Source organism: Caretta caretta, chromosome 6, assembly GCF_965140235.1.
Source record: "Caretta caretta isolate rCarCar2 chromosome 6, rCarCar1.hap1, whole genome shotgun sequence".
Lineage (NCBI taxonomy): Eukaryota > Metazoa > Chordata > Testudines > Cheloniidae > Caretta > Caretta caretta.
The window spans coordinates 89,170,085-89,241,713 of NC_134211.1; the positions used below are offsets into that span (position 1 = coordinate 89,170,085).

Genomic DNA, 71,629 nt, shown 5'->3' on the forward strand with positions numbered 1-71,629 from the left:
TTACACTTATCATGGCTGTAAAGTGATCAACAATCTTCTGTAAAAGTCTGGGACGTAAGTTACAAATGGATAGATACTCAGCTTCTATGATCCCTGGCTATTCAGATTCCATTAGCCCCTGGGGACTCCAGAGACCTCCCTTCAAGACAGCTATCTTGAATACAACGTTGATAGACAATGTGCCCCAAGGTTCATTCTGTGTAATTGGGAAGACATGGCTGATTTAAACCTTACAGCCCTGATTTATAAAAGTGAGTATGTGACAGCAGAAAACAATAGGCTGTCAGGGTCACTGATTAGCTTGAGAGAGGTTTCAGAGTAGCAGGCGTGTTAGTCTGTATTCACAAAAAGAAAAGGAGTACTTGTGGCACCTTAGAGACTAACCAATTTATTTGAGCATAAGCTTTCGTGAGCTACATCTCACTTCATCGGAGCTGTAGCTCATGAAAGCTTATGCTCAAATAAATTGGTTATTCTCTAAGGTGCCACAAGTACTCCTTTTCTTTTAGCTTGAGAGACACAACCATCATGAGTTTTAACCTTTTGTTGTGTGAGTAGAAAGATCTCTCAGCATCTCACTTTGGTTTTTATTGGTTATCTAACATATGCATTTGTTCTGTGTTTTGGGGTGGGTGGGTGAATAGTGGTGGATGTGACAGGGAGGGTGGTATCTGTTGCATGTAATTTTTGTTCTTGCTTGTGAATAAATCCATATGCCGCCCAATTTTCAAACATGGGTTTCTTAACAGATCATCTTCTAATCTGCATTGGGAGGTGTCGCAGAGTCACCAGGGCAATGCTCTGGAGCTACTCCATACGAAGCCAGCCAGGACTCTGGGGGAGCCTCCTCTCCCTGAACATACTGTCTCCAGGGCAAGAAGCTTACACAGCTTCGACCTGCCTGGGTCTGACCTCAGAGCATTCAGAATCCCCTTCCACACTGTGCACTTCCTGCAGCGAGTCCGCCCAGGCAAGGCTCCTGGGGAAGCCAGAGGGCCCTGAACCCCAACTCCACAGTCAGAGGTGAGTCACAGCCAGACGGTATAACAGAAGGTTTATTAGTCGACAGGAACACAGCGTAGGACAGAACTTGTTAGCACAGAAATCAGTGACTTTAAGCCAAGTCCATCTTGGGGGAAGTGGAGCCCAGAGCCAGGGCTCTGGCCCTCCCCCTGTGCCCCAAGCCAGCTGAGAATGACTAGCTTCCAGCTGCCTGGCCCCTGCGCGCCCGTTGCTCCTCCTCCAGCCTTTGTCTCATTTCCAGGGCCAAGAGTAACCTGGTCGTAGCTTCATCCTGGGTCTCAGGTTACGAAGGGGTGGCCATAGCATCTGTGCAGGCAGCTGCAGCAACCCCTGAAAAAGTCACACACCCTTATTCCCACCACCTAGACATTGGTGCAATACACAGGGAAACTGAGGCACACACAACATTCATGCAGAACAGTAAGACTCACATAACAACATAACAAGGGAAAATCCCCACTTGTCGCAGGAGGCTCCAATGCCAAACTGATCTGAGTTCCCAAATGTGTGATTTAGACATCCTATTGAGAAAGCTAGGTCTTAATATAGTTTAGAAACTATTTTAGGACCACCCAACATTTCTGCAGTTGATTGTAGTTGGCTACAGCTGGCAGCATGCACACACATCAGTGGGTAGAATTTGGCCCTTAGTGAATAAATGGATTCTGTTTGCCAGATGCTCAAAGTGCTTCTGATGTTAACTTCCATGGCGTTTGCAAGGAGATGCTGAGATTCCTCTTCTTTTGATATTTTCTGTCGCTGGCACATTGGGGACATCTTTGAGGACACTTAGTTGCAGCCCATGACTAATTATGTGTCTGAGGCATCGTTCCCTGATGACACAGCTATCAGGATGGAAAACGCTACTCCTTCTCCAGGGGGATTTTGCCTCTTGCTGTCTGGAGTTAGCCACAGGAAACCCACTTTCCTGTTCCTCTTATTTTAACCCTTAGAATATGGCTGGTTCTATGGATATGCAAACAAGTTAAGCAGGGGACCCTAGTCTGGGACTTTGGGCAGGTTTCCAGCAGTGAGAGAATAAATTGGGTTAGAATTTGCTCCAGGTAAAAGTCCCAACCTACCCTCTTAGTTGCCACAAACTCCCACTGATCCTTTAGCATGTATTCCTTACACAGCCCATCTCCCTGATATGAGTCCTTAGGTCAGTAACTGGCATGGTGGAGGTGGGGCAGCTGGGAAGTCACCCGAGAAAGAACAGCTGGGAGACAGCAGGGCCGCAGGAAGTGAGAGTAAGAGAATGAAAAGCAGGGTATTTGTGGGAGAGTAAGAGAGGTGGGGTGGTGGGATTGGCATTGCTGGAGAACACTGGAGTGCTTTCAAGGGGATAGTGAGGGACAAGATGCTGAGGACTCGTATCTTCTGTTGGAGTTACCGAGGATAAACCTAGTCCTGTTCAGCGCTAAGGATTCAAGATAAACAACAAAAGTCAGTAATCTTGTGTAACAGAACTAGATAATGTCTGCCCTGGTGTGCTCTACTGGCTAGAATCCACACTGCTCAATGGTAACATAGGCACTACACTAACAGATCCTCCTTCAGCTCATTTTGTTGTTGTTGTTGTTATTTGTGTACTGGGATAACGCCTAGCGGGCCCCAGTCAGGGATCAGGGCCCCACTGTGCTAGGTGTTGTACTCACACATAATGACAAGACAGACCCTGTCCCAAAGAGCTTACATCTAAGTAAATGGAGTTTTTAGAGCAGGAGGCTCTGAGTTCTGTCCCTGCTGCCGTGTGGCCAGATCGTAGCGCTGGGACAGCTGTGAAGTCCTGGGGGCCATATGTTAGTTATGAGGATGATATTTAGCCTGTTATGGGCGGTTTTGGCCTCAGAGTACTTCACAAATGTTAGCCCTGCTGCCTTAAGTAAAGGGGAAAGCCTGGAAGTGTTTCCCACTGGACATAGATGAGGGAATGCATTGAAAAATCCAGGGTCTCTTTTTATTTTAAATATCACCATAGATGTTTCTGTGTATCTGACATTGATTTTTTTCCCAGTGATATCTATGTTATCTGTGACTCTGACAACCAGAATGTGGAGACTGCGAACCAGTTATGATCTGAGATTAATAGAAATTAGTACTTGAAAAGCCCAGTTAGATCACTGGTCTGTCTCCCTGGGCCAGTACAAACTTGCTCCCTATTGTACTAAAGCTCCTCATTCAAAGTACTCTATCACCTCTAAGCATTAACATTTTCCTTGGGATGTTCAAGGGGTGGTGATTATGTGCAGTAGTGTGGTGACTTCTCTACACACTTTGATATGGGGCTGCTCACTCCGTTCTCATGAGGACCAAATTTTCACATACACACCCCTAAATTGTACCCACAAAGCCTGCACATGAATGCACCAACAGGAGACTGCAAATCCAAATGGGAGTTACATGGACAAGTGTCTCTACCCCTCTTGGGCACAAATGCATTGCTCGCACCTGTACACATGTGCAGCCCAGTCTCCAGTGTTTGAAAACTTGTCCTTCAGTGTCAGAAATGCTTTTACGCTTTCCGCAATAGGGTCATTAGCAGCAAGAGGTTCAGAGACACCAGTTGTACCAATTAATTAGATTGGGGCAGGGCCCTGGCCTTCAGCACTCTTGGCTATGTAGGAATAATACATATAATAATAGTAATTAAAAATGTTAATTTTGAAACATGTCAGTTTATTCCTGCTGAGAAGAACTTCCCTACTTATGAACTTTCAGTCTTCCAGGCTGAGCACATGGTTGTAGCTTTTCTAATAGAGATACTATCAGGTCGGATTTGAGGCCAAATGCATGTATTTAAAAAAAATCAAATAGACACAGTTTTTTAAAAGTAAGAACACCTTCCCCTGCTGCATATGTAACCCCAACATTCCAGCATTGTGCCAGCACATGAGACCAGAAAGGGAAATTGACTAGAAATTGCTTAAAGACAAATGTGAAACTAATTAGTGTGCTGTCATTGTCCAAGCTGAATGAAGTGCTGAAAGAAAATAAACATTAAGGGTGAAAAGCAGATTGGATTTAAACAAATTCCTTCAGCTTTAGTAATCTAAAGAGCTCTTAGTAACATAAGGAGGAAGGGGGAATAGTTTGTTTTTAATATATATGACTTTGTCCTGACACCATCCCCTTAAGTCTGCACATCTATTCCATGAAAACCTGGTTTTCCAAAGGACAGAAGCCTAAGGCCACACACATGCAGTTATCTTATTGGCCCTTTGTATGCACAAATACCTTTTTTGTGCAAGTAGTCATGATAATTGTGTGTGCTAAATAGGCATGCAGTTGCGTGCATGTTTTATCATGCAGCTCTGGACTCCTGCCTTTTGAAAATCAGGCCCTGGATAATTAAGGTTTTTTGATTCACTTTCAAGTTCCCTGTTAGTGTGATCACTGAGACCTACCTTCCTCCATTTTCAGAGGCAGCTGGTCAATGGATTTGTCTGTAGATTATGCATTTTATACTCTTGCTTCTACAAAGCTCTCCGGCTGCAGAGAGAATTCTAGCTGCAGTTATGTCTGTTGTGGAATTCTCAAGATTCTCACCACCACTCTCGTTTAAACATCCACCAACCCTGCTATAAACAACTGAAAGAAGCTCGCCTTGCATCTTGGCTGACAGCCCAGGATAGAAGCGGCTCTGGTGTGAGACAGAAAGTGAGCAAAAAAATAGTGTCAAACCATGAATAATCTCGATGAGGACTGACAGTAACCAAGCCAGACAATCATGGTGCTAGGTTCTTAATATATCATTTCTTTCACTGGGAAGATACAAAATGCACTGCAGTCACAGCCAAACTGAAAATGGGGAAACATGACCATGCCAGGCAACTCCCTTTGCACAGCCCATACGAGTATGTCCCCGCCTTTTGTCCTTCTGGAACAAGGCGCATACAACTCTTGAAGTGCTGTACAAATGTGGAATCTGCCCATCAGACGTTTCTCTGGTCTAGGATTCTCGTGGATACCAGAGTTAAAACAGGAAGCAATTTGACTGTATCTTGTTCGTGCTGGAAAGAAAGCTGGACAGTTTCTGCTTGTGAACTGGGACCTAGGCCCCAGACTAAAGGACTGGATCAAACTAACCCGACAATTAGCACTAATGCAGCAAGTGACATACTGTCTGAGACAGGATCCTGGTGGCTTTGAGGAGCAGTGGGCTCCATTCTTGGCTACGTGGACAAACACTGCTTACATCGCCACCCAGCCCCATGATCAGATCTGACCCCAACACATCCTAGGAAAGTGATAGACATGATGATGCTCCCCTATGTCCCACTGCCCTGTCTCCACTGGCTGGTGTTATCAAACTCCATCTTTGTTATTCTGGTCAATAGTAAAATAGAGCTTTTAAAAAACACCAACATCCCCAGCCTAATACATTCTTCCAGCACCCAACTGGATTAAGGGCTGTCACCTTGCAGAGCCCTCCTCACACTGCAACATACAGTAGCTGTTAGCACCAGGCATATCTGATCAATCACATGGATGTTATCCCAGCTAACGGGCCCTACAGTGCAGGGAAGACCAATTGCAGCTGCAGGGCCCTCCTGTCTGCAACAGCCGCACAGCCGCCAAACTGAGGGCCACATTGGCAACAGGTGTGGAGCCCAAGGGCTGCACCTAATGTCATTAAGGTCAAACAGAATGAAGCCGTCTTTTGTAGTTCTCCAGAGCTGGCGCATGCAGAGCTGTGGCACACGCAGCTGAAGTATGCAGTCTGCACCCACGGAGCCTGCGGGGGCAGCCTGTTCTCAGGGCAATTCACCTGTGGGGGAGTGCAGTAGGTGATACCATTTTGCTCTCTGCCAGGTAGCTTTAAGTTCTAACCAGGGCTAACAGTGACTGCTTGGGAGATGCACTGAGTCAATGCATCTTCACATACCCTGGCGGTGTCCTCTCTGATGATCCTGGTGCACTTGGGAAGCTGAACTGCTCAGTTTTGGGACCCTGGCAGAACAGGGATTTGCAAGTGGTTTGCACCTCTGTGCTGCTCTGAAAGCAGACTGTCTACTGCTGGTTGAGCTCAAGCAGTGAATTTGACCTTCACAGTCCCAATGTGCAATGTGTCAGCTTGATCTGAGTGGCCTGGAGGCTCTGTAGGGGCCACGTTTCCGTATTAAAGGTAAGGATGGATGTGGGCTTCAATGTTTAAATACCTGGGTCACGTGCTGGGCCATCCCTAAGTCTCTCATGGGAATAATACAGAAATGATGGAGATGCTGTGGGATCAAAGGACCATGTGGGGCTGTGCAATGGGTGAGCAGAAATGTGCTGGCCCAGTGCCAGACCTTTCCCATCCCCCCCCTCCCGTGGAATGAAAGATTTCCTTAGAATTTGTCGACACAGGGACATGGCTTGTGAGCACCTTTAGGTTTTTCAGGATAAACAGCTTCCAGTCACACACACATTCTTTTTTCTGTATGTTGCATCTTTATCTCACTGTAATGAATCCACCTAGGAAGTGCCATAGCTCTATTTCGGACTGACTCACTCTGCTACAATGTTTGTGTGGACACATCCCCACGATGAAATAACTATACCTCTTCAGCTAGTCCTGTGACTTCTATCCCACTCCATTGTTTCACATCTGAATTGGCCTGTCGGGTTACCTGCACACTCTCTGCTGCTCCAGGGTCATCTTCACAGCATGTCCCACTCTCTTTTTAAAATACGTCAAGTGCATCTATTTGTGGCTCCAGCTGATGTCAAGTTCATAGACCTCTAGTCCATTACAGCCACCGTGCCCCAGGTTTCCCTGTGATTGTGACAGGAGATCCTAGGTTTCCTTGCCAGGGGGAGGCAAGTTCAGTCTTACCTTTCTACTAGACCCTGGAATGCAAAGTCCTACAAGCAGCTAGCAGAGCAGAAGCAGAAGAAGAGGTTCTCCTGGAACATGTGTCAGGCCAAAGCCAAGGAGCTGTGGCAGAAGTATGAAAATGCCAAAGACAAAAACAAGAGTTCCAGGAATGCTCCCAGTATCTCGAGTAAGGCTCCCAGTCCACATGTACGCTATGAGGACCCCAACCAGATTTTTGCCCGATGTTATACACTGATTTTGGAAAAGTCCAGTGCTGTGTGGATGCTGTGATTCCCAAGGGAAATAGCTTGAGACGTTATAGATAAAGATGTATGAACGCATGATTTAGGAAAATTATAGAAAACCAACTGCCTCCCCTCCAAAACCCCCAAACAAACAAACCCCTCCAATGCCAAAACAACTTTCCCTTTTAGATCAGGCCTTTAAAGAAAGGAGTCAACAAGGAGTCAGTCCCCGCAGGAGAACAGGGTCTGTGGCCAAGACAGAGAGAGAGAGGCCCTAGAAGTATCCCTTGGTGAGTGTCTCTCTAAGCGCTCCTCTGAGTCACTCATGAAAAAGAAGGAATCAGGAGCAGCAAAAAGCTGTCAGAACAATGGCAAAGCAGAGCCATCTAGGAAGAAGGCTCCGCAGGAAAAAGGGCTGCCAGCCATGGAGTTTTGTGGTTAATCTGCTTTGGTGGAATCAGCAACCACTGGCATGTACTTTATCTTTCTCATTAATGTTCTGTCCACTGAATGGGACCATCAGCCCCAGGGAGCAGGCAGAGAGGTGGTGCTTAGATCAATATTCTAGCAGGAACGTGACTGAGCTGTTCATTGAAATGCTGGACTCAAACCAAAACCAGTCCTGTTTTGGAACAGCTACAATATCCTCTGGATGGAAAACAACACTGGGGGCACCTTGACCAAGGTTTCTAGGGAGTAAATACCAGGGAGTTTCCATCCAAGAAAGATCCAGGCAACATCTCCTTACGGTAAAAAGAACAAAAGTGTTACAGTTCTCTGATTCTTAAGCACTGGAGGGTGTTGAAAAGACTGTTGGGTGGGAGTGCAGAGATCCTTGTGGGGTTTTATGCTGACTGAGGGCGTTCTGAGTGCATCTGTAGCCTGAGCTGCCAGTCTGTGTCATAATCCGCAGCTCTGAGCCCCCCTCTGCTCCTGCGCTCTAACGATCTCCAGAGGTTCGTAGCATCTTCCTGGACACCCCTGCAGGCAGGGAAGCAGACCAAAACATCAGCAGTATTAGCAACAAATCTGCCGTCTGGCCCTAGGCAGCAGAGCAACTCAGGAGTTTGGCTTTATTTTTCTTCTGCTTTTGGAGCCTTCACTCTTCATAGAAGAGTGGCTGAGTCTGTCACTAACACACATTGTAGGCTAAGAGACACATAAAACCCTGACTATTCTAAGGAACCCAGCTCAGGCATGTTTAAAAATAATTGTCTCTCATCATTCTTTGACAAACTGAAGCTAAAATCTCATTCTCCATGACCTTGTTTTGTCCGTTGTGCTAGGGTGCTGCTTTGTGGTTGCAGACCTTTGCTATATCTAAGCACCCTGAGTCTGGTCTTGCTCACCCTGGCTTTATACCCATATGAAACCTGATTGATACCAGTGGAGCTGTTCCTTGTTTACCCTGGTATAAAATAGGGGCCTGATTCTGATCCTACAGTACATATATAGCATAGCTTTTTCTTTCCTCCTGCGCCAAATAACAAGATCCAGGCAATAGAGATGAGCTTGGTGGAGCGCAGAAACTGAGCATGTAGCAGGCAGATAGTTGTGCAAACAGTGGTCCTTGCTCAGGCCTGTAAGCAGCTTCACTGAAAGGCAGGTTTCCATAGGGGCATGTGACTCCCCCAGCGACTGCTCTGCAGTCCCAGGAAAATGGTCTTTGGTTTGAGCATTATCCTTCAGGAGAATTTCTTCAGAGCCAGGTAACCTTCCTCCCCCGCATACGTTCCGGTGCCTGGGTCCTGAGTCTCTGCTCCCTTGAGCTGAAAGACAATGGAACGCTCAGAGCTTTAAAACCTTCAGAACAGCTCGTCTCTATTTTTAGCAGAGCTGCTTTTGAAGGCGGTTGAGCTGGCGCAGGTACTGCGTCCAGGGATTAAGTCTCTGTGGGTTCATGGCTTCCTAGATATTAAGCAGCACTTTGGTGAGTTCAGCAGTGGGAGGTTCACTAATCCCGGGGGGTGTTTCTGGGAGAGGGAGGAGGGAGGAGAGGGTGTAACTGGTAAAATCTGCAGGCAGCCAAAACCCGGTGTTGTAATGTCTGAGTCCGTCTGAGTTTGGAAAGAGCCCCGCTGATATCACCCTGTGGAACTGTTAAGAGGCAAAATGCAAGAAAGGAAATGAAGTCCTCTCCAAACACTGCAAATGAGGGAAATTAACACCCACTCCTCCCACCCCACAACTGAGCTTGAAAACTTTTCACAGCAAGCCATCCATCCAATAGAGCAATCCTTCATCTTTCCCCCTATCCCTACCACTTCTCTCTATCTATCCTTACTTGTACTTGTGACAGAGGCCATGCCACAGTATCTGAGCTCTTCCCAAGTAATTAAAAATAGACTTTTTAATTGCAAGTCCTTTCACACGCATGGTGCATCAAACCAGGACAACACATGGTTCTGTTGCTTAATGAAGAGCCTTTATGGAAATGAAGTCAAGCTAAACACTGATTGTTAATCTTCAGTGTGCATTTGCTGACATGGTCCATCTTCTGTCACAGGATCCTAGGGAAGAGATGAACATGTTCAAAATAGGAACCAGTTAATCTGGAATAAATGTTCAATATTTCATGGCACTAGCAGTGTAAACAGTGACATCACCAGTGAACATTTGAACCAAGTGATTATTGCCTTGATTTTTCTCAGCTAGAATGTGGAGAACATGAGCATAAAATATTTTTCCCTTAGCTCTTTCTGCTGCTGTAACCGAGGGCTGGTGTGCCTTGCTGAGAACAAGTAAAAACAATGCACCTTAGTTTGCTTTGGAGAGGTGCGCATTCTCTTTTAACAGGTTGCTGGCTGTGCCTAGAATTCCTATTCGCTCCCCAGACTGTGCTTGGGAATGCTGGCTGATCCTCTTCCCCCCCCACCAACATCTGTGATGGGGTGGGATATTATTCTGAGTTTGGCATGGTTCCTGTAACAGCGCGGCCTGCCCCTTTAAAGGCCAAGAGGCCTTGGGCCAGTCAGTCCTGTTCAATCAGCTGTGCCCTGCTACACATGTGCAGGGTTGGATTTAAGAGGAAGGAACTTGGAAGGCCAGCAGTGGAGGGCTGGCTGGAGAGCAAAGTAGAAGGCTATGAAGAGCTAGAGGAGAGCACAAGGGACACAGAGGCCAGTGGAAGACTCCAGGCAGGAAGGCCTGGGAATGAGGCTGAGGGGAGATGTGGAAAGGAGCCCAGGAAGGGCAAAAGATGAGTGCACAGGGTAAGAAGAGAAGTGCTTGAGTTAGAGGAGTGAAGACCGATCCCTGAGGAAGGAATAGTGTTACCACCTGGCTGGTATTTGACCAGCCTGGCTGGTTTTTTTGTGGATTTGCCAGTTGCCAGAAAAATAATTAAATTTGCCATTTTTTTTATGTGGATCTAAAGGTTTGCATTATTATCACAACACACTGGGATATCTAATGTTAAATGTTTCTGTGTCCAGCTAAAGATGCTACTGTGTGGCTGTTAAAATAAGAAATTGCTGGAATTGGCAAAATCAAATGGCAAATACAAATTCAAGAAATAGACTCAATGGATTTCCTTTATGTATAAAGTTCCAAAACATTCACATTCAATTATGTAGTTTAAATTATAGAATCAATGCTGTTTGGGAAAAACTAATCTCAGTGAAGATGGACACAAACAAAGCAGTTTGGAGAAACATAACATCATTTTCTTATTGTGGTCATCAATCTTTTCAGTAAAAAGAAAAGGAGTACTTGTGGCACCTTAGAGACTAACCAATTTATTTGAGCATGAGCTTTCGTGAGCCACAGCTCACTTCATCAGATGTGAGCTGTGGCTCACGAAAGCTCATGCTCAAATAAATTGGTTAGTCTCTAAGGTGCCACAAGTACTCCTTTTCTTTTTGCGAATACAGACTAACACGGCTGTTCCTCTGAAACCAATCTTATCAGTATGTGTTCTCTCTCTCGATCTGATATGTGGCTGTTGAAGGGGGAGCGGGCTGCCTTGTGGTTGAGTGTTGGGGTTGCCTTGTGTGTGGGGCGTGCTAATTTTTTTGCATTTCAAAGGTGGTAACTCTAGGAAGGAGGAGCTGGGCCCACTTTAAGGCTTGGTCAAAGACTCTGTTTTGTGTTTGGTTTTGGATTTGTATAACTTGGAAGGGGTGGGTTTTTGCTAACAACTTAGCCAGGAGGGCCAAGTTGCTGAGGGAAAACTGCAGGCCCACCCCATGCCAACAGAGGGGGCTCTGGAGGCAGCAACCCTGTTAGCCCCTCCCATTCTCATGCCTGTTAGATGGGGAATGTCCCATAGCCTCACTAAGGCAATCTGGGAACCAATGGATATAATGACTACCACGGAACAATTTGTATAGTGGGGGTGCTGAGAGCCATTGAACCAAACTGTAAACATGGTCTATGATGGAAACCACTTCAAGCCAGGGGGTGGGGCAGCACCCCTAGTTCCAGCACCTATGATGACTACAAGCCACTTTCCTGGATGTTCCATGGCATGCTGTCCTCCAGGCCTCACAGACGTCAGCAAGACAGACCACAGAGCTTCACATACAGTCTTCAGCCCTCCATAGATCCTGGGCTCAGCTTGTCTGATGTAGACACATAGATGTAGATACCAGCTGGAGGTGGGAGAGGAGAGCAGATGTGATGTTTATACTCCAGCCTATTAGCAGCACTGTGCTAGTTAGTATAACACTGTCTCTGAGGAGATCAAAAAGTAGCCAATTGAAATTAACCTTCCAAAATCCCTCACTACTTTCTTTAAACATCTCAGTATGGTGGACAGCAAACTAGACAGGAGTCTGCACTGTGTTGCGGCTTCAGAAAAGGCCACTAGGATTTTGAAGAGTAGCCCAGAGAAGGGAAGTGATAATCCCTGTCTATACAGCTCTGGTGCAGTCTCACATAGAATATTGTGTTCTGTAATGGAGAGAGATTAGATCTCAGGCTTGGCTAAATGATAACCAAGGTGGAAACCTTCAAATAACTGCAAGGGGGTCTTAGGGGTTATTTAGGGTGGAGCATGAGGTGTGAGTATGAGTAATGAAATGACATAAATAAAAGAGAGAATTTAAAGTGAAGAAGAACAAGCTTTCTGCAAATAAAAGGTATGGGACTGTGGGATTATCTCGTAGGGGATGGGAGCCCAATATCTGTCAAGATGTTAATAGCAATAATTAATAATTATAATTAATAATAACCAACCATGTAAAACTAGACTTGACAAAGTGCCAGGGCTATATAATAGAGAGAAGAAGTACAAACGAGAGCAATGGACCAGATGGGAGCTAATGGCTTTTTCTGACTCTAACTGAGGATTGGACCTCAGGGGGTTGGACTGGAGAAGCTGCAACATGCAAGTGAGGTCTCATTACCTCCCTGCTGTAATGAAATCTAGGCTGAGTCAGTGAAGCCCTTTGGGCCGGGAGATGAATTTGCCTCCCAGGCCTCTTGGCTGAGGCTGCTCAGTTGCAGGAGGTGAGTGTCTTATGGTGTCAGTTTTGACTGTATTTGATGGGAGCGGATCTCCAAGATCCTTGAGCTGATTTATTTCACAATCATACCATAGTTGCCATCCCCTCTCTTCCTGTTGTAGCAACCAAGCAAGGTACTAACAAACTTCAACCTGACTTTATTTTCCTCAGCCCTTTGGTACCACTGTGATAGGGGCTGTATAAAAATGCATGAGAGAGCATTAAGAATAAATAGATTTCCCACTAATGCAGAGCATGTGAGCGGCAGCTCCTCCAGGTGCCCAGAAGAGGCCTCCCTCCGGGGCAGGGCTCAAATCCACTGAAGCCCAGGACTGAATTAGCGCTTCTTGTGGAATGGTCCCTGACTAATCTGGACTGGAGAGTGAGCTCTCTGAGCAGGAGTGTGTCAGTGATATGCCAGACTGTGGGAAGTAAAACCTGGCTCTCCTTGCTTCCTGTCCCCACAGGCTCCAGCCCCATGGTGGCATCACACCAGCCAGCGGGGATTGCTCAGAGTAAAACAGGAACTGTCTGCTTTATGTTTGAGTCCCAAGCCCATCTGAGATCTCAGCCTGCAGCGGGTTAGACTTCTAGGCCATGAGGCAGGCAGGGGAGGATATAAAGGACACAAACAATTGGAGTCTGTGACCCAGGGGAACAGCTTGACACCAGCCTTCTCCAACCAACCTTCACATCTCATAGTGTTGATGTGAATCATCACTGTCTCTTAGAATCATAGAAGATTAGGGTTGGAAGAGACCTCAGGAGGCCATCCAGTCCAACCCCCTGCTCAAAGCAGGACCAATCCCAACTAAATCATCCCAGTAAGGGCTTTGTCAAGCCGGGCCTTAAAAACCTCTAAGGATGGAGATTCCACCACCTCCCTAGGTAACCCATTCCAGTGCTTCACCACCCTCCTAGTGAAATAGTGTTTCCTAATATCCAACCTAGACATCCCCCACTGCAACTTCAGACTGTTGCTCCTTGTTCTGTCATCTGCTACCACTGAGAACAGTCTAGATCCATCCTCTTTGGAACCCCCCTTCAGGTAGTTGAAGGCTGCTAACAAATCCCCCCTCACTCTTCTCTTCTGCAGACTAAACAAGCCCAGTTCCCTCAGCCTTGCCTCATAAGTCATGTACCGCAGCCCTGTGATCATTTTCATTGCCCTCTGCTAGACTTTCTCCAATTTGTCCAATTCTGTAGTGGGGGGCCCAAAACTGGATGCAGTACTCCTGATGTGGCCTCACCAGTGCTGAATAGAGGGGAATAATCACGTCCCCCGATCTGCTCCTACTAATGCTGCCCAATATTCTGTTAGCCTTCTTGGCAACAAGGGCACAGTGCTGGCTCATATCCAGCTTCTCATCCACTGTAATCCCCAGGTCCTTTTCTGGAGAACTGCTGCTTAGCCAATCAGTCCCCAGCCTGTAGCAGTGCATAGGATTCTTCCATCCTAAGTGCAGTGATCATGTATGTTTAATTCCTGTCCTGTCTCTGTGAGGTTCTTAAAAAGAAGCCAGAGAGCTTCACAAAAGTCCCCAACCCCAGCACCAGAGTTAGGTTCTGAGTGAGAATCTCTACCTGAGCACTGATCGACAGCTATCCCAGCATGACACATCCTGGGAATGTCCTGGCCTGGCCCACTAGTTCAGCTGATGATGATCTCATTCTAATGGGAAGTCATAAGATCAGAGGGAAAATGTGAATGAGAGGGTGACGGAGGACTGAGTGTGCCCTGAATGCAACTTGTCTGATCAGGGAAAGAGGGAACTGATGACTTAGGATCTGGGGAGAGCAGCACAGAGAGAACTGCAGCTGTTTTGCAGGTTCCCGACCCAGAGCCACTGAGCTCCACTCATGGGCAATTGGCCACGGCACAAGGGAAACCCAAGGGAGATTGTAAGGATGAGGGTAGGATTTTCAACAGCATATGTGGAATCCCCTTCTGTTGTTTGGTCTCTGCCCCACAGAACCTTCATTCTAAATTCTATTTGACACAGAGTGGGACAAAGATCGGGAAACATAGGGGGAAGGGAGAGGAAGGACTGGAGGGAATGAGAGAGGTCCCCTTGTGACCCAGCTCAAGGCAGCATGTGCACTTCTTGGTGGATCCGCTAACTATTTTTGGCTTTTTGTTACCTTTTTCTCCCTCTTCATGTTTCTTTGGTTTCGTAGCAGGAGGGAGCTTGAAGAAGGGGTTTTAATAAGGTGAAGGAAGTATCTTGGTGAACATGTCTGAAGAATGTTGCAAGTATAAGGGGTAGCATAGAAGGAGGCATGGAGAAACCTGTGAGATAAGTATGGAGGCTGGCATCATTGGTGGAGCAGAGAGAGCACGGGGAACACAAAAGGAGCCTCAGTCTAAGATTTAGGGGTTGCATGATATTGGGCCTTGAAATCAATGGGGAAGTGATAATACAGCAAGATGAGATCTGTGATGTCAGCCAGAGCAAGTTAATGGAGGACCTAATCCGCTCCTACAGGTGTCTGCTGCTCCACTTCGCCGCTTGCGTTCTCCTGACTTTGGCTTCTTCTGGTAACAAGCCCTCCTTGGCCTTTTTCACCAGGGGGCAGTAGCAGCCTGTGCCCATCAGCTTTCTCTAGATATGTGCAGCTTCTACCGTGCTGTGATGGGATCAGTTCCTGGGACGTTTTTGTCAAGAATCTCTGGAACTTGAATGAACCGATGACACTTCAAATGCAATTTGACACAGTGCGCACCTTTTTAGGTTACCGAAATCCTGCTCTGCAACATTCAGAGGCTCATTGGGCACTTGAGAGCCAGTCTGAGTAACCCACTGCAGGATATGGACCTCCTTTTAATGTGCCCACACTGGAAAATGGCATCATCCTTTATGTTCCTCCCCCATTTCTTTACCGTCATTGCAGTTTAGTAAAGCAGCTTCCCCTCCTGGTGTCTTTATATAATAATAAAATGACTGTTGAATGAATGGGGAGTCCGATGAGGCCAGGGCTGGAGTGCAGATTTTCCCGAGAGAAGACTGGCCCTGGGAAGAACGCTGGCGAAAGAGAATCTCACACCGCAACTGTGGAGATATCTGTGATTTGGTGGGTTTAGGTTCTTTCTACAGAGGCTGCTATTTCTGCACTCTCTGCTCTGGGTGCAATGATTCCTTGCGCTGTGAATCACCAGGCATTGCATCCCTTGTTTTCTGTGGGCAGTCCATTGTGCTTTGTGATGACATTTTGCTCAGCAGAGAGTGACCGATTTTCATGACTTTGTGGTGGTTAATACATTTCCACTTACTCTTAATAAAGAGCCTGTAAAATATGTGATCTGTGAAATGGTACTTGTCATGGTAAAACATTCTCAGGGTTGGTAGCAGTGACTGTAATCCAGGGCGCCCACATGTTGCCCAGCCAAAAGCCACACAGGCAGTATGCCAGGTTGACTAATTCCCCTAAAGCAGAGCCAGTTGCCACCACCTTCATCTCTAATCTGGCAGTGAAGGCTGCATGATGCAGCAGCCACTGGGGTGTGATTGATCACCTCAACATTAAACACTGCTGGCTGGGAAATAAAGACTGTACAGGCTTCATGTCTGTATTAACGATGAAGACAGATGCAGAATGCCTCTCAGGAAACTATATTTTGTTGTCTTCTAAAAGGCTCTTGGAGGTCCGCAAGGCGCATAGGAAGCCCCTCTTCTGCCAGCCAGAGGGAAAAATCTTTGTCTAAAAATAAATCAAAGGCTGGTCACCCATGACCATGCAGTTGCTGCCTTCCTTGTGAGTGTGGGCAGCACCCCAGGCAAAAATCATGTTGTGATCGTTTTGTCTCGCCCCTGGCTCTGGGGCTGTTCTTAACCCCCGCAGCATCTCATCTGACGGCTAAAACCTGAGAAGCTGCAGATTCCTGAGTTGAAGGCACTGGGCCCTGGTACCAGATTAGCATTTTTTTATTTCCTTTCATTTACCTGGATCCTGCAGAGCTAGGCAACTGCCAGTCCGTCTGTCAAGAAGGGAACTATTTGGGGAATTTTTATGATGGAACAATATTTTTTCGGTAAACAAACGGAAAGCTGGTAAACAGGGACCTTCACCTCTCAGCTCCCAGTTCACCTCCCTCACTGCTGAGATGCCACAGTGACTGCACTGTCCAGCGCGAAGAGCTCCCTTCACGGCTCTGGCAGGGGCAATACAAATAGCAGGGTTCCTCCCCGCCCCCACTTTCATTAACTGCTCAACAATAAATGTGGGGAAGAAGAAGAGGTGTTTTGGTTCATGTGATAGAAGCATTTCCTTGAGGGTGTTAACTCCTCAGGTGCCTGAGGGCACACTGGGTATATATCCAAAGATCGGGGGCTCTGTGGACTTGCCCACACTGTGCATCAGTGAGAACATCTGACCCCTTAATTGAAAGCACGAGAGTTAATGCAGTTTGGGACATATTACAGCTGCTTTGTGTATCAGTCTTGGAATTAGTAGAGTTCTGCTTCTCTGCTACACTGTTTAATAAGCTCATCCTCCCAGCACATCCCTGCCCCATTTATCTGTTTCGCCCACCTGTCTGACACGTTCTCTGAGCCTTTAACAGACTCTGAGAACTAGTAGGTAAGGTCAGAAAATCTAAGGAGAAAAGAGGTTCTGGAGAGCTGGCAGTTTCTCAACGAGACCGTATTAAAGGCACAACTGCAAACTATCTGATGCAAAGGAAAGATGGAAAGAATAGTAAAGATGGCTGCATCAGGAGCTCTTTAACTCTGTGAAAATCAAAAAGGAATCCTACAAAAAGTGAAAACATGCATGAATTGCTTAGGAGTTTAAAAGAAGAACACAAGCATGTAGAGACAAAATCAGAAAGGCTAAGGGATAAAATAAGTTACATCTAGCAAGAGACATAAAAGAAAATAAGAGATTCTATAAATACAGTAGGAGCAAAGAGAAAGACAAAGGAACGTGTTGATCCCCTGTTTAGTGGGGAAGAAGAACTAATAACTGATGACATCAAGATGGCTGAGGTGTTTAATGCCTATTTTGCTTCAGTCTTCACTAAAAAGGTTAATGGTGACCAGGTACTTAACACAATTAATATCAACAACAAGGGGAAAGTAACAGAAGCCAAAATAGGGAAAGAACAGGTTAAAGAATATTTAGATAAATTAGAAGTATTCGAGTTGGCAGGGCTTTATGAATTTCATCCTATGGTACTTAAGGAACTAGCTGAAGAAATCTCAGAACGGTTAGACTCTTTGAGAAGTCATGGAGGATGGGGGCGGCCTTAGACGACTGGCGAAAGGCAAACATAGTACATGTCTTTAAAAAGGGGAACAAAGAGGACCCAGATAATTATAGACCTATCAGCCTCACTTTGATACCTGGAAAGATATTGGAACAAATTATTAAACAATCAGTGTATAAGCACCTGGAGGTTAATAGGGTTATAAGGACTAACCAGCAGGAATTTAAAAAGTCAAATTATGCCACGCCAATCCAATTTCCTTCTTCGACAGGGTTACTGCCTAGAGGATAGGGGAGAAGCAGTAGATGTGATATATCTTGATTATAGTAAGACTTTTGGTACAGTCCCACATGACAGTCTCTTAATCAAATTAGGGAAATGTGGTCTAGATTAATTTACTATAAGGTGGGTGCACAACTAGTTGAGAGACCGTACTCAAAGACTAGTTTTCAATGGTTTGTCAAACTGGGAGGAGGTATCTATTGGGGGTCCCACAGGGATCAGTCCTGAGTCCAGTACTAGTCAATATTTTCATTAATGACTTGGATGATGGAATGGAGAGTATGTTTAAAAAATTTGCAGATGACACCAAGTTGGGAGGGGTTGCAAGCACTTTGGAGGACAGAATTAAAATTCAAAATGACTAACAAATTGGAGAATTGGTCCAAAATCAAAAGATGAAATTCAACATAAGTGCAAAGTAAGTGTAATTCAATTCAATGTAAATGCAAAATACTTCACTTAAGTACTCCACAACTTCAAAATGGGCAATAACTGGCTAGCTGGTAGTACTGCTGAAAAGGATCTGGGGGCTATGGTGTATCACAAATTGAATATGAGACAACAATGTGATGCAGTTTCAAAAAAGGCTAATAGCATTCTGGAGTGTCATGTAAGACATGGAAGGTAATTGTCCCACTCTATTCGGCACTGGTGAGGCCTCAGCTGGAGTACTGTGTCCAGTTCTGGGTGCCACACTTTAAGAAAGATGTGGACAAATTGGAGGAGTCCAGAGGAGAGCAACAGAAATGATAAAAGGTTTAGAAAACCTGACCTACGAGGAAAGGTTTAAAAAAACTGGGCAAGTTTAGTCTTGAGAAAAGAAGACTGATGGGGGAGCTGATGACAGTCTCTGCAAATATGTTAAGGGGTGTTATAAAAAAGACAGTGATCAATTGTTCTCCATTTCCACAGAATGTAGGACAAGAAGTAATGGTCTTAATCTGCAGCAAGGGAGAGTTAGGCTAAACATTAGGAAAAACGTTCTAACTACAAGGGTAGTTATACTCTGGAACAGGCTTCCAAACGAGGTTGTAGAATCCCCATCACTGGAGGTTTTTAAGAACAGGTTGGACCAACACCTGTCAGGGATGGTCTAGGTTGACTTGCTCGTCTAGGTTGACTCAGAACAGAGGGCTGGACTTGGGTGATATCTGGAGGTCCCTTCCAGCCCTACATTTCTATGATTCAATGATCCTATGTAGACTGTGAGCTGTCTGCGGCAGGGACTGTCATCTTTGTTACTTGTCTGTACAGCATTTAGCACAATAAGCCCCTGATCCTTGATTGGGTTTATTAGTCACTATTGTAATACAAATAAAAAATGAGACAGCTGACTTGCCACCCAAAAGAAAGCCTTCCATCTTTGAAGTGTTCATTAGTAGGAAGTTTTGGTGTAGTCAGGAGCTGGCAAGGTCAGGACAGGCAGCATATGTGGACAATTGAGGAGTTAGAGGGTGCGTTGAGGGAGATATAGGATTGGGTGTTTGCCTAAAAGACTGAAGCTAGCAATGAGAAGGGCAGAATCTTGCAGCATTTCATGGTGGTGGGACCATAAAATTTGTCTTTGAAGGAACCTTTAGTGGGTCAACTAGTCCATCTCCCTGTACTGAGCTAGCTTTGATTTAATGGAGCATCCAGTCTCACTTTGGATATGTGTGCACTTGAGTCTTTTAACTGGAATTTGTTGCCAATTAAATAGAGTGAGCCAACACATTTGTACATGCTAGTCTGGATACTCCACAAACATCTGTTCCAGGGCACAAATATTTGGACTGTCCAGACTAGCTTGTACAGACGTGTTGGCTAACTCAGTTTAACTGGCAGTCAGTTAACTGGCGTTAATACGCTCTAGACAGACCTTTCAATTCTCTTTAGTGATGGTGATTCTCTTCCTTACCTACCACCTTGTTTCATTGTCAAACTGTTCTGACAGTGATAAAGTCTTCCCTACCGTTTAACTTAGGCTCGCTTTGCTACAGGCTCATCCTGTGCTCTCCTCATTGACTAGCAAGAATTGCTGGTGTGAACACACATTATGGGATCTTTCACCTCTCCCATCTTGCTTCTGCCTTGGGATCTCTCCCTGACCTCATTAACTATTCTTGCATTGAAACTTTTGTTACTAAAGTTGTTTTTTTTTTTTAATGAAGCATGAAGCAAAATAGCCAATGAGCAATTCCACTTTCCCTCTGTCCTACTGCCTTCTCCCCTCCCTGGGCAGTAGCAGCCCCTCACTTTCCTTTGTCATCCTGTGGCTTCTTCTCCTGTTTCTTTTGTTCCCTTCTGCAGCAGGCTCAGCAGGATGGTTGGAGCCTTTGCCTGTTAGTTTACACCATCCTCCTGTATGTGGCTCCTGGTGTGTCTCCTTTGCCTATTTTTTAATTTGATCCCCATTTCACTTTCAGGTCTTTAAAAATCTCCTGGTGCCACCTCTTTATCCCTTTGTTACTTCTACTTACCCTTTGCATTGGGATGGTTTTCTGCCCTCTGTGCTATTCTGCCCCTTGGCATGCAGGGTAGTATCTAGGCACCTCACATATATTAACGTAGTGAGGTAAGATGAAGAGGAAGGGTGGCCCAATGGTTAGGACACTAACTTAGGATGTGGGAGACCTGGGTACAAGTCATATCTCTGCCACAGATTTCATGTGTGATGCTGGGCAAGCCACTTAGCCTCCCTGTGCCTGAGGAATAATTATGCAGCTAATAATACTATCATACTTCACTGCGGGGTTGGGAGGATAAACACATTAAAGATTGTGAGGTGCTCAGCTGCTATAATAACAGTGACCATATAAGACAGGTTTCAGAGTGGTATCCGTGTTAGTTTGTATCAGCAAAAACAACGAGGAGTCCTTTACCTTAGAGACTAACGCATTTATTTGGGCATAAGCTTTCGTGGACTTATGAAAAGCTTACGCCCAAATAAATGTGTTAGTCTCTAAGGTGCCAAAGGACTCCTCATTGTCTTACATGAAAAAACAGACCTATCCTCACACTGCTCCTGGGAGGATGACAGTATGATTACCCTATTTTACACATGGGGAACTGAGGTACAGAGAGAGACTTGCCCAAGATCACACAGCAAATCTTGTGATCCTAGATCTTCTGAGACCCAGTGCTACACCCTTAAACAGATACCTGGGTAGTAACAGTCCATGTGACTCCCATTTCCTGTGGTTGCAACACTTACCAACGGTTTAGGAACCTCTCTTCTATCTCCTCTTCCTGCTTTGGGTCTATAGTATCCACTGTCCCCTGCTGCTGACTTCCCCTCTCTTCTTTTCTCCTTTGGTTTTAACCCAGAGGTATTCCGCATGCGTATCTCTCATGCTCATCTGCCCCTCTGAGCATGTGTTATAGCCCTGATAACTAACCCAGCTCCATTGCCCTTTATCTCTCACTCCTGACCTGCTCATGCCCTTCTGTAGTTTATCATCTCACTAGGTCTCTGTGATGCACCCAAATCAGTGTTGTTCATGCATGAAACCCTCAGTTCCTCTTGTCAACTCCTATTCATGCCATAAAGATGGCTACAGTTTTGTTTTACATTACGTGCTTCTGCAATTTTGTTCTTTCTCCTTTGTCCACCTCCATATCCCCCATTTCAATCTGGAATTTGACCCTTATGTGTCAGTTTGGAGCCTTGTATTCCAGATGTGCAACCACATTAAAAAAAAAACAACAACAATGGGTGGGAGCTGGAGTCCCACAGCTATACCGAAAAGGACATGGCTAAGATGCTAAATAGTTGTAGAGGACATGAACATCCCCACCCCACCGTTCTCCCCTGCAGTAGTTGTGCCTATGCTGCGTCAATCCTCCCATTAATAACGACTTCCCTGATACTCCGCTCATATCTTTCTGGTTTCTATCCTTCAACTGTGTCCCAGCTCGGTTTCCCTAGTTTAAAGCCCTCCTAGCCTGGTACTTACAAAATTGGTTCTAATCTGCACAGGCCTTTCTCCCCCATGCACCCCCAAATGAATGTGAAGGCTCTGTTAACCCAAACCCACGGTCTCCTCTAGCGGAACACTTCCTAAAGGATCTTTCTCTAGTAAGTCACCTTTAAACTGCAAGGCCTTTGAATAGATCACCAACAAAGGAAGGCTAAGACCAGGAAAATAGATGGTGCCTTGCTAAGAAGTGTCTGAGTGGAGTTCTCTGGTTGGCTGCAGGGGTTTGCTATGCTGTGTTAGGTTTCTGGTAAGGCCAAGTCTTGCTGATCTTTATGTACAAAATGGCAGAGAGTCCTGTGGCACCTTATAGACTAACAGACGTATTGGAGCATGAGCTTTCATGGGTGAATGCCCACTTCGTCGGATGCAGATCCAGACGAACAGGGCTACCCCCTCTGAAGTTGTTTGTTTACTGGATAATGGCCTCATCTGGTTTTTATCTCCCACTTATCTCATGTGGGATGGATCTGTGTGGATGAAACCTCAGCTCCCTGGCTGGTCTCTCCTATCATTTCACCTAGTGGTTCAAGGTGCTCAGTGCTTCAGGGAACATAATTCTTCACGTGGCTCACACACAGGGGTCTTCATACAATGGATTATGTGCGGTAAGTTACATTTGCCTTTGTCTTTTTAAAAATACAGTCAAAGCAGTAGTTATCCCTGAATCTCGAGTGGAATCTCTGGAAGGTCTGGGTGGAAGGATAGTGAATGGCTGGCAGTTGTTATCTTTGATATTCAAGATGATTAAATAGGGAGCTTTATAAACCGAAACATGCTCATTTTCTAGCTCAAGACCTAGCCCTAGTGGCCCCCGTGCTGCCATCGTGAAACCCTTCCGGCTGAGCCTTCTCAGCCCCATAGGTCCTCAGACTCCATATAGATCCCGCAACAGGAAGTGAGCTGGCCCTTTTGTTGCTGAGGCATGAGGCAGAGTGGAATCCAGGATGGGTTTTCTGCAGTTAGAAGGGCTCTGCAGGGTAGAAAAGCCTTGCTGGGTCTGAGTGGAGGGAGTTGTAGGGAGCACGTGAAGGTGGTAGCAAGGGCCCATTTTTACAGTGTCCCTTTCCTTATCTTAAAACCCCTGTTGCTATGGCTGGTGTAACCTGACCCCTTCACCTTGAGCCTGAATAAATACATCCATTAGGTTGGAAGAGAGTGTGGTACCTACTGCTGCCTCCCTTCCCACTGTTACCATGGCTACCCACACAACTGGGAATGACATCACTCTGGCCAGCAGCACATCCAATGGCTGCAGCATCCTCAGGAAGCAGCTTTCAAGCGGGCTCTCCCATGGAGGGAGGTGTGAGGGAAAGCCTTAGGATGGTGGCATAGGAAACCAGTCCTCTCCGCCAGGTGTCTTTGGGATCCTCTTTGTTGTTACTGTAGCTGATTGTGTGCTTGACTTTCTCCTTCCCAGCCTCCAGCCCACGGGCATCTCCTTGTCCTGTGTTGTTTATGACATTGTGATCTGTTGTCTTGGAAATAGTGGATGTTATATCCCAAGTGTAGCCTATGACTTCACTGCAGGATGAGGCAGGAGGAGCAGATGGTTCTATCCATCTATTATATTGCATTTCCCTTATCCTACTATCTCGTTGGAGAACAGGGATCCATGATTCAGCACAAATATCTCTGGCCTGTATCTTTCTATGATTTAAAATACATGTCTGTTGGGTTAGGATATGGCTGGTGTCACGACTTTGGTGGCTTATACACTGAAATCAATCAAAACTAGAAGAATCACAGGTTACCAAATTACATGGCCCTACTCCCTCTCCCCCCTACCAGTACCATTTTTTGCTGTCCTCACTGGTGTATTTGAGTGCTGAGGGGATGGGGAGGCTTTACTCCTCAATCCCTGTTGCCTGTGTCTCCCCCGCCTTATAGCGTCTCTTCAAAAACCCTCAGGCTTCTGCTGGGTTATTTTATTGTTTCACACGTTGAACCTGTGGCAATATGTTTCCCCTGCTCCATGCAGCCACCATGTGGTCCCTGGCCTACAAATCTCATAGACTGGAACCCTGCTAGTCGGGGCCAGTTTGGCTGCAGTTATGCCATGTACACGCTAGGCCGTTAGGGAACCAGATGGAATCTGCCCCTTCCTTCAGATGATCTTTCCCTAGAATTTGTGTTCAGAAGGACTGGTGGTGGAGAGGGCTTGGTAAGCACACAGGGACTAGTAGGCTCTTGGGAGAATAAAGATCTGATTTGCCTACAGATTTCAGTTTTTGGTTTCTACAGGCTGCTCTGCTCTATGCTAGTCTATTCTGTTCCATTCAGGTTTGTATACTGTACCCATCACTGGGACATCTGAGTGCCTTAACTAGCCGGAAAACTACATTTAAAAATGAGTTTTGAAATTTGCTTTTCCTGGGGGATTGCCACTTTGTAGCTTGTTTAGGCTGAGCTCTCTGCATACAGCAAGGACCCCTCACCTCATATCCCTCCATTCCCCACACAAGCTCCCTGTGGGCTACCCTCCTATCCCCTGCCAGGGTTTCTGTGTGTCTTCTATTCTCCCCTTGTCCCCCAGTAGGTTCCCCCAACCAGCCTCCCACCAGGGCTCCCCCCATGGTAGGGACTCTGTCTGACCCCCATTCCCACCTTCACCCCCATGCTAGAGGCTGTATGTGCCTCCCTTTTCCCCTCCCCCCCAACCAGGGTCCCACATTCTCCCCCCATGTCAGGGCCTGTGTGGACACCCACTCCCTACTACTATTCTTTCTGAGTGATAAGTCATTCACGGTGTCAACATGCTAATGTATTGGGAGGATGAACAGAGATGAAATGGGGTTGGTTATGCTGGAAGGCATTAATGGGTGCCATCCATAAGTCTATAGACAATGGCAGAGGTGCTTGTGGCTGTGGTTTTGCTTAAGAGCTGGCAGAGGCTGCATGTGTCCCCTGTTTCCTACCATTCGGTTTTCCCATTTTCCCCCAAATCAATAGAGTTCTACTCACTGAAATTTCCTGAAATTTTGGAATTGATTGTATGAAGCATTCAAAGGTTTTTGCGTTACATGCAGCCAGACAAACCAAGAAATGCCTTTGAACAGAGTGTGAGAGGCCTTCACAAGCACGGCCAGTAAACTGGTCAATTCTTCTTTATGATTAAAACTCGGAAATGGAAAAATGGATTAAAAGTGGGTTCCCTTTAGTTCATCTATGGCAATAGTTTGCTGTGAGTTCATAGGAAAATGGTAACATTGGATTATGGAAAGGGGTAAAACTCCTGTAAATTGGGATTGAGGTGAAAGAATGGAGCTGGGTGAAGGGAGGTTGGGATTGAGGTGCATGGGTGGATCTGTAGTTGGGGACAGAGGTGGGCTTGAGGTGCCTGAGCTGAACTGTGGCAGGGAGGATGCACTGTGCTGCTCACACTATGGCCTAGTTTCAGGGCTTCTCAGCCTTTGTCTTTCTGAGCCCCCCCCCCAACATGATATAAAAAATTCCACGTTCTACCTGGGTCACAACAACGGTTTTTCTACATATCCAGTAGATTAAAAGCCAGGGCTGGCGTTAGGGGGTAGCCAGCAGGGCAATTGCCCTAGGGCCCCATGCCACAGGGGGCCCTGCGAAGCTGAGTTGTTCAGGCTTCGGCTTCAGCCCCGGGCGATGGGGCTCAGGGTTCGGCTTTCTGCCCTGGGCCCCAGTGAGTCTAATGCTAGCCCTGTTCTCTGGTTTATTTTGGCAGATCCCCTGAATCCTGCTCATGGCCCACACAGGGACCTCGGGACTCATGGTTGAGAACCGCTGTTTACATCTAAAACTTGAGTTGATCTACCTACATTGTTCAAGACTGTGAAAAATGTCATGCCTTGTGCAATGTAGTTAGGCTGATCTAATCAGGGCTGTGGAGCAGAGCCCACGGAGCAGCTCCGGAGCGGTGGAGCTGCAGCTTTTTGCCTGGAGCTGGAGAGGAGCCGGAGCACAGCTCCAAAGCCCTGGATCTAACTCCCGCCATAAATGCAGCTAGGTCAACTGAGGAAATTCTTCCATCAACCTAGCTACCACCTCTTGGAGAGGTGGATTAACTACCCTGATAGGAAAACCCCTTCTGCTGATGTAGGAACCATCTACACTACAGCAGCACGGCTACAGTCCCAGTGCTGTAACTGTGTGGCTGTACTGCAGACACACCCTATATCTAGCTCTGGTGTTGTACTCCCTCATTTTCAAGCATACTGAAGTTACCCATTTTGTAATGGGTAACTTGCTAAGTTGTTTCCTGCTGCCCCGTTAACCTGTGGCTTTACATTAACAGGGACCTATACACTGGCACTCCAGGAACCCCCATGCTGAGCAGGAGGGATTCCTGACACCAGGCACTATGAAGTTAAGTGATCGGGGCTGGAGAGTTCACATAAAACCTGTACTAACAACCCCCCTTTGTGTCAATGGGAAGTGCAAGCTCCAGCTTCTTTCGATTTCTCACCTATCCAGACTGGTTCAGAGAAAATATCTTTACTTACAAGAGTTGAAAAGAAAACCACATCTATTTACAGTGGGATTCCCCAGTGCCCTCCCATGGGATATTAACCCTTCACCCTCAGGCAGGGAGATTCCTTTGTGTGCTCCCCTGGGCTATTGACCCTTCCTCCCCGCTCTAATATAGCAATTGCCCCGTGTATTTCCCTGAGAGCTCAGCTTTTTCTCACTATCTATACAGAGATCCCCTCCCTTTACATCGTCATGTATTAGGGTGACCATATTTCCCAAAGGGAAAATGGGGCACAGTGTGGGGCTGACCCAAGCCCTCACCCTCCCCTGCCCCACAGAGCTGGCCCGAGCCACTCACCAGAGCCCCCTCCTTGCATGGGGGGCAGGCAGGGCTTGGGCGGGTAGGGACTCCTATACTAGATAGGGTGACCATATTTCCCAAAGGCTGGGACTGGCATCGCTGCTCACTCAAGCCCTGCCTGCCCCCTACCCAAGCCCTGTCTCCCCCCCTGTGCAGGGCTGGTATCACTGCTCCCCCTCCCCCCGTACCCCACTTTTTTGACGAAAGTGGGCTTTTGTTCCATTTGCTCTTGCCAACTGATCGAGTTGGTAAGAGCAAACTGGACAAATGTCCACTTTTGCCAAAAAAGTCAGGATGGCCGGGACAGGGCTTAAAAAAGTGACTGTCCCTGCCAAAATGGGACATATGGTCACCCTATCATGTATAAAAGTTTTGGGTGCTGTTAGGCTTACTCGTTGGAAAAGTCTTTTTCTAAGGGAGCAGAACAGTCACTGATATGTTTGGGTGGGAGCCTCCATCACTTCTCTTTGTTTTGTCTCTGACCCTAGCAGGTTTCCTCGAGATATTAACTCATTTCCCCCCTTGAAACATCCTTGCTTTCTTCCCGCCTCCCTTTTTGCTTTGTCCCTTTCCCCTGACTTTTGAGTTTTCTCGGAAGGAATCTCAAGCTCTGGCCTCCTTCAGGCTGGAGTGTTGTGTTCCTGTTTTTTCCTTTCGTGCTATGGGCAGGGATTTCAAATACCAAGCCAGGGAGGAGGGGGAGTAAAGGGGAGGGACAAAGTTTTCTCACTTTTTTTACTCTGAGTATTGGGGGCAAGGGTGTGACAGTGAGGTGTTGGGGGTGGGAAGAGCTTTATGTGGGAAGAGGTTTTGAACAAGAAAGGAAAACTTTTTTTCTTACGCTTTCATTAATAGCATTCTACTAAAGAGCACAAAGGAAGGCAAAAAACCCAGTCTGGATAAACGCAAGTGCAAGAGGTTATTCAAACCAAAGAGGTATAATTAGAAAATGAAAATCCAACCCTAGTGAAGCTACTAGGAGAATAAACTACAGCGGGTAAAACATAAGAGGGGATGCAGGAAGCCTGAGAAGAAATTTTAAGAGCAAACAGACACAAATAACAAGACATTCTTTAGAGAGACAAGGTGGTGAGGTAATATATTTTATTGGACCATCTTGTGTTGGTGAGAGAGAAGAGCTTACCCCAAGAAGAGCTCTGTGTCAGATCGAAAGCTTGTCTTTCTCACCAACAGAAGCTGGTCCAATAAAAGACATTACCTCACCCACCTTCTATCTCTAATATGCTGGGACCAACCCAGCTCCAACAACACTGCATACAAGACATTCTTTAAGTATATTGGAAGCAGGAACTCTGCAAGAGATTTAGTGGATCTGCCAGGCTACCAGGCTAAAGGGGAACATTAAGGAGGATAAGGACAGTGCAGAGACGCTAAATGATTTTGTTAGCAGAGGATGTTGGGGAGATACATGCTCCAGAATTACTCTTTTCAGGTAACAGAGATGAGCACTGTCGGACAGTGAGGTGTCACAAGAGGAGGCGCTGAATGAACTGATTTATTATAGAACAAGAAATCCCCAGGACCAGACAATATTCATGCTAGCATACTGCAAGAGATTAAGAAAGAAGTGTTTGAGCTACTAATGAAAATACACAATCTCATTAAAATCAGTTACTATACTAGTGAAAGGCAGGTAGCAAACGTTATATTTCTTTGGGAAAAAAAAAGTGCTAGGGGTGATCCAAGAAATCGCAGGCCAGTGAGTCTTACTTCAGTCCCAGTTAGATTGATTGAAAGTATAATTAAACCCAGGATTATAAAACAGCTACATGACCATACTATCCTAGAAACATAGGGATGAAAGGGACCTTGAGAGGTCATCTAATCCAGCCCCTTGCGCTAAGGCAGAACCAAATATACTTTGACCATCCCTGACAGATGTAAAGGAAAATTGCACCTTTCTAATCCATTAGAATTATTTGAGTGTGTCAGTAGAACAGTGAATGAAGAGAGATATGGAAACCAAATTGATTTGGGATTTCAAAAAGCCTTGGACAGAGTCCATCACAAGTGTCTATTAAGGAAACTAAGTAGCCATGAGGTGAGCAGTAAAGTACTGTCATTGCTTAAATACTGGCTAAGAGACAGAAAACATAGGTCTCAAACATTCAGAGCAATTCACTTGTGTGTTTGTGCATATGGAGGTTCAAGCAAAGTTAGTTTTGTGCTTCCTCAATCCAGCCACTCTATGCTGGATCACTGTCTCAATGCAAGGCGGAGCAGCCCAGAATGTGTTCTGTATGCAGAAGCAGCCAAAGAGCAAACACAAGGTTAGGATGCATAAGAAGTAGGATGGAAAATAATACAAAAAATATAATGCCACTGTATAAATCAGTGGTTTGCCCTCACCCGGAACACTGTGTTCAGTGCAGGTCACCCTATCCGAAAAAAATAGGAGATACAGACACAATGAAAATGATTAAAAGTATGAATGCAGTGGTGTTGTAGCCATGTCAGTCCCAGTATATTAGAGAGACAAGATGGGTGAGGACCCATTATTGGAGCAAGTTCCGTTGGTGAGGGCGAGCTCGCTCTGTGTTCCATAACTGACTGTCAATTATACAGTTTCTTGCACTTTCCTCTAAAGCATCTCATTCTGTGTGCTCTCAGAGACAAGATATCAGACTAGGTGAACTAGTGGTCTGGTCTATCATCTTATTATTCCTATGTTCATAAATAAGTGGTCTGGGCTTCAGTCACTCCCTCTCTTGTGTGTAAGTCATTGAAAGCTGTGGGTGTTCAGTACCTTGCAAAATTAATTTGAAATTTTTGACCTAAATGACTTGACCAAGGTCACATAGCAAGTCAGTGTCAGAGGAGGGAATAGACTTTGGAAGTCCTGAGTCCCATTCCTGTGCCTTAGCTCATGGAATAGGCTTAATGTTAAGAGGCTAGGATACTGAATAGAAAATTGGCTTAAGTGAGAAGCAAAGGGAAGTGACAGAAACATTTCTGTTGGAAAGGGGTAACTATTGGCAAACCTTAGGGGTCAGTGTTAGTGACAGTGTTGCTCATAATAAACATAAGTTATTTGGACGAGGGTTTTGGAAATAAGATCTCCAGGTTTTCAAATGCTGGAGGCAAAGCAAATGAGGAGGAGCATTTGAACTGGATTCCAGAGGATTTGGGTGGTTTAGTGATTGGGCAACAGATGGCAAATACCATTTAATGTAGAAAGATATTAGATAATTAGTCTGGAAGCTAGGAGACAATCTGGGGAATCTGAGCTAAATGGAGCAATCACACTGCCTGCTGATCCCAAGTGGGCAGAGAGAAAATCATTAACCCCATCAGCTCTGTGCAGAGCAGCAATGAAAAGCCACATACAGGATGTGTGTGCATGCATGTCTGTCTAGGCATTTCTACATACATATCACTGTGCTACCCAGCTGTAATAAAGAAGAGGGGTGACATAGTGCACAAGACCCTTGTTGTACTAATAATAATTAACTACTCAGAATTGTGCTGGATGTTGCAAATAGACCTATGTCTAGTCTACTCTCGACTTTTGCCAAATGTTTTCCACTGGTGCCCACACCCCCAGTTCACCTCCATCAGTTCATCTCCCTACGGTATGGAGAGTGCTGGCATAGGCAGCATTTTAAGCACTGTGGATCTGCTCTGAGCAGGATTAGATGAGATGGTGCTTAAAATGCTAGTGGCCATTAGGAGCACGGTCTATTTTGTCCCACCATTGCTACCATTTGTGGAGCTGGAACAGCAGGAGCAATGTTGAGAATTTTTTGGCAAAAAAGGCTAGTGTAAACACCCCCACTAGAAGAGCACAGGCCCTGCCCTAGGGAGCTTACAATCTAAATATGAGATGTGACACAAGTAAAGGTGACAGTCAAAAGGAACCGGGTGAGAAAGGATAAAGCTTACAGCAATTCAATCGTACCATCGCTTATTCTTGTCACATGCTCAGCTTCGTGGTTCTGTAAATGTACTTATAAGGAAGATGAAAAAAGTGAAAATAATTGATTCCCTTATTGAAGGCCTTGCAGACAAGGTGAATTAACTCCTTCTTAGCTGCTTTATCTTTCTACAGTACTGGGATCAAATCAACTTTAGTTAAAACTGCTTTGTTGATTGTAGGTTCTCTCTGTTTATAGAGCTTTCCATATGTACTTCATATCTTTTTCCCACCTGTGTCTATTGTATTGCCTCATTTTCATACCCACTTCCTTTATCCTTCCATATACTCTGCATTGCACAAAAATACATGAACTTATGTTTACACAAATAACGTACAGTGTTGAGGTATCATCTGTTTGTTATATTGTGTGTTACAGTATTTTTGGTTGTTCCCATGCAGCTATCACACACTTTGGCAAATGTTCAGTTTTCTTTGTCCATGTAAGTGTTCCCCTTGCAATTGCATAGAAAAATGTGGTTGTATGCATAGGAAGAAGTTACATCTTATTTTTTAGGCTCTCTGCTTCGGAGACTAGTAGACTAAAGGACTGAGATGAGGAGGAAGGTAGGGATGAAGGTAAGAGTGACGCGGCTGGAGATGGTTACAAAAGTCCAATGATATAATCAAACCAAGATATCCCCAAACAAATACTGCTTCTGCTCTTGGGTTAATCTGACCATTCCTACAGTTTCTTCATAGGGTGCCCTTACTGCATTCTTTGCACAGGGACCCCAGAAACTGCTCCTAGCCATCCCCTTGTTTTCCCTAAGCCCCATCCCAGGATATCCTCTGACAAGAATCTGCTTTACATCCTCTCTAAAGGAGAGACCTGCCTTCATCATAGATTACCCCTCTAGTGAGTGTCCTGAGCCTACTTATAAGGCTCAGGTGACTAATGGATTCATCATTCTCCACTAACTCCATCACCTCTGTCCAGAAGACAGACATTCAGTTACCCCACAGGTGTGGAATTTGTCTCTAATTGGGTTTCCCTCTCCTGTCTTCTCTAATAGGTGATGGGAGAAAACCTTATCACAGAGTCAGATTCTGCCATCAGTTTCAATAGGATGATTTGCAGAGACTGGAAGAATGAAGCCCATAATGAATACAAGAGTTCCTGAGGATTGAATTGTGTTAAATGTCCCAGCCACTGTTGTCTCTCATGGAGCTCTAGATGAAGAAGAGGAGGATGGGAATGAAGATGCTTGTGAAGAAGAAGAGTTTAGACTTTTGCTTCCCATTTATGGATGATGAAAAGAAGAAGTGAATGATACGGAATCAAAAGGAAAAGAAGAATGAGGATGAAAGTAACTATCTAGCTATCTAATTAGTATTTATTACTGTAGTATCTGGTCTCTGGACATGGATTATTAGTTACAGTGAGCTCTGTCCATATGGGGCTACTAATTCTCCATCCTACTCTTTGAGTTAGCCATTAGGTTCCTGAGCAGATATCAGGGTTTTCTTCTGCTCTGAGTATCTGGCAAATAATTTGGTGAAGAAGTGAGTTTAGCAGCACACTATGAGTGGGGCAAGAGTTGGACATATGTCAATCTTCTTTGGGAAGGAGTCTAGCGACTTGTACCTGCTGTTCAGAAGGCTTTGCCTCTAGTTCCCTCCCCAGACTCAGTGAGTTACAGTGTGCCAAAGGATTGCAGCTGCTATCACAGATTTAAGGAGTGTTGATTCTTGAGATAGCATAGGCCTTCCTCAGCAGTTCTGAAAATGTGATCCATGGACCACATGCTGGAAGTCTAAGGAGAACCTGCATAGTGCTGGCTCCTTATTACAGTTTCCTGCTGTTAAAACACATTAAAGAGAACTAAACATACTTAATGTGACTTTTCCAAGAGAGCAATTGCTGTAGTTGTCCCAAGGCTGTTATGTGATCAAGGACAGGAAATCATCTGTGTGACTGTGAATGAGAGGGGATGTGGGCTGGAGGATAGTTAATGTGGGAGTGTGTGCATGAGACAATCTTTCACCTGAGACAGTGTACCCACTTATGAAAAATTCTGAGAATCCTAATGTGTCTCAATAAAAGCTTTGAGATCGGTACCAGAAAGTGGAAGTGAATGCTCATCCAGTCCAGTTTGTGGAGCACTGGTGTAATATGATCTCTGCAGTTTGTCCTGCTTAGAGGACAGGTGTGATGTATTACCTGCACCTTCCTGATGATCTCTATCTTTAGTCTCAGGTGCGGGGGAATTACATACTGCAGTCTGAAGGGATGAACTCATTAACCACTGGAGCCAGGAGATCCTCATCAGAGAAAAAGGTGCAGAGTATTCTTACCACTCTAAGGTGGAAAATGGTACTTTTGGCAAGTAGAACTGTTTGAGTATCTAGAATCAATGACTAGTCCACCATGCTCCCGGAGGCTGGGCATTGTGGTCTTGAAAACTCTGTATGATCTGGCAAATGTGGGTGAGATAGGTGACAATGTCTTAGGGAAAGAAGAAAGTGAGTCAAATCATTGTGTATAAATTGTCTGGAAGGCCTCGGTCTTCTTTTCTGCCTGCTCCCGATATTGTAGTGTAAGAGGAGTAGGAGAAGTGTAGATATGTACATAGGGAGGATTTGAAGACAGCCTAGTCTCCCCTTAGATCCAGATGATAGAAAAGGGGAGGTGACCTACTGATGTCCCTTCCTGTCCTACATTTCTGTGATTCTATGATAACTGCAGTTGTACGGAGGTTGCCTTAAAAGTCCTGCTTTCTGTTTGCCTCTCTGCACCCTTCTCAGAGTTCTGGGTGAAGGAGAGAAGGACACAAAACTGAGAGCACAAGAAGGTTGATGACCCTTTGTGTTTGGCGAAGGAGCCAGCCCCGGCCGCACCTCCTAGATGTGCGTGACGGTGAAGATAAAGAGCAAGATGAAGCTCAGTGGGTGCCTAGATGTGTGTGAGGACTCATTGCAGCCTCCTTTCTCTGCTCATTGTCTGGCTCTCACACGTAGGTGCGATATAGTCTCTTCAGCAGTTCCATGTGTTTCTCAACTCTTTCCTTCCCCGTTTTCAACCAGTAGGAATGAGAAGTGGGAGATCTGGAACAGCCACCCTTAAGGTCTCGCCTCCGAGTCCCGCCGCCCCCCAAAACGGAGCGCTGATGTGGTGGAGAGGCTGAAACACGATGCAACTCCTTCCTGCCCTGGCGGAGATGTGGATAATGCAGAAGAGGGGGTGAGGCAGGCACTAAAGGCCAGGGAGCCTGGCAATTCCACCCTCTTCGCCTTCCGTTCTCTCTGGGCGGAGAAGAGGGCGATGCACGGGGAGAGCCGTGTGCGCGTGTCTCACGCTGTGTAGCTGACTCCCCAGACCCCCTCTGATCTACAGCGCGCGGCGGCGTGTCTGCAGGATGCAGCCGGCTCCTCCATTCCCCCCAGCTGCCTCGCTGGGATGCACAGAGTGAGGAGGAGGAGGAGGTATGTGTCATACCATGTAGCCACTGCCCCCCACCTCCCGGATGTAGGGAGCGGAGAAGAGGCGTTTATGTGTAGCTGATCCGCCCTTCCCGGGTGTGCAGGGCGAAGGAGGGCCGCGGGGGGGGGGGGGGGGGGTGCAGCACGCGCTCGCTCCCGGGGGCGCGGGGGGAAGGTCACTGTCTCTGTAGAGCTGCTCCCACCCCCGGCCTGCGCTCTCCTCTTCTCCACCCTCCCTGACGTCTGGAGCTGGCAGCCCGGCCGGTTCCGCATTCCCGACCCCTCCCCGCAGCCCAGGGGCCGCTATATAACCGGGGCTGATGCAACCCACCCAGCCGCCCGCCACAGCTTGTGGGAGGGACGCACCGGGGCAGCGACGGGGGGCGGCGGCTGTGGTGGCGGTGGCTGCTGGCCAGGCGCCCCGGGGGCGGCAGCTGCTCCGGCTCCTCCCGGGACCAGACTCGGCAGGACGGGCCTGGGGACAGGGGCAGAGCACCGGAGCCAGGCGGCAGCGGAGGGGCTGAGCGTGCAGCCTGTCTCCGGCTCCTGCAGCCAGGCCCCGGGGGCACCTCGGCCGCCTTCTCCCTCTGCACGGTGGGTCTGGGTGGAGCGGGGAGAGGGGGGGAAAGCTCGGTGCGGGGGGGGGCAGCTCGGTGCGGGGCCGGGAGCGGGATTTGGGGAGTTTTAGCACTGGGCAGAACAGGGATCGAGACGTGGGGGGGTCGGGAAGCCCTGGGCTCTTTCCCGGGGGTAGCCGCTAGGACTGGCCCGGCCGGGACCCGGGAGAGGAACAGGCTAGCTGCAGAGCCCGGCCCGGAACCTGCACCGGCCGGGGTCATGGGGAAGCGTCGTGGGCTCTGGGCCCCCCCCCCCATCCTTGGAGAGGGGGGCCATGCTGCCTGTTGCCCCCGGGCTGCGCTGTGCTCTGGGGTCTGCCGTGCTGCCCCGGTCCCGCACACGCACGAGGACGCTCAGGAGTCCAGGGTCCGCGTCCCTCCCCGTGGCCCCCTGCCCGCCATGCCCCCGGAATGTGCGCTGGCCCTGGGAGCTGCTGAGCCGGGTCCGGCCTCTTCTCACCCCCCTGCTCCCGCCCACGAACGCGCCTAGGGGGCTGCTGGGCAAGGAGCGCAGACTTTCTCTTTTGGAAGGGAAGCTCAGCCTACAGTTTAGGCAAAGCCTGGCCCCTATCCCTGTCCTGCGCTGGTTGGTGTGAAGAGACCCTGGAGTGCATAGGGCCTGGTGCCAGGTACCAAACGCTTTTATTTCTGTGAAGCCAGCGGTGTGTTCGGGGCTTTACAAGGCCTTGCCCTCAGCAGGTTGCAGTCCAGCTAGACAAGGGAAGGGAAACAACAAAAGAGAGATGAAGCGTGGGTCACCCATGGGTGCTGGAACGATTTGTATATGGGGCTGCTGAGAGCCATTGAACCACACTTTAAACTCTGTATATAATGGAAACCTGCTGCAGCCCCTAGCTTGAAGTGAACCCGTAGTGCCAGCACCTATCACCTGGGGCTTTGGGTGCTAGGACTTTATGCATGTCTGGGTGTCCTCACTGCTTCTGGTAGGTTAAGGAGGATGGGCTGATAAGGTAGGGCTAAGGCTAACAGACCTTCTTAAAATGCAAAGACAGAAGCCTCCTGTAGGGCTAGCTCCAGAGCCTGTTGTCTACTGTGTCTACGAGCAAAATTTTCCTCTTAGGTGCACCTGGACATTCTGTTCGCCTTCTGTGCAAGGAACGCTCACTGATGTCCTGGCATCTAGATACTGCACAGATGGGCACATCAAAAGGCAAAAGGGTATGCCTACACTAGACCCATGACATTGCTGTAGCTTGGGCTCATGGGGCTACAAATTGCAGTGGAGATGTTCAGGCTTGGGCTGGAGCTCAGGCTCTGAAACCCTACACCGGGGGTGGGTTTTAGGGCCCAGGCCACAGGCTGAACCTAAATAGCTCTATGCTGCAATTTTTAGGCCTGTAGCCAGAGTCAGTTGACCCAAGCTCTGAGACTCAGTTCTGTAGCGTTCTTTAATGCAGTGTAGACGGACCCAAATGAGACCTGCACACGCATGGAGAGCAGAGTGAAGGTTCACAAATGCAGTATTTTGCCCTAACTCTAGCCATCTGTTTTGGTTAATGCCTGGTTTTGATGGGTTCTGGTAATGCAACTCATTTCAGTTTGGTGCCACAGTGGGGAGTGGGTTTTAGCATCTCTGCAGATTTTTGTTTTCTAATTCACCTGTCCACACAGTGAATGTGTGGGTTAAGAATAAGAGAATCTGAATTCCAGGAGGCCCAGTTTAGTTTTGTTACAAGAAAAGTTTCAATGTGTTCTGCTACCCCATGAGTGTACTTCCTCCTACTTGCTCTCTATGCCCTGGAAAGGCAGGGAGCCCCTAGAGATTTCCTCTGCTCGCTCGGTCCCAAGTCCACTTTAATAGCCAGGCATAGAATTGAATGGAAGTCACATTCTTTTGTGCTTTCTGCTCCAGAAGGCATTCTTCTATTTCAGTGGTAGCGAAATAGCTTTGAGAGCAAATTGGGGGAAAGGGAGAAATATTGAGACAAGAGACACACACACACACACACACATAATGTTTCCATTTTCCTTTAATGAAGGCCCTGTGGAGGTGTATTTGAAAACACAGGGTCTCCTATGCCTTCAAGGAGGGTGAGAACACTCTCTTGGCTGATTCCAGGGCCATATGCAGTGTTTGGTGGGCCAATGAAATGGGGCCTGGCTCATTCTTTTGCTTGTCTTGGCAGCCTGCTTCATGGCTTGTATTACCAGCTCTGGAACGCAACCACTGCCAAACTCTGTGTGTGTGTGTTTGTGTGCGCGCGCATGTGCACGATCACTGAGAGCACAGAAGAGACAAATGCTTCAGCAACTCAGACTTGGAATTTTTAGCATGTTTCTTGAAACTTGCATGAAAATTTCTATCTGGAGGCCTTTGCCAGAAGCCTGCCTCGGGAATTTGCTAGTTATTCTTACATGGGGCTTTCTGGGAATGCTACTTGTTTGAGAGCAAATTCTTAGTCTAACTCCCACTAACTAAAAGAGAAATCCCCATTTATAGGGTGGGGAGGTGTGGTGCAGGGGCTGCAGTCCGAATCAGCCCTGTTCAGAGCAGCAATTGGCTGTCCCAGGTTTACTTGCAGTGTAATAGCCATGTCAGTCCCAGGATGTTGGACAAGGTGGGTGAGGTAATATCTTTTGAAAGTTGGTCCAATAAAATATATCACCTTACTCACCTTGTTTATTTGGCTATTTGGGGATTTAACAGAATCCCAAGAAATGAAGTGCAAACTGCTGTCTCTTTCTGTGGCTTGTCAGCCTTGTGCCCTTAAAGCCCCTATGGATGTATCTGCACCTTTCTCACAATCTAGTATTCCCCTTCTCACAGTGCTTTTGAGGTCCTGTGTTATGGTTCCTGCTAAAGAGGAGTAAATAGGACCTCCCCATCCCTCAGTTTTGCTAACTAGCCAATGTCAGAATGGGCAGCTTTTGAGCACTGTACAATTGTTCCTCTCACCTCCTTACTCCCCCATACTCTGGGCTGAGTTCGCTGCTCCTGCTGCACTCCAGTGGCTGGATATCCAGAAGAGTTCAGTTTGGTGCTAAGTTCTTTTGAGATTCTGGCCATTAGCGTAACCATGGGAGGTGTGCAGGGTGTTGAGTACTTTTGGAAAATCTGGCCTCAGATCTGCTGTCCTGGAAAGTGAGACCTGCAGTGCACAGCACTGGCCACTGTGTTCGGCTACATGATTCCTCCTTTGGCACTAGAGCAGCTCGCAGAGGAAGAAGGGGGTGTGGAGTTCTATCTATCACTGACTGGTCTAATGGATTTCCCAGTTGCCTTTAGTGTTCAGAATATTGATCCAAACATCAAAGGACAGTTAACCTGTGGCCAGACAACCAAAGGGTATGAATGGGCTTGTCTGCTGAGCAGGGTTAGTATAAACTGACTAGTCCTGGTCATTATTTGGATGGGAGACTTTTAAGGAACACTCCAGGGTTGCAGGAAGTGTTTTGAAGAATATGTACAGGGCATTCTCCCCTCCGAGTCAGTGCTGACCCTAGGTCCCCAGTGCAGTGCTAGATGGTGCTGTGCTGCTGGAAGTGCCAGCCTTTCTGATGAAATGTCTTTTTAAAAATAAACTCCAGTTCTGACCACTTGTGGTCGTTGAATGTTCCAGGGGATTTTTCACAAGAGTCAGGTTGTTAGCCTCAGTGTCCAGACCTAATTCCAGCTGAGATCATTACACTTTCCCTCCCTAAATTCCTGCAGCTGTTTCAGTTGGAAATAAGATCCTTCTTATCTTCATGTCCTAAACTACTTGTAGCTCTGCATTGTGGTGTTAAACATATGTCCTGTTCCACTCCAGAGATGATGATGATTTGTATGTGGTAGAGCCTAGGAGCCCTAGTCACTGACCAGAACCCTGTAGTGCTAGACACTGTACAAACACAAAACAGAAAGACAGCCCCTGCCCCAAAGAGCTCACAAGCTAACTAGATGGCTGCGTAACAATGGGGGAAGGGTGTGATCTTGATGTATAGTTTGTTTAGTAGTTTAAAGCTTGGGAATCATTGGGATGGAAGGTGCTAGAGAAATAGGAGGAACAAGAGCAGATTGTTTGTCTAATGGCAATTAAGATTTTACTTTCAGATTACTACAAGTGATGGACATGGTAGGGAAAGATCCTTGGGGTGGGGGGAGGGAGGCAGGCAAAGAGGAGCCCTATGATATGATCTGTATCCAGAGCAAGGGATGCCACATGAAGGGGACTGATAACTACCAAGTTAGAAAGCAGTAGGGATGGTTACTCTGGGAGGGATTGTGCATTTGGAGGGCTCTAATGCAGCTATCCTGAGCTGTAGTTGGGGGGTTTAGTGTTGGACTGGGAATGTCTGACAGGTGGAAGGCTGAGGGGTCACTCCCAAAGGATGGCTGCTCCAGTGCGCTCTGATGATGGCTGAGCTTTACTTCTGTGGATTTGTAACAAATGTTCTTTTAAAAGGTCCTGTTTGCAGCAGCATTAGAGATAATATTCCCAAGTGCAGCTCAGGGGTGCTGGAACAATTTGTATAGTGTGGGTGCTGAGAGCCATTGAACCAAACTGTAAACCCTGTTTATAATGGAAACCACTTCAAGTCAGAGGGTGCTGCAGCACCCTCACACCCCTAGTTCCAGCACCTACTGCACCCCAAGAGGCTGAGCTGGGCAGCATGGCCAAGTGGTGCCGCTTTCTGCTGAGGGGTGGAACTGGGAAATAGCACTCTCTCTGCTGGGGAGTTTGTCTCTGATAGGGAAGAGGGCAGCTGGGCTGTCTCTCTCATATGGTTTGAGGGCAGCCAGTGGATCTCTCTCACTCACACATTTGGGATGGGAGGTAGACAGCAAGGCTGTTTGGGCTTTTTATGAAGGCTTTACTAGAGCACAAATCCAACCAAAGGCGGAGCTGTCTCTCTGTGAGACTCTTGTGGTATTTCTGCCATCTGTGTGAAAATAAACAGAAGTTCAAGGCAGAGCCAGACCCTTCCCACACCGGAAACGGGCTCTGGCTTCTATCTCCTGGGGAGCATTCCCTGCCACAGTCATCAGGGCCTTAGGGGTCTATTCCTTGGGGCCCAAGGATTTTGGAACAAGGCATTGCAGGGATGGGTGTTTATAAAGTCTGCTGCATGTGACTATTCACATCATATCCTCTTGCAAAGGCATCTGGGTGGGTGTCTCTGGGAAGGGCATTGATGTTGCTTCTTAAGTCAGCACAGATCCAGTGTCTGACTCAAGGAGTTGCTTTCCTGACTCCAGCTGGAAAGTCTATTGCGCTTATAGGTAACTCGTGCAATATTAGGCATACAGAGGCTGCCATATTGCAGCAGGGTCCTGGTTCAGCTAACCTGGCAGTCTGTCTCTGACAGTGACTTATATAGCGCTTATACTATATCCTTGGTAGAGAGAAGGGGGTTATTTCCTGAGCTGTCCCAGCTGGTGACTACCCTGAGAGCCCAGAGTGCCTTTTCAGTTTTGTCTCAGCTGATGTCACTGCAGCTGATTTCTTTGATGCACTAAACATACTTGACTCCTTTGCATCAGGAAGATCCACTGATTTAATACAGAGCACACAAAAGTTGAGTGGCTTCCATTAAAGTTAGCATTTGCCAGTACCTAGCACGCTGTTGTCTGAGAGGATAGGATACAACTGCAGGTCTTGGTGACTTCTGTGGTCTGGTTACTGGCAAATAATTTAATAATGATCACTGTCTGTCCTTTTTACCAATTTAGACTTTAGCCCTTTCAATGGCATTCTTCTGAGCATTCATTATCCTGCAGTCTGGAAGAGATCTAAGGGTTAAAATTATTGCTTTTTAAAGTAATATGCCTTCTTGTGCTTGTCTTGCAGGAATGGGTAAATAATAATAAATAATAATGGGCCTTCTATAAACCATTTATTTGAAATATAGAATATACTGCATTCATGACGAATAAAGTGAGGAACAGTTGCATGGGAATATCAGATAACCGAAGGAAAACTCTATTGCGTGCTAAGGCATTCGGCATATTGAAAGCTTAGTTTTTGCTTAATTTCTACAAATTAATAACATTTAACATAGCAATTCCCTGCGGCCTGTCCTTGATGGGGTGGGAAGGCTTGTGTGCTCCTGTGACCCTAAAAGCTATGCCATTGGGAGTTTTCACTCCCTGGCAGGGTCACCCAAGCAGATTGGTCAAAGAGTAGGGACCAGATGAAAAGGAATCCACTGGTCCTCCAGATTGGGGATTGAGTGATAAGCCAACAATTTATCGTTGTAAAAAAAGAAAGCGGGGGGGGGGGGGGGGGAGTTGAGTTATGGAAACACAACAAGGTAGCCATTCAGACAAACAATGTGCCAAAATAATGGACTCTGTATCGGCAGAAATGATAAGGGAAGCCTTCAGGAACCCAAAGATTCTGACAGGTTCTTTACTGAAGGTAAAACAAACTAGAAAAGTAGGTTTCTGCAACATTTGAACAATGGGTTCAACAACAACCAAAGTAACGCAAACAACCAAACAGACAGACAAATATAATCTCAAAATCTGTGGTTTAAGCAATGGTCTGGAGCTGACAAAACACTTAAAAGTTAAAATATAGCCCTTATATGTTCAGGGAGGCAAGATTGGTGCCACTCAGAGGGTACAACGTTAATTATGACTTCCAAAGCAGAAAAATTGCTTATAGACAGGGTGCCCATTAGCAGCTGATTGCTCTGAGCAAGGCTTCAAACATGATACGTGAAAATGTCAGTTACTCAGTGTTACCAACAGACAACTATGATGACAAGATCAAAGATCAGTTCTCTAATTGCCTACAAACTCCAGTTGACAACATTCCCAAGCATGACATGTGCTTGTTAATGAGGACTTCAAGGCCAGGGTTGGAGATGACAGCAACAGAGTTGTGAGAGTGATGGGCAGACATGGGTTGCCAGAATCCAAACGGTGAAAGATTGGTAAAACCGTGCCTGGTAGCAGGGATCATAATTGGTGGAACACTGTTCCTCCACAAATATATCCACAAGGTAATATGGAATTCTCCAGCTGGAGTTACCAGGAACAAGGTTGACTATCTGTGTATTGGAAGGTAATTTAGATCTACTCATTAGGATGTATGAGCATACAGAGGAGCTAGTATCTGAAGTCACTACAATTTGTGTGGCAACACTGAAGATCTAATTTTTCTATACTTTCATCTTTCTCTTGCTCTTAATATATTTATAGAACCTCTTCTTACCGTCTTTTATGTCCCTTGCTAGGTATAACTCATTTTGTGCCTTAGCTTTTTTATTTTGTTCCTAGACAATATTTTTTTGTATTCATCCATAGCAATTTGTCCATGTTTCCACTTTTTGTAGAATTCCTTTTTGATATTCACATTAATGAGCTCCTGATGGAACCATTTTGACCTCTTACTACCTTTCTATCTTTCTTTTGCATCGGGATAGCTTGCTGTTGTGTCTTTAATATTGTCTCTTAAACTGCCCTGCACTCTCCTGAACTCCTTTTTCCCTTAGATTTTCTTCCCAGGAGAGATTGCCTACTAGTTTTCTTTAGAAACCGTGTCTAGGAAATGTCTAACTTGTAGGTACATATATAAATCCCCAAAAGGGTCGTGTGTCCTGGAAAAAGTCTCCAAAGGTCAACTGTCCTTTGGCAGCCCACATTTTTGAAATTAGTGTCTTTCTAACCTGGAGGGACAGTATTCAGGAAGTCATTGAGAATTTTGGGATGGTACCAGGGTACCTGACTGCACTTTTCAAAGTGGTGCCTAGGACAGGACATTGTCTGATCTCTTGAGGGAACAAAGTGTTGCAGCCGTAAATCAGGCTAGAAAGAATAAAAGGAGAGTGATACGCTGCTTCACTGGTCTGCTGTGTGTGGGGTATTGTTTTGAATTTCTGTACAATGTAGCCAGTTCCAAACATATGGAATTTAGAGCTGTCCAGTGATAAAATTTCCCGGTGTGGAGGTTACTATCTTATTTTGTTTTCTGTCTTTGGATCCTCAACCAAGCCAGCTGATAATCTGTCTCTTCTCAGGCCATGTAAAATTACTACATATTTTCTCTCTAGTTCTCTTTTTTTTTTCTTTTTTTTTTATCAAGTAGGTAAGAGTACTGGAAAAACATCCATTTTTATCAAGTAGCATCAGCCCAACAAGACTATTCATTAGTTGAGATTCTGCATCTTTTATTTCTTCATTTTCTCCTTTCCAAACTAAAATGTCCTAGTCTCTGAGGTCATTTTGTATTGAACACTCCCTTCCCCAGTGCCTTACCTTTTTCTTTCTGCTCTCTGTTCCTGTGGAGTTGATGGCCAAAGCTGAGTGCTGGATTCGTGGTGAAGACACACCCTGATTTACAATAATGCCCTTATCAGGTTTCCCATACTACTTTCTGTTCCTAGACATTGTCGCTTTTGTTACTGTTGCTGTGTGGTGAGCAGATGCCCTTCTGTGAACTGCTCACTGTGACCTCTCTCATTAGAGGTTGCCACTAGTTCAGAGCCCATTAGAGAGCAGAAAGATTTAAAATTGTTCTTTCCAATGTGAGCTACGTTATCACCTGCCACCATGCTGCCCATTTCCCTAGTGGTATTGGTATTGCACTCCGCCAACTGCCTAGGCTGGCTTCATATAACTAGCTTTAAAACTATTGCTAAGCTGTGCAGAATGGGACCCTCTAACTCTCCTTGTTTAGCTGGTCCTCCTTTCTCCCAGCTCTCTGGATAACAGGACAACTCAAAGTGCATTGCCCCACATTCTCCTGCACTGTGTACATGGTTCTGGGTACACTCTCCCTTGCTGAGGCAGTGTGGGATAAAAGCCCAGACTTTCCCAGAGTACATTGATGCAAACCCAGGTAGGCAGAGTCATGAGTGCATGGACTAACTTGGTGACATGGTTGTGTTGTGAAAAAAGCTGCTGCATGGACACAACTGAACCATGTATGTTGTAACTGGGTCATTTGCGAGTGTCAGCCTTGTTACACCAACACAGATGTAGTTACGGTGAGGGCACTCAGCTGTTCTCTGTGCACTCAGTTGGTCTCACAGCCCCATTCACTCTTCCATGGGCTTCCTGCTTCTCATCTAATTAAATAACTTTTTATTCTTTTTCATAGCTTGGCTACTTCTTATTCTCCAGCTTGTAACTGACCTGCCAGAGTTTGCCCCAGTCTATTTGCCTCACTTGGCCTGGATTTCTTCCTTCCCCTCTCTTTTTGTATTTGTTTTTGGCCAAAATAAACTCTTGTACCTGTGGATTTTTCCTTCCCCTTTCCCTTCCTTTTATTTGTTCTGGAGGATGGATCCCATCTGTGATTCTAAGTTAGTCTTATGCAGCCTCCATGCTGATTCTGTGGTCTCTAAGTTCCTGTCATTTTCCTTTATCTTCACTCATGCAAAGTTCCCCTGCTTGAATTTCAGTTTCAGACCTGGCTGTAAGTCTGATCGTCTGGAGAGGATGTTGGAGCCAATGCACATTATGGTAATTGTTGATGGCTCCACCGTACTTCCTGCACCAACGCCTGAAAATTATTCAGAACTATGTTTAGAGTAGTCTCTGATCTTGTCAGATCCAGAACAAGATGTTTCAAGAAGCAGTCATTCATAGTATCAAGAAATTGTTTCTCCAGACAACATCCTGAAGGGACCATTGATCAGTTGGCATCTAAGTAGCTGAAGTTGCCCCTTATCCCTCTTGTAGTACTTCGTTGCCCCTGTCTGATTTCTCTCCCCATCCTGATCTGCAGGTATGTCCCTCCTACTAGAGGTAATTTCTTTTGACCTAGGGATTTTATCCACCTGGGTTCTGCCTGATGCTCCCCCTCTTGTAGGCATTCTCTTTCAAGGAGACTGTGGAATCCTGTGTGGGCAACACTGTGGTGGCTCCCCAGCCTCTCTGACCAAACCTAACTTTCCTCTGTCATTTATAGTCAGGATTTGCAATATCCCACCGCGTCTTACTTGTGAGCTTCATGCACTGGTACGTATAGTTGTTCTTGTGCCTCTTTTCGTTCACTGCCTTCCTCCCCTGCAGCCTTCCCTGGGAGCAACTGTAGTTACCAACTGATACTGGTGTCTCCAGAGCTCTTTATCTGAAGCTCTTTCCTTTCTACTCTAGTCTCCCTGGAATATGCACGATTACTGTTCAGTCAGTGTGTTTAATCCGCTCAATGCGGCCACAGAGCTGGGGAGTGGGAGGTCCCATGGCATTGCTGGGCCTGCTCCCCTACTTGGCAGTGTAAACCTCTGCAGACATCTGTCAGATGTGGTCATGACTGAGCTCTTATGGGAGGACTCTCAAACATTGGGAGATTTCGTGTCCCTGCTGCTCTCCTGCTGGGACTTGTGTCTATCACCAATTACAGTGTGCAAGGAGTGTTAAAGCTGGGGAATGGTTCCTCTTCCTCAAATAACTTTGCCTGTTGTAGAGAACAGGGGAGTACGATGGCCCCGTTGGAGTTTGTGTGCTGGGAGGGTGGGATGAGATGCAGTGCTTCTGCCACAGGCTCAAATTGCAGTGTCGGAGCAGAGGCCTGGGGGAATTGGCTCCTCATTGCTCTGAGACTCTACGTGTCTCTTCACCCCCTCAGTGGCACCAGAAAGATGTGGGTAGGGATCCCTCATAGCAGATTAGGTGAGGTTGCCCTGGCACATGGTATTCCAGAGGTTTGGGAGTGAGGGCAGAAAGGGAGAGAGCAGCTGCTTTCCTTGGTTCATACCCTGTTGGGTTTTGGAGTAAGCTGTACTTGCTCCCACTTGTGGGACTCTCTGGCTAAATCCCTATAATGGCCTGTGTCTCGATCTCTCCCTAGAGCAAGAAGCTGCTTGCCCTGCTATGATGCCAGGGCAGATTCCGGATCCATCCCTGACAGCTGGTGCTCTGCCTGGGCTTGGCCCCTTGTCAGGACTCCCGGGCACCACCCTGACGGTGGAAGAGCTGAAGTACGCTGACATCCGCAACATTGGGGCTATGATCTCTCCACTGCATTTCTTGGAGGTGAAACTTGGGAAGAGGCCCCAGCCTGTGAAAAGTGAGGTGAGTTCTGGGGGAATTCCCCAAGCCCTGCCTCCCTCTGGGGGGCTGCTCTGAAGGCACTGTAGACTGATGTCTTCTCTATCCATGGATAGTAGCAGGACAAGGTTTCCCCTCTCATGCTACCTCCGCCTCGCCTCTCCTCCCTACCCCCTGGACAATTCCATTCTGATAGGCTGTTCAGTCACTGGTCTGTCTGCCAGGATGGCCCCAAAAGTTTTTAATGAGTTAAGCATGCTGAAAACTGGACTGAGACAACCCCCTTCACCTCCTGTCACTCTGGCCTGGGGTGGGTGCGAACCACTGACCCAGCAGTGAAAGGCTCCGTATCCCAGTCCAGCTCTCCAGATCTCATGATACTCTGGCTCAGAGGAGAGAGGCCTTGGTCACCCACCCACTTTACAACTTGAGGAGCCAGTCAGGAACTGAAGCCATGTGGCCCTTTGTCCATCGAGCTGTTATGGAAATCTCTTCATTTGCTGAGAGAATGAGCCTTTGATCACATGGGGGTTGGCACTCGGGCTCCTTGCTCCCTGGATGGCAAGAGCATAGAGTGGTGGTTAGAGAGAGGCGACACATAACTTTTCTCTACAGTTTCTCCTCCCCCCCCCCCCCCCCCCCGGCTTGTGGCTGGAGCTGTGCCTCTAGCTTGCTGGCTAGGGAGGGGGCATGCGGCAACGTAGAGCTATTGGGAAGAGAAGGCTATTTGAACAATACATGTTCATAGATTCCAAGGGCAGAAGATACCACTGTGATTATCTTGTCAGACCTCCTGTAATACACAGGCCATAGAGCTTCCCAAAGTAATTACTAGAGCAGGCCTTTTAGAAAAACATCCAATCTTGACTCAAAAATGGCCAGTGGAGAATCCACCATGACCCTTGGTAAGTTGTTCCAATGGTTAATTAGTCTGTTAAAAATTTACTCTTGATATGAAAATTTGTCTGGCTTCAGTTTCCAGTTAGTGGATCATGTTATACCTTTTCTCTACTAGACTGAAGAGCCCATTATTAGATATTTGTTCCTCGTGTAGATACTTATGGTCTGTAACCAAGTCACCCCCTTAACCTTCTCTTTATTAAGCTAAATAGAGTAAGCACCTTGAGACCATCACTAAAAGGCATGTTTTCTAATTCTTTAATCATTCTCATGATGCTTCTCTGAACTCTCTCCAATTTATCAACGTCTTTCTTGAATTGTGAACAGCACAACTGGACACAATATTCTAGTTGCACCAGTGCCAAATACAGCAATAAAATAACCTCTCCTACTCCTACTCGATATTCCCCCTGTTTATACATCCAAGGATTGTATTCGCCATTTGGGCCACAGCATCACACTGAGAGCTGATAGTCCGCTGAGTATCCACCATGACCCCCAAGTCTTTTTCAGAGTCATGGCTTCCCAGGATAGTCCCCCACTTAGTAAGTATGGCCTACGTTCTTTGTTCCTAGATGTATACATTTCCATTTAGCTATATTAAAATGGATATTATTTGCTTGAGCCCAGCTTACCAAGCAATTCAGATAGCTCTGTATCAGTGACCTGTTCTATTCATTATTTACCACTCCCCCAATTTTTGTTTCATTTGCACACTTTATCAGTGACTATTTTATGTTTAACATTTTCATCAATGACCTAGAAGTAATTTAATGTAGGGCCAAAACCAAATCTCCGCCGTACCCTACCGGAAACACTCCCATTCTATGATAATTTAATTGCGTTTTACGATTACATTTTGAGACCTATCTGTTAGCGAGATGTTCATCCATGTAAGGTATGCTATATTAATTTTATGCCTCTCATTTTTAATTAAAATGTCATGTGGTACCAAGTGAAATGCCTTACATATGCTCAAAGGTAGTAGTATTGACGTAACATACTTATCAGCCAAACTTGTAATCTCATTTAAAAAAAATCAAGTTAGTTTGACAGGAACTATCTTCCATTAACCTATGTTGATTGGAATTAATTATGTTACTGTCCTTTAATTCTTTATTAATTGAGTCCTGTATCTGCCACTCTGTTGTTTTGTCCAGAATTGATATCAGACTGATAGGCCTGTAATTACCTGGGTCATCTTGTTTATGCTTTTTAAATATTGGCACAACATGAGCTTTCTTCCAGTCTTCTGGAACATCTCCAGTGTTCCAAGACTTATTGATAGTTAACATTAATGGTCCAGAAAGTTCTTCATCCAGCTCTTTTTAAAACTCTTGGATGCAAGTTTAATTGAACCTACTGGTTTTAAAATATCTAACTTTAGTAGCAGCTGTTTAACAGCCTTCTGAGATAACACTTTTTCTACTCCACTGCTATCATATGATATGACTACATACTCTGTTTCTTTTTCAAATACAGAACAAAAATATTTATTGAGCACCGCTGCCTCTTCTGCATTATTATTAATGCTACCGTTTCCATCTAGTAATGGACCAATACCATTGTTAAATTTCTTTTTGTTCCTAATGTACTTTAAAAACTCCTTCTTATTGCCCTTAACTCTGCTACCCATAGATGTCTCCTTGGGTCCCTTTGTTTCCCTTATCAATGTTCTATAATTCTTAGCTTCTGATTTACATTCATTACTATCCACTTCCCCTTTCCTCCATTTGTTATATATTATGCTTTTTTATACCTTGTACCGTGGTGTACAACGTTGAAATTACACTGTGAGCAGTTGAAGTCACTTGCACCAAGATTTCCATATATGGCTACTGATTGTGTTGACCTACCTTAGAGATGATGATTTTTTTTTTTCACAGGTTCTGAGCAATTGCAGCTCCCAGTGACTTCAAATTGGAGCTGCAAGTGCTCAGGGACTGTGAATATCGGGCCCAAGATACAACAAGCTGTGAAATCAGTGAAAGTGTTGGTCTCTTTCAGAAGCACCAAAAGATCAAATAACAGCCCCCCTTGCCATGTTCAGTTGATACTGTATGGGAAGGTTCCAGGCTCACCCAAGGTTTGTGCATTTATTCAAAATTCCATAGGCTGCCAAGCCAGGGGTAGGAGGCGGGGGACAGAGAGAGCTTGGACCAACCGCTTTCAGGCAGTGGTCCTGTACTAAGTCAGTATGGGTGCTGCCAAAGCATCACTCCAGCTGCATGTTTGCAATGCCACTGAAATTTGATCCAGCTGTACAGAGGGGCGACTGGGCCAATTCTGAGTAAATAGGGTTGTGGTCCTGTGCACTGGGTTGCAACCACATTGAAATTTGGTCGAGACGTCCCTTGGTCCAGACACAGAGGGCGATCAGGCCAAATGATGTTAGAGCCTGGTGCACAGAGATTCTGTTGCTGTACATCAGACTGCAGGGGAATCTGCTGTGATATTTGTCTCCTGGTAGCACCAGCTCATGCACTATGTGGGTAAGAGGGGGAAACTCCGTGGCTGAGGGAGTCCTGGGCTCCCTGTGGAAGGAGGGAGGATGAGCGAGAACAGAGCCCCTGTTTTGGGGCGGGAGGGGGGCGATAACCAGAATTTGCCCCCCTCTCAAGGAATATGTGAATTTGTACCACTGGTTTCAAGCACTCCTGCACTGTGATTGGCTGGTGAAAGTTCTGTGCTGCGTGGAGGTGTCAGTATGTAGGGAAGGAGGAGCGGCAACACTGTAGGGTAGGGAGCCTATGTCTTCAGGCCAGTGGGATTAAACATCTCCCCTATTATATCACGTCAGGGTTCAGAACCCCTAACTTGTCACCTACAAATGTCTCTGAGATGGTTAGCTGGTGAAGCTCACCGGACATGGAATTCTCCCTGGAGTGGTGTTGGTGTTTGGGATGTGATCTCTAATCCCTCGGGCATGAGTATCACACAAGCAGTACTTAAGTATGCACAGCAGAGAGGCTTTTTCTCTTCTTTGCCCTCCCAAATATAGATTACTGTTCATGGCTGGACTCCTGATTTTTTCAATTGCTCTGAGGGCTTTTCCTGCTAAAGGATTCCAAATTAATTGTATACACTACATAGAAGGACCAATTCACTCACCATTGCAACATTGTCCCCCTGTGCAGTGTAATACAGCAGCTGATTAACAGCTACACAGCAATATTGTACGCCAGGCCAGGAAATCAGGAAACTTGCAGATCTCCCTGAAATTGCAGGAGGCTTTTAGAGATGCAGGTTGCAGTTAGTTGAAGTTTGTCCAGTGTGCCATGGCTAACTCTTGAGAGGTGCCATGGATGTGTTCTGAAGACTTTTTATTTCCTCTATCAGCTGAGCAGCAGTGAGCTCCAGCATAAACCTAACACATGCAGAAAATGTAACTTGTCCCATGGTTAGCTGCATCAAGCTGCAGCACTCCTTAGAGGCCCGGCAGACCACAATGAACTGCCCTTGCCCCCCAGCACTCTACACATTCTGCCAGTGAAATTCAAGGTCCTGGCCCTTCTCTTTCATGCCTTGCCATCAGCTGTCCTGTCTTTCTGTGTACCCTGATATATCAGCTGTATCTGACAGTCCCTAGGGGAGATCTTACCAGGTGCTCTCAGTGGAGGACCCTGGCCTTGGAATCTGCTGTTGCTGGAGATCAGAGTAAGTCCTTGCCAGGGTCTCCTGGCTGGCAGGCACTGAACACAAATGATACCTGCTGTGGAAAGGAACTAGCTGCCCCTGGGCTTCTGCTCCCCTTTCCCCCAGCTGCTTCCAGTGCCATCGTCCAGTTGGAAAAGCAGGTCCATAGCTTTCCCCATCCCTGGTCATCTGGCTGTTCCTGCTACCGCTGGCTCCCTCAATGGCCTTAGGCACCTCTCTTAACCTCTTTGTGGCTCTGCTTTCTCATCTGTACAGTGGGGGTCATGCTGTACTCCTCTCCCTGGGCCAGTGGGGTTCTGTGAGACTATTCCATTAATGTGACTCACTCAACAGCAGGGAGTCCTCTAGCCAGCTTTTGGATGCTCTTTGCATGTCTTGTTCACCGTGTCTGTGGTGGGAGGGGGCAGAGGAGATGCATTCTGCCCTGCTCTGCTCTAACATAGAGCAAGTACTGAAAGAGTTTCCTTAGAGCTGTAAGTCAGCAAACACCATGCAACAAACAAGGGGCAATCCAAATGGCACATGCCAGAACCCAGGTGCACTGCTGTAACATGTTCATCAGCCACACTAGTCCTAAAGGCAGCAAGCTGAGGATAGGAAATGAAGCTGTTCAAAGCAGAGGTTTTGCAGCTGCAGCCTGGCAAAGCCAAAACTGCATATCCCAGGAGTGGCCAAAGAGCAGCCTACGCACTTGTTACAATGCAGCCCACAGCTGCCTCCAGCTCTATGGGAGGTGCAGCTCAGACACTACAGATATCTGCATACCTGGCTGGAAGGGCAGGGTCTCCCCTGGCACTGGGATGAATAGACTGCTTCCTAAACCTTACTCAAAGGAGCAGCCCTACCTGAGGTGTGTCAGTACTTCCTAGGAATCTGGAAAGCTCAACATGGAGGTGGGAAGGCACTTGGATTGGCTGCACGGGGGTGTTAGAAACAGTCACTGCTGGGCTCTGGAAATTTTCCTCTCCAAACCAGAGCAGGGATCTCCCTAGACCAAAGCCCTTCTCCTGAGGCCACTGTCCGTGGGGAAATTCATGTTGGTCGTAATCTGCACTGTGAAGAAGGCAACTCCAGCCTCTTCCTGAATTAGAGAGAATGGGAGGACCTTTAAATATGAAATAAAACCCTTCAGCCCCTCTCCTCACAGGGAGTCTCTTCTCCTCTTTCCCCCCACTCCCCGCCCACTGTGTTTGGTTTAACCCTTGAGCTACTTTAAATTCTTTCTGTATGATAACCCAGTGCCCCCTCTAGAGCCTCCTATGTATAGATTTCACTGAGCTTTAGAAACATGAATGAAGTCTCGACCCCTGGCCGAGGAGGACAGTGTAGATGTCCCCATTTTATTAATGGGAAAACACGGGGCATCCTCCTGTGTCAAGCTGTGGCACAAGAAGTGGACCTGCTTCAGTGTCCCCTTGGAATCCACCTGTGCAAAGGAATAGTGTGTCTGCAGCACACTGAAATCCTTCTAGTTATGTAAAATGCCACTGTCTGCAGATCCCTCATAGTAAAAACAGCTCCTCTCAAACCCCTCAAGGGTTACTCACAGCACCTCTTCAGTCCCATTCCCACATCACTCACCATGACGTGAGTCATTAACTGCTCTGTCCCAGCTCCTGTGGCCCCTGTTGGAGGCCTGGGGAGTGGGGGCCTCATACGTTAGCATCCCAAAACCCACATTTATCCCACAAGCCTTCTCCTGGAGTCCCAAGTCAGGCGACAGAACTGCTGGTGGCATTCCACATAGCTACCCCTGCTCTGGGATCAAACTCTCCCTTGTTTTGGGCTCGGCTTCTCCTAACCAGGGTAGTTCTTCCTCCTTCACAGAGGCCTCTGCAAGTGCTCTTCTTTAACTCAGCTGGGGTTCCCCAGCTTTGGCCAGTCCTCCCAATCAACCTCTTGCTCTTGCCAGTGGCTCTCTGTACTAACTTTGCTTTGCTCTCCTCTCCTGTTGCTGTTCTCTGGATCTCCCTTTCCTCTTCAGGAGTCCCACCTGCCCTTCTCTGTCAGTGCACTCAGACCTCTCTCCCTTCTAGGGCCCTGGTGCCACCTTTTAAGTCCAATTTGAGACAGCAGACTAGACATAGGTGCACTTTTTCCCCTCTTAAAAGGGCTAGTGTCACCCTATTAACAGGCAGAAAGAGGGCAAGTGACTAGCCTGAGGCCACAGTATCTGTGAAGAAATCACAACGAGACCCCAGGAGTCCCAGTTCCCACTCTTGCTGTCCCTGCTAAGCCACATGCCCAGAGCTTCTGTAACCTTTCTAAGAGACATGACCCTTCTCTGTACTATGTTATCTGAATTGTTAGGATAGATGGGATAGTTTGACTGATCAGTGAGATGAGGACAGGGGAGGGATCATTCACTCCCTTTTCTGTGCCTGAACTGGCCAAAGCAGACCACAAAAATGTGTCAATCAACTGAGAATCATGGACAGCAAGTGTTGTCCCACCAATGGTATTGCTCCCTATTGCTGCCACAACTAACCATCTGTTTTGCAGCAAACATGGGGGAATGTTTTTGCATGTTAAAAAGCAAGTGGGCTGAGATGAGTGGGGAGTTGAGAGTACATGTCTCCTCTTCTCTGTGCTCTTTCTTGCACTCAGCAGGCTGCTTTTAATAGCTCCTCTTGGCTCAAAGACTAACTCGGAGACAAATCAGTAGCTGGTGGAAGCTATGCTAATGAGAGTGGAATGGTGATTACACTGACCTCCAAAACGCTGCTTAATTTTTGCAGAGATTTGTTAAGAGTTGCTTTTGCCCTTAACTCTGAAATTCTTACTCTTTCAAGAATCCAAAAGGAAGAATCTGTGGGCTACTGGAACTATTGGCAAAGTGAGAGGTCAAAAGCCTCTTTCCATTCACCACCTTGCAAATGTTAGAAACACAAGATTTTAACTGTGTATAGAAAGACTTGGCAACCTTAATTACATTAAAGTGTACTGTGAGATTTAAATCTATTTCTGGGCTGTTCTCCCCTGGCCTGACACCTTACACTGTCACTTGCACTTCTGCAAAGCGAGTGTAAAACATTTCTCAGTCTGATTTGATGCCCTCTTTGCACAGGGGTGAATGACATGCAGAACAGGGGAGAGTTGGCTCCTCTGTGGATATTTTAATGGAAAGTGCTATTGTTGAAACTGGCCTTGTTTAATATTTTTATTCTCAGACAAAATACTTCCCTAAACTGGAAGTAGGAATGTAAGTGTATTAGCTATTTTGGGGGTGGAGGACCTTGAAGAGAACTCTGTAACTGTCTCAAATGTTGGGAAGTCAATGTCTTGGTTACCCTTAAAACCCAAACATAAGAGATGCCCAATGAATGTCATCCAGTCACCTTAACTCTGACCCATCCCTGTGTCCATCCCGTCTCACTTGTGTGTTACATGGAGACATTTTGGTTAAAGGGGTGTGGAGTTTATAAAGTTGGCAACTTGTACGGTTTCCCTAGGTAGGAGACCAGGAGCCTTGGAGCATGTGGGTTTGGTTTCATAGATATGTCTGTGGTACTCAGTTGGTTAACCCAACATTGCACTGCTGGTGGATAAACTACCAAACGTTCCCTCTAGCTCATAAGAGGTTCCTAACCTTAGGCACAGTAGCTACATGTCACTGCTGAGCTTCATAGAACAACAACGTTTAAAACACCCTGTACTTGGCGGGAATTGTCCTTAGTGTGGTCCATTTTGGCTTAGAGATGTACAAATCTGTCTTGTCAATGACTGCAGTTGGCCATAGAGAAGGCAGGAGTAGTTTGCTGAAGTGATGACAAGATGTGCCATTGCAGCATTTAAACAGAAGTGCGTGGTCAAGTCATGCAGTAAATGAGAGGCAGTTTAGTTTGATAACTTCTCAGAGTCCCTGATGTGATGGAGATGGGGAGTATATGTGGCTAAGGGCATGTCTACTCTGCAGTCATGGGGATGATTGCAGCATGTGTAGACATACTTGAGCTAGGTTTGATCTACCTAGCTCAGGTACCAACAGCAGTAAAGCCATGGCAGCATGGGCTTCAGCTTGGGCTGTACAAGCCTGCCAAGGAACATGGGTACTTACCTGGGCAGCTAGTGCCTGGTGCTGCGTCTTCACTGCTATTGGTACCCAAGCTAGGTAGATTAAAGCATAGCTTGCATATTTTTACATGTGCTGCATTCACCCCTCCAGCTGGAGTGTAGACAGATCGTAAGACTGGTTCCTGGTTTTCGTTGTTGTCATAAATATAAAGGGAAGGGTAAACCCCTTTTAAAATCCCTCCTGGCCCGAGGAAAAATCCTCTTACCTGTAAAGGGTTAAGAAGATAAAGGTAACCTCGGTGGCACCTGACCAAAATGACCAATGAGGAGACAAGATACTTTCAAAAGCTGGGAGGAGGGAGAAAAACAAAGGGTCTGTGTCTGTCTGTATAATGCTTTGGCCGGGGACAGAACAGGAATGGAGTCTTAGAATTTAGTAAGTAATCTAGCTAGGTACATGTTAGATTATGATTTCTTTAAATGGCTGAGAAAATAGCTGTGCTGAATAGAATGAATATTCCTGTCTGTGTGTCTTTTTTGTAACTTAAGGTTTTGCCTAGAGGGATTCTCTGTGTTTTGAATCTAATTACCCTGTAAGGTATCTACCATCCTGATTTTACACAGGTGATTCCTTTACTTCTATTAAAAGTCTTCTTGTAAGAAAACTGAATGCTTTTTCATTGTTCTAAGATCCAAGGGTTTGGGTCTGTGGTCACCTATGCAAATTGGTGAGGATTTTTACCAAACCTTCCCCAGGAAGTGGGGTGCAAGGGTTGGGAGGATTTTTGGGGGGAAAGACGTGTCCAAACTACGTTTCCCAGTAAACCCAGATAAAGTTTGGTGGTGGCAGTGGAAATCCAAGGGTAAAATAATTTTGTACCTCGGGGAAGTTTTAACCTAAACTGGTAAAAGTAAGCTTAGGAGGTTTTCATGCAGGTCCCCACATCTGTACCCTAGAGTTCAGAGTGGGGAAGGAACCTTGACAGTTGTGCTGCAGGCATTGACACAGAGGCAGAGTTAAGGCTGTTTGGGTGACTTTCTCTTGCAGTTCCAGATTCCCTGATATATATTTTTTTAAGTGTAACCTGACTGTTGAATTTCCAGGCTTTATAACTCTTGTATCTTTTGAGAAAATTACAATGTTTGCTTAAGGGTAAAAGGCCCACTTCCTCAAAAGGTATTTAGGCACCTGCTTCCATTGATTTCAATGGGAGGTAGCCAGCTAAATACCTTTGAGGATTTGGGTCAGCATCCTTAAGTAATAGATGAATATTTATGAACTGAACTGTACCATAACAAAGGGTTTAGGGTGGGTTTTTTGATGGGTTACTGCCCTAGGTTTTTGAAGTAATGCCCCTGATACTTTGATAGTGGCTTTCTGACTGTGTGATGTAGGGTTAACACAGCAAGTTTGAGTCCATTAGCATAGAACAATGGAGTCATGAAGTAAAATACAGAAACCTCTGTCTTTGCTCAGTGCTACAATGGGATCTAGGTATCTTGCTGCACCCTCCCTATATACCATGCTCTGCACTAGGGCCTTTCATTACTCACTACAATTCAAGGAAACAGGCCTGAGGACTCTGAGTCGAGAATGCTGAACATGCTGCATGAGCAGGAAATGAATGGAACCAGTCAGGGAATGGCTCATTCAGGTCTTCATGGCTCTTGGGCCTGGCTAGTTTGATGCTCGTGGAATGACACCACTCCCTTCAGCTGCCCCCAGCCCTTACCAGCTGTCAATGTAGACTTCACACATCTACAGCTGTAGACTGAACTGTCTCTTGCATTGAGATCCCTGCTCAGAAGCAGTCTGATCTGATCAAGCCACCCATGTGCTTTGAATAGCCATTAAAGAAAATACTTTCCTTGCAATCCTGTATCTGCCTGTTACAGTATCAGCCCAGGGTTAGGCTAATATAGGGAAGAGAGTAGAAGTCTCTCCTATTGCCCCCCCAACACACACACACACACTGGGCCACAACATTGCACCAGGGCTGCACTGGACTAATGCACAGACCTCAGCTCTGCAGTATGGCTGGCTTAGTGTAGCAGGGGAACTTTGTAGCATGAGGAGAGGCCGCTCTCTGTGGGGCTGTTCTTGCTTTCAGCCCTGGGAGGGTCAGTGTTGCTCTTGACACATGAGACCACTATGAGTATCTTTACAGGCTCTCTGCTTATACTCCCACACATCTGTGTTGGGGCAGGGGAGTCTCGGCTGTTGCACAAGACCCTTCACAGCGGTTTCTTACATGGATTACACAGTTCTCTGGTGAAATTAGTTTGCCTCATTCTAGAGTCCACATCACAGAAACGGAGTAATTGGTCACAAATGGGAGTGATCGGCAGTCTCTGCTCCAAAGAGCCCAAAACAAGACTAGCAGGTAGAGTTGCAGGGCAGGACTGAGGTGCACTGGTAGCAGTGGGCCAGGAGCGGGAGGGGAGGACAGACCAAAATAGCCAGGGATGCTGCAGGTCAGGACTGAGGAGCATCAGCTGAGCTGTGGGGGGAGACTTGCACAGCCACTCTTGCCAGTGAGACCTGGTGAGGGGGCTATTGCCAGCTGCATCACTCCCCAGTTACTTGTCTGGCTGTTCTAACGCGGGGCCTGTGTCCTGTTCCAGCTGGACGAGGAAGAGGAGAGGAGGAAAAGGCGCCGTGAGAAAAACAAAGTAGCAGCAGCTCGATGTCGCAACAAGAAGAAGGAAAGGACGGAGTTCCTGCAGCGGGTGAGTACCCCATTCCCTTTCCCCAGCAGGCTTGGTACAGCCTCCCTCTCCAGCTATGCTTCACTGCAGTATGCACCCCTCAGTCATCCCCACCTGGAGAGGAAAAGGTGGAATGTACGCCCACTCCCAAGGCTATTAAAGGCTCTTCAGCAATCAACCAGCAGGGGCTGTTCATTCTGCTGAATCTCATTTCTCGCCCAACTGCAAGGTTCAAAGAGTTCCCTCCTCCAGTCACCACCTCTCCCTGCATCTGGGAGCCCAGCAGCTGCCCTGAGGCCTGGTGCCTGGCAGATATAGTCTCTCATTTGGTAGTTGCATGGGAGAACATAGGGCCACTCTCCCATTTTTCCCCAGCTAGTCCTGCAGGGTAAATGGACCATGGCCTCATGTGTCTGTTACCAGCTAGAGCAGGTAGCTAGCTAAACCCACTCCTGTAGTATGGAGTTTGCTGGGGCAGGAAGGCATCTGACACACTTAGTTCTGGTGTGTGTAATTCTGTGTCCTAGCACTGTGTGCAGCCCTGCACATACTACACATCTCACCCAAATAACCACAAGGGCCCACAAGCCCAAACAGTGCAACACAAACAGGTGCCAAGAAGATACATGGTGAGCACCAGGATAGACTCTAGAGACTTGTCAGCCCCTGACATGTGGTAGTGGAATGCCCACGGTCTGGCCACTTCTCCCAAAGCGTGGAGATTCCTAGTCTGTACACTAAAGGCACATGAAACTCTCTCCCAGAGTGATTCCCATACAGTACACACGTGTACTCTTCCTCCTACAGTGCCTGGTGCCACCCCAAAGATCTCACACACAGGCTATTGCACTCCTGCCCCCTCAGCAGGGATGCACCCCACATTCCCACACAGTCATGTGCAGTGAGGAGCACCTCTTGGACGTGGGGCTCCTTGCACGAAACACTAGGATCTTTTTAAAGCAAATTCTCTCAGTAAGACAAGCCATAAAGTCTGAACCATAAAAAGATCAGAAATCCTTGTTGCTTCTCTTCTCCCTGAGAAGCTGGGTCTCCCTTAGGTACTGGTTCCTCTTTTCTTCAGGGCAGAAAAATACTTCTAGTGCAAAACATCTTTTCTGTAGTATTCAGTTCAGTTTTATTAGATTGCATATGACGTGTCTTTTGTGAACACAAGAAAAACATACACAATCTAAAACAGCAACATCCATATAATACATTCAGGTGTTATTCAGAACTCTCTTCTTTGGCATAGTGATAAAAGGGCAAAAATTGACACTGATTTAATTACCACTGGGGATTGAGAAAATACTAAAAACCATTGTCCTTTGAGTTCGTGATAAAGAATAATTTTTTAATACAAAAAAGGTATAATCCAGCGTGTTCTCAGAAGCTGGGATATTCTACAGGCCAAAAGAAAATGAGGTAGATCTTCCAACACTCTAGATTTACAAGGGCAAATCTGAAGATGTGAAGGAACTTTTCTATATCTACCTTTCAAAACAGCAGTTTCTATGGTTTGGAATCTTCGCTGAGTATATGCCTTACGTAAATGCAGATTTCATAACTCTTTCAAATATGGTTCAAAACCATGGGCCGTCTTCAGAGTAGAAAAATCAAAGGGCCAATATAGAATCATGAATCATAGCCAGATCTTCTTGTTGAGGAATATCTATCACGCTGTTTGAGTAGTTGATTGAAAGGTACTGACAATAAGCAAGTAGTAGAAAAACTCAATTTAGCTATACTCAGTTGGAGGGTATCACACCAGGGAAATGAGGAGTACACAGGTTGTTCCTCCATCTCCTGAAGGCAAAGACAGAGCAATCTATAATCTGGAAGAGTACAATTCTTAGACCAAAACTTAAGAAAGCAGTACAAGCTCTGCTGCTTACAGAAAACACCCACCTCAGCATGTAAAAATGAGACAGGGAGGATTAAGTCTCCTCAAAAAAATTATTTTTAACTATCTCTAAGGCCAGAGTTTTCTGTAGTGACTGATGGGGACACGACTTCTGAATAACTCTGCTGCACAAACTAAGACCTGATATGATTTACACCTGTTAACTATCTCAAAAGCATTGTTGTAGATTTAAGCCATTCCCCCAAGACAGGTGTGTATACCCAATAAAGGTGTGTGCACCTTGCACATGTGAACAGTGCCGATTAATCTTCATCCTACTGGAAACACCAGTCCACTTCGCTTGGCTCATTGGACATTAACCAGGACAAAACATTTAGTAAATGTGTGGTAGGGAACAGTCTTGCTCTGGGTCTCAGGGGATGGCCAGGAGGGAAAGTCCCATTTGATCCCAGCACTAGATTCTACTCACCAATAGGAATAAAATCTGATCAGAAGACTTTCATGTGGCTCCCTGTGCTGCATGGCCATCAGTTTCACACTGGGCTGCTGAGCAATATCAAGCAGGGGTAGCTTGCAAACAGACCTTCGATTGGTCGAGGGCAGTTTCTCTCTGTGTATTGTGCATGTAGGAGAGGGAGATTCAATGCTGGGCACTGGGTACCGTAGAGCAAGTTGTTCTTTCCCCGCACCTATGAGCAGACAGATTAAAGCTGTGTCTGTGTTTTTGGCCCTGCCAGGAGTCAGAGCGTCTGGAGCTCATGAATGCTGAACTGAAAGCCCAGATAGAGGAGCTGAAGCAGGAGAGGCAGCAGCTGATTCTAATGCTAAACAGACACCGTCCCACTTGCATTGTGCGGACAGACAGCATCAAGACACCAGAGAGTGAAGCCAACCCACTGCTTGAACAACTAGAGAAAAAGTGAAGGTAGCACTGGCCAGGACAAGGAGGAGACAACAAACTGGGGTCTCCAAAAATGTCGCCTATGTAGTGTATGAAGAACTGTGCACCAAGGCCTTGTCCAGCCAGAATCCAGTGGGCTTTCTTGGGGATTACAGGCCAACCAAATAAGGGGAAGGAGAAGATCAAGAACCTGCCATTCATCCCACTCTGAGGCTGAACCTGGAATGGGTCTAGCAGCTGTGGTGAGGGCAACCACTTGCAATACCTCTTTGTGGCCCTTCAGCCAGCTCACCAGCCCCAGGGATCAAGCAAGCAGCCTGCTGCAGGGCATCCTGAAGCTGGATCACATTGAGATATGGGGAGGGGAAGTTGCAACTTCCTCTCTTCCCACACCTACTGGTATGCCCCTGGCCGGGAGTGAAGGCTTGATCCAGGAGAAATGAACATGTGTGGGAGATGGATGGCAGGCAGAGACATGCTGGCTGTATCTCCCAGGTCTGTCCTATCTCCGTCCCTCTGGATCCTGCCACTGCTCCTTGCACACACTCCGGAATGGAATCCGAAACAAAGAATTGCGAACACTTGACACAAGCCCTGCCTCGCGGCTGGGCCTGTCCATGGCACTGGGGCGCAGGCGTCCCACGAGCACACTCAGTATAATGTTTACAGCCCAGCTGTCCCTGTCGGCCGTGCTTTTGAATGCACATTTTTACACTTTTTTATATTTTTTACAAAGTTTTTATACAGCTGTCTCTATACGGATTTATATAATCACTAGATGTGATCCCATAGAAATGTATGTTATAATGGTCCGTTTGTTACAAACGCATATGCCACAGTTATCTCATTGTGTTACTTGTTAGGTAGCGTCTGGCTCCTTTTCCCTCGGCATGTTGGGAAAGGGGCCCATACAGCCCTCCACAATGGCTCCACTACCATCTCCATCCATGTACGTTCTTCGTAATACGCAGTCCTGTATCTCGCAGTAAATGTTACTTTGACTTATTCACCTGCCTCCTTTGCTTTGTCTGGATTGTGTCCTGGTGTCACTGGGCTGGGGACTGACTCTGGTCAGCTCTTTGCACCAGCTTTCCCCCATACAGTTCTGGCTGGCGGACACTGGCTGAGAGAGGCTAGTTCCTGCACCATGATAATGGGTGTATGCATTAGTAATGGTGCCATAGGCCCAAAGGTGGCTCACTCCTTGGATGAGCAGGAGGCAAATGCCTAGATGTAAGGTGGTGTAACTCAGGCTCACATACACGTGGGGTGTAACTTACCCCAAGGCAAGCAGGTGTGAGTTACAGAGGCCATCTCATTCTGAGTCCTCCTCTGAGTTTCTCCACTCCTGTCCCCGGGCTGTGAGGTGCACAGAAGCATAGGTGACCACCTTTGGGGAGGTGAAGTGGGCAGGCATCATGTGCACATGGAAGAAGGTGATGTAAGACTTCTCTGAGCCTGTTCCCGGGTCGCTAGCATGCCTCTCCCTGCCAGCCATAGGATGAGCTCAAGCCCCTCTCCAGCCTCTGTACGTGCTGCTGTGAAGGGTGAAGGGATAAAGGTCAAACCATGACTCCCCTATTTCCAGTGGGCAGGTGGGTCCCCCAGCTCAGGTCTTACTGGTATAAAAATCACTCTAACAAGGCTAGTAACTCTGTCCACATGTGTTTGGGTCAGAAACTCCAATACAAGTGTCCTTCACAGCACACCATTGAGAAATGGGGCCCAAACCCAACATATTGCCTGCTTGGAGCAGGGACATAGATAACAGTGGGGAAAATATCTGCCCTTAGCTTATGCCAGATCCATGAGGAGAGAATTGCTAGGAGTTCAATGAAGATGCACTATTAGGGCTACCCTGGTTCCTAGCATCCATTCACCCTCCATTCTGGAAAGCTGAAGTGGGCAGAGGGGAAACAAGGCTGACTTAAACTCAATCATTAAAGGGGGAAAGCTTTGAATGAATGTGGCTGTGCAAGAAGTCAGTCCTGCCAGGGAGCACCCTCCAGCAGCAGGCCGCCGCATGATAGGCACATCTGCCTCAGTTTCCCCTCTTAGGTAACCCTAGGGCTCTGAGCCAGCCTCTTGCTTCAACAACACCCCTCCTAGGAGCGTTTGTTACAAAATATAGTGCAAGTGAACCCATAACAAAAATCCCACACCAGCCTGTCTGCTGGGAGTGCATCCTTAGCATTATCTGGTGTTTCCTGCTACATCTAGACTCCTTGCTGGTCCTCTTCCATCCTTCTGCCAGGACAGTCACCCCAGCCCTTGCAGCTGGAGTGCAACACTTCTTCCCAGCAGGAACCTGCACAGACTTTCTGCTAGGAGGTCATCTTTACCAGGGAGCATCCTTCACCCCCTGTGGTCCTCTCATATTCCCTTGGGTCTAGCTCTCCTGTATGGAGACATCAGTGGGAAAACCCATCCGCTGCTCCCCTGCCTTCAGCCTTCACCAGTGCCTTTGGCTCCAGCTCTGTGGCTTAGACCCAGCTAGTATCTCCCCCTACTGCTCCTCCTGCCATCAGCTCCCTGACCCTGGCTTGGGGAAGTCAGACAGTAAAGCCCTCTGGCTGCTCTCCTGCCACCAGTCTCCCCACAGAGAACCAGCTTCTGTTTCCTTGCAGGATTTCTCCAGTCCCTGGTAGCTCTCCTCAGCTGCCCTTCTCCTGACTGAACCAGTCTGCTGTGACTCATTGGAACTCTCCCACTCACTGGGTCTTTCTTCCATTGGGTCTCTCCCAGCAGGTTCCTTCTGGCAGCTCCTGTTGGCATTGCTGACCAGCCTGTTAAAAGTCTGGTCAGCAACACAGCAGGGGCCTGGGGCTAAGGCAGGCTCCCTATCTGCCCTGGCTCCGTGCTGCTCCTGGAAGCAGCTGCCAGGTCCCTGCGGCCCCTAGGCATTGGGTTGGCCAGGGCCTGGGAGGCTCTGTGCACTGCCCCCACTCCGAGTACCAGTTCTGCAGCTTCCATTGGCCGGGAACCATGACCAATGGGAACTGTGGGGGACGGTGCCTGCAGGCAGGAAAGTCATGCAGAGCCACCTGGCCACACCTCTGCCTAGAGGCCACAGGGACCTGATGGCCGCTTCCTTGGACCTGTGGTAAGCGCCACCGGGACACCGCATCCCCCTGGCGCCCCAAATCCCTGGCCCAGCCTGGAGTCCCCATCCGCACTCTAAACCTCTCATCCCTAGCCCCACCCCCAGCCAGAGCCTTCAGCCCCCTGCACCCCAACCCCCTGCCGCAGCCTCCTCCTGCACCCAAACCCCAGAGCCTGCACCCCTAGCCAGAGTCCTCACCTCCTCCCATACCCCTGCCCCAGCCTGGTGAATGTTAGTGAGGGTGGGGAAGAGTGAGCAATGGAGGGAGTGGGGATGGAGCAAGCGGCAGGTGGGGCCTCAGAGAAGAGGCAGGGCAGGGGTGTTCGGTTTTGTGTGATTAGAAAGTTGGCAACCCTATTCCTGCTTCTGGCCTGTCTCCCCATATCTGCACTCTCTGCCCCTTAGGCCCAATTCACCCAGGCTTCCTCTCCCTGGGTCTCTTTCCTCCCTGCTCTAGGCCCAGCTGCCCTCTTTAAAGCCCTTTTAGTTGGTCAAATCAGAGTGTGTTCATAAGGCACAGATACACTGGCCCTGCTCCCTCTGAACGAGCCACTGTCACCCTGTGACTAGCTGCTTCTCTAGTTCATGCATGTAATTTCTCTATATCACCCTGCATCCTCCTTGGTATTTGCCCCCTACCTCCTCACCCAGACTTTCTCCCTGGCTTGCCCTTCCCTCTCCTCAAACTTTCTGTTAGGGACCTCCTGGAAATATTGCTCCTAGATCAATCACTTATCTAGCACCAAAGTGTGCCTCATATTTTACAGACAAGCTCCTTTCCCTGAGAGGCTCACAAAGTGAAAAGCTACAAATGCATGTGGGAGAGGATGCAATATAAAATTAAAGTGATCGAGCAGAGTCATTCTCTCCACTATCCCCTTTCCAGCTCCCTCCCACTCCCAACACACAACCCCCAGTGCATTGCCTTCAGCGGAGTTCCCTGCAGGCGTTAAGGTGGTTCAGTCTTAGGTTCCTCCTAGCTTCCTCATGGTGCTTTGACATCCTGGCCTCAGTAACCAGAAGTGCCTTCGACTTGTACCACCTTCACCTGGCAGGAAGCTGCCCCTCTTCCAGTCTGATGCAGATCTAGGCCCAGTGATCTATCTGACTCTCACTTCCAGGTTTAGCTATTGCAACACACAATACTGTGGACTGAAGGGGCAGACTACCAAGAAGTTCCAGATGTTACAATGTGCAGCAGCCTGTGTTCCATCCAGCAAGGGATACTGACAACACATCACTCCCGTGCTCTACAAGCTACACTGAATCCCTGGCCAGTACAAGACCCCAGTTATCTGAGAGGTCACCTCCCTTGCTGTGACCCTCTCCTATTCTGCCCATTGCATTCTTCAAGGTTTCTAGCGTTAACTGTGCTAAAGGTGACACAGCTGCAGGGACTGGGCCTTCTTTGGCAAATTGCCATTGTGATAGGGCATCCACCCCACACAAGGCCTGAAGGGGTTAAAATGGCCAGGTGGGCCATTTAACTGCCTAGGCTGCACCTGGAGGCATCAGGGAACAAGGACTAATTAGAGAGGAGGCTCAGGAGGGCAGGAACAGGAGGGGCCTGTATAAAGCCCAGTAGCTAAGAGTAGAAGAGGGCTGCAGTTATTCTCAGGGTGAGAAAAGGGAAGGTAGGAAGAAGCCCAGGGATACCGCAATAAGGTTTAGGACTGTGTGGACCTTGATTTCTTGTTGTAGGCTCCCTGGGCTGGAACCAGTGTAAAGGGCAGGCCTGGGTCCCCCTACCAGTCACTGGGGAAGTGGCACTGTTAAGGGGCAGTGAAAGAGAAGACTGCCTGGGACAGCAGGCCTGGAGAGACTGGGATGTAACGTGCTTCCCTGGAAGGGGAAACCCACAGTGACCAAGCCACAAAGCAGGAGCAGCTGAGTCCTGGAAAAGAGAGAGAGAGCCTGAGAGTGACAGAGTGTGACTGCAAGAAGGGTTGTTGGCCTTGCAGAGCTAATTCTCATATGTGGCCAGGAGATGGTGCTCTAGCAGTGAGCAGAGCACCCTGTGACAGCCATGACGCTCCCTGTCACACAAGGCTATAAGGGAAACAGCGCTTACCACCTTTAGGTAGAAATATAAGACCCAGTCATTCCCATCTTAAAAAACCAACCACGCCACATGCAGCTGCCACTAGGCGAGGACACAAACTTTGGACTGTTTATATGTTGCAATGCTCAGCCACCGTGGCATGCGGTGCCAATAAATGCCTACATAGACAGAGTGGCTATTCAGGACTGATCCATCAGCTCCTCCCTGAGTGGGGTGGCTGTGCAGGGGATTCTGGGTAAAGCCCATTCCTTCTAATTCACCTCAGAACATGGTCCCTTTGCTGCTCTTCAGTCAATACCCAGTTGGCTGCAATTCAGCTTAGGTCATTTTGTCAGTCATACTTGGCTAGGCCTCAGCTATGAGCAAATGAGACTAATGAAGAGAGTTTGGGCTGTGTAGAAAAGTGGGAACAGGCAGATCTGATCTGCAGAAAACAAAACACACAGCCAATCAGATCACACAAGGAAGGCAGGTGCAGCCCCAGAACAGGCCCCAGGCTCCCAACCTCCAGAAAAGGCCAAAGGTGACCACAAAGTGAGAGGCTCATGTGGCCGGCCTGGATACACAGGTAGTATGTTGCATTTATTTTTGTAGCAGCTGAGTATGTGGTGTGGCTGGAAGATGGAGACTCATTAGCCATCCATGGAGACTTGGTGTATGTAACAAGTGGAAAATATAATGAATAGATGTAATCTAGGTAGAGGGGAGGTAAATCAATCTACTTAGCAATTCTGTGCTACGGTGTTCCTCTCTCTGATTTAAGTTGTTTGCACAGACCATGCAAGAGACTACAGATGGATTTCTGTGGGAACCTTTTCAATACTAAAAATGGAAATTATAATAGAATTCACTTTCTTTCTCAGGAACCACAGACCAGTCTTTGCCACAAGACAGTTACGTGCACACACAATAATTTCAAATTCTTTTTCATGAATAACACTCCAAAGATGCACCATTACAGTGCAGCAGTTACACTGCACCCTCATCACTAACTAGATATTTGTTACTTTCCTTTACATGAAGATTATAACACAGGATCTAAACCCCAATAAATATATATAATACCTTACAAAATAAATACAGGGATTGGGACTTCTGACAATGGAAGATCTGCTGCTTTCATGTAGGCTCACCCTGGGTATTATATTGACAAGTAGATAAAACATTTAATTGTACCATAACCAGTCATTTCAGCATCCGCACTATTGAGCATGTACACAACTTCAAATAAGAAAGAAAGAAAACTTGACAATTAATGCAGCTGTTAGGCTCACACGTTGTCTCTGGTTCAGTGATGTAGTAGTTTACCTCTTGAAGACATTTGACCTCTAGTCTGCAATTCCTCCTTCAGGGTGTTTCCCAGTCTAAACCTCTCTGACTTCTGTAAAATTACAGATAACTGCATTGACATCCAACCCCCCAGATTTCAGTCTGAGTTATCTTGGACAGCTCTATCTTTTCCCGGCTGGGCTGGGCTGGGCAGGGCAGGTGCTGTACCAGTCAAGGCAGGACCATGTCTTGTGTCTCAACAATATATATATTCACACAAATACAACTGCCCTACTTACTTAATTCTAAGTTTGTGTCTTAGAATAACAAGAGGAAGGCACCAGCCTTTTAGGCAAGTAGCAAACTTCCCTAGCCCTTTAACTATAACCCACTGTTTTGTAAAAAAATACTTATTTCCCCCCTTGGGACTAAGGACTGTACTGTTATCTTAACATATAACTGCTGCAGACCAATTATATCCAATTAACCTGTACAATTACAGGAAACTGCATTGAGATCCAACCAATCCACAGATCAGTCTGGGTTACCCCTGGCAGCTCAATCTTCCCCTGCAGGGCTGAGCTTGATCTGACTGATGCTCAAAAGGGCTGACAGTTTTGTACCCCTGACGGAACTCAGTACGGATTGGCAAGGAGCTTCCAGCTTCTAACTAAGGGGGTATGTGTGCACATGCAGGAATGTCTGCTCCCAATGAAGTTTTCCACAGGCGCTTCAGAACAGCTACTGAGCGTGGTTAACAACTTCCAGCACTCCCTCTAGTGTGCTGAAATAGCAACTACTACTTTGCAGTTACTCAAGGCTCTGCCACCTTGTCTGGGAATGTTTCCGTATCAACTCAGAGCAACTAGAAACAGCAGCTGTAATTATAGTACTAAGTGTCTTTGGCTGAACACCCTGAAATAAGAAATAGAAATAGGGGTTACATAGTGAACTAGACACTATAAGATGGTGAATTTAAGAACATAAGAACAGCCATACTGGGTCAGACCAAAGGTCCATCTAGCCCAGTATCCTGTCCTCTGACAGTGGCCAGTGCCAGGTGCCCCCGAGGGAATGAATAGAACAGGTAATCATCCAGTGATCCATCCAGTCCCAGGTTCTGGCAAACAGAGGCTAGGGACACCATCCCTGCCCATCCTGGCTAATAACCATTGATGGACCTATCCTCCAGAAATTTATCTAGTTGTTTTTTGCACCCTGTTATAGTCTTGGCCTTCACAACATCTTCTGGCAAAGAGTTTCACAGGTTGATTGTGCATTGTGTGAAGAAATACTTCCTTTTGTTTGTTTTAAACCTGCTATTAATTTGATTTGGTGACCCCCTAGTTCTTGTGGTATGAGAAGGAGTAAATAACACTTCCTTATTTACTTTCTCCACACCAGCCATGATTTTATAGACCGCTATCATATCCCCCCTTTAGTCATCTCTTTTCCAAGCTGAAAAGTCCCAGTCTTATTAATCTCTCCTCATACAGAAGCTGTTCCATATCTTTAATCATTTTTGTTTCCCTTTTCTGAATCTTTTCCAATTCTCATATATCTTTTTTGAGATGGGGTGACCACATCTGCATGCAGTATTCAAGATGTGGGCATACCATTGATTTATATAGAGACAATATGATATTTTCTGTCTTATTATCTATCCCTTCCCTAATGATTCCTAACATTCTGTTTGCTTTTTTGACTGCCGCTGCACATTGGTAGGGAGGAGCTAGACCTAGGGGAGACAGCAGCTCAGCCTGGCCTGATTCTGGCGGGGGGCTGGTGGCTCAGCCCAGCACTGGGGGAGGCCAGTGGCTTGGCCCAACTCTGGTGGTGGAGGGGCCGTCAGGGATAGGGGTCCGGGGGCTTGGCCTGGCTCTCAGGGAGGAGAGGGGGGCTGGAACCAGCGGCTCGGCCGATGTGGTTGGAGCGTGCGGGCTGGGACTCCTCCAGTCACGGGGGCCCCTAAGCTTCTCCTTTTATAGGGTGGGAGGGGGGTTTGGGGGCTCCAGGGTGGTGGGGGTCTTGGGCGGAAGGCCAACAGGCTAGCCTCCCCAAAGTGAGGGTTTACCTGCCACCCATAGATATAGTGTACTTAGATTTTCAGAAAGCCATTGACAAGGTCCCTCACCAAAGGCTTTTAAGCAAAGTAAGATGTCATGGGATAAGAGGGAAGATCCTCTCATGAATTGGTACCTGGTTAAAAGATCGGAAACAAGGGGTAGGAATAAATGGTCAGTTTTCAGAATGGAGAGAGGTAAATAGTGGTGTCCCCCAGGGGTCTGTACTGGGACCAGTACTATTCAACCAGTACTATTCAACATAAATGATCTGGAAAAAAGGCGTAAACATCTATAGAGAGAACAAAGCCATCTGTGCTGGTGAGACAGCAAAATCTAGAGCAACTTAACAAATTTGAAACACTTGAAACTAGCTTAGAAACTGTAAACAGACACTTGAGTGTTTAAAGTTATTATAATAAAAACCCTGAGTCAAGGAGAGAGAACTTCCAGGCTAAGAGGGACAAATTCCAGCCTACCTGCACAAGGTGTGGAAAAAGTCTGTCTCAAGAGAGGATGCATGGCCAACTAGAGGCACATGGTGTAATAAATGCATGAAATATGAACATTTTGTAGCTGTTTGCTACACCAAAGCAGGCAGGGAGTTTACTCATATTACAGACAATCAAAAGCCATTGTTTCTGGGATCTATCACATGTGATGACATAGAGCCTGGATGGAGAGTGAAAATGAATATTTGCGGCAAGACTAGGGACTTTAAAACTGACCCAGAAGTTGACGTGACAGTCATCTCAAAAGGGACTTCCAATGACCTACAACCCCTCCCAAAGCTGAAGTCACCTGCCACAGCTCTGACTAGCCCTGGAGGTATTCTGGACTGCACAGGCCAGTTCACCACAGAAACAACTTACAAAGACAAAAGCTATGTGTTCAGAGTGTATGTTATCAAAGGACCACAGACCAACACCTTTCTCAGCTGCAGCCACAATGGGCCTAGTGAGAAAGGTGGAAGAACTCAATGGAATATTTGGTAATATTGGACTTTTGAAAGGAGATCCAGTGCAAATGACCTTAAGAGGCAATGCTGAACCATATAGTGTACATGCATCTCACAGGATTCCTATTCCATTACTTCATAAAGTGGAAACTGAGTTAGAGAATGGAATGGATTGGCCTAATCGAGGAAAATCTCTGAGCCAACAGCATGGTGTGCCCCTCGGTACCTATTATAATGAAAAATAGAAAAATACAAATCTGTCTGGATCTTAAAATACTTAATGAAGCAGTTGTGAGAGAATGTAAGAACAGCCATACTGGATCAGACCAATGATCCATCTAGCCCAGTGGTGGGCAAACTGTGGCCCGTGGGCCACACGCAGATCATCAGGGTAATCCGCTGGCAGGCAATGAGACAGTGTTTACATTGACCATCCACAGACATGGCCGCCCGCAGCTCTCATTGGCTGGGAACAGCGAACCTTGGCCACTGGGAGCTGCGGGCGGCCAGGCCTGTGGATGGTCAAGGTAAACACGGTCTCACGGCCCACCAGCAGATTACCCTGATGGGCTGCAGTTTGCCCACCACTGATCTAGCCCACTATCCTATCTTCCAACAATAGCCAATGCCAGATGCTTCAGAGGGAATGAACAGACCAGGCAATCATCAAGTGATCCATCCCTGTCATCTGCTCCAGCTTCTGGCAATCAGAGGATAAGGGCATTCAGAGCATGGGGTTGCATCCCTGACTATCTTGGTTAATAGCTGTTGATGGACCTATCCTCCAGGAACTTATTTAGTTCTTTTTGGAACCCTGTTATAATTTTGGCCTTCACAATGTCCTCTGGCAACGAGTTTTACAGGCTGACTGTTGTGTAAAGGAGTACTTCCTTATGTTTATTTTAAACCTGCTGACTATTAATTTCATTAGGTGACCCCTGGTTCTTGGGTTATGTGACAGACTAACTAACACTTTCTTATTCACTTTCTCCACACCAGTCAAGATTTGTACAGACCTCTATAATATCCCCTCTTAGTTGTCTTTTTTCCAAGCTGAAAAATCCCAGTCTTTTTAATCTCTCCTCATACAGAAGCTGTTCCATACTCCTAATCATTTTTGTTACTCTTCTCTGAACCATTTCCAATTCTAATATATCTCTTTTGATATGGGGTGACCAGAACTGCATGCAATATTCAAGGTGTGGGCGTACCATGGATTTATATAGAGGCAATATGATATTTTCTGCCTTATCTATCACTTTCCTAAGGGTTCCTAACATTCTGTTAGCTTTTTGACTGCTGCTGCACATAGAATGGATGGTTTCAGAGAACGATCCACAATAGCTCCAAGATCTCTTTTTTGAGTTGTAAAAGCTAATTTAGACCCCATCATTTTATATGTATAATTGGGATTAAGTTTTCCAATGTGCATTTCTTTGCATTTATCAATATTGAATTTCATCTGCTATTTTGTTGCTCAGTCACCCAGTTTTGTGAGACCCTTTTGTAGCTCTTTGCAGTCTGCTTTGGACTTAACTATCTTGAGTAGTTGTTTATCATCTGCAGATTTTGCCACCTCATTGTTTACACCTTTTTTCCAGATCATTTATGAATATGTTGAACAGTACGGGTCCCAGTACAGATCCCTGGGGGACATCACTATTTACTTCTCTCTGTTCTGAAAACTGACCATTTATTCCTACCTTTTGTTTCCTGTCTTTTAACCAGTTACTGATCCATGAGAGGACCTTCCCTCTTATCCCATGACTGCTTACTTTGCTTAAGAGCCTTTGCTGAGGGACCTTGTCAAAGACTTTCTGAAAGTCTAAGTACTCTATATTCACTGGATCACCATTGTCCATATGTTTGTTGACCTCCTCAAAGAATTCTAAGAGATCAATGAGTCATGATTTCCCTTTACAAAAGCCATGATGACTCTTCCCCAACAAATTGTTTTCATCTATGTGTCTGACAGTTCTGTTCTTTACTATAGTTTCAACCAATTTGCCTGGTACTGAAGTTAGGCTTACTGGCCTAAAAAACAAAATACTCCCAACACTGGATGATTTCCTCCCCAAAGTGAAAGGAGATATAGGATTCTTCAAGCTGGATGCCTCAGCCGGCTTCTGGCAAATTCCTTTAGCCAAAGAATGGTGCTAAAATGACTACATTTATCACACCCTTTTGAAGATTATCTTTTGAGATTACCAGTCCCCATGAAATTTTCCAAAGAAAGATGGCAGAACTGTTAAGGAACACAAATAGAGTTATAGTTTTCATGGACAATGTTCTGATTTATGGATCTTTGGTGGAAGATCACAACAAAACCGTCAGTGAAGTCCTAAGCCTAATCAGTTAGCCTGGCCTGAAGCTAAACAAGGAAAAATGATTTTTCTGGCTATCCCAAATCAAGTGTTTGGGACAGACAATAAACAAAGGTGGAATCA

General features: G+C 46.6%; 1 protein-coding gene across 2 annotated transcripts; it reads left to right on the plus strand.

The window, feature by feature from the left end:
- Window positions 1–33,786: 33,786 nt before the first annotated feature.
- On the plus strand, window positions 33,787–60,734 carry JDP2 (Jun dimerization protein 2). 2 transcript variants are annotated; one of them, XM_048854338.2, is made up of 4 exons: window positions 33,787–34,126; window positions 45,486–45,709; window positions 56,882–56,986; window positions 59,564–60,734. In XM_048854338.2, exons 2-4 carry the CDS (start codon window positions 45,509–45,511, stop codon window positions 59,747–59,749), a joined length of 492 nt encoding a protein of 163 aa, XP_048710295.1. In that variant the 5' UTR covers window positions 33,787–34,126; window positions 45,486–45,508; the 3' UTR covers window positions 59,750–60,734. The 2 variants fall into 2 exon arrangements, with proteins under 2 accessions (XP_048710295.1, XP_048710294.1); XM_048854337.2 differs by lacking the exon at window positions 33,787–34,126 and adding an exon at window positions 34,329–34,717.
- Window positions 60,735–71,629: the final 10,895 nt, after the last annotated feature.

Excerpts from the sequence above, each read along its gene's own strand:
- JDP2 (XM_048854338.2), top strand. The coding sequence starts at position 45,509 with ATGATGCCAGGGCAGATTCCGGATCCATCCCTGACAGCTGGTGCTCTG. Across the intron at positions 45,710-56,881 it reads CCCAGCCTGTGAAAAGTGAG|CTGGACGAGGAAGAGGAGAG; the intron begins GTGAGTTCTGGG and ends GTCCTGTTCCAG. Across the intron at positions 56,987-59,563 it reads GGACGGAGTTCCTGCAGCGG|GAGTCAGAGCGTCTGGAGCT; the intron begins GTGAGTACCCCA and ends TGGCCCTGCCAG.